Source organism: Leucoraja erinacea, chromosome 28 (genome assembly GCF_028641065.1).
Source record: "Leucoraja erinacea ecotype New England chromosome 28, Leri_hhj_1, whole genome shotgun sequence".
NCBI classification, from domain to species: domain Eukaryota; kingdom Metazoa; phylum Chordata; class Chondrichthyes; order Rajiformes; family Rajidae; genus Leucoraja; species Leucoraja erinaceus.
Window position 1 is genome coordinate 17834735 of NC_073404.1, and position 72089 is coordinate 17906823.

At 44.1% G+C, this 72089-nt stretch overlaps 1 protein-coding gene across 1 annotated transcript; it reads left to right on the forward strand.

Annotated features, from left to right (window-relative positions):
• The first annotated feature begins 25885 nt into the window (after window positions 1-25885).
• Window positions 25886-43633, forward strand: upk3b (uroplakin 3b). The gene is made up of 6 exons (XM_055657919.1): window positions 25886-26123; window positions 31137-31295; window positions 33053-33272; window positions 34562-34650; window positions 38314-38440; window positions 41044-43633. Exons 1-6 carry the CDS (start codon window positions 25901-25903, stop codon window positions 41153-41155), a joined length of 930 nt encoding a protein of 309 aa, XP_055513894.1. The 5' UTR covers window positions 25886-25900; the 3' UTR covers window positions 41156-43633.
• The last annotated feature ends 28456 nt before the right edge of the window (window positions 43634-72089 follow it).

Genomic DNA, 72089 nt, shown 5'->3' on the forward strand with positions numbered 1-72089 from the left:
CATCACAAAATGAAAAGGTTTCTGTGTAATTGGTTGTTTGTGCGTCTCCTTGATTTGCTTTTTTCATTTCAGAAATATTTTTGCTTGAGGACAACATTGTTTCGTAAACCTAATCTCACACTAGACATTGCTGCTTATAAAAGTTGTTAGTCACACATCGCCCCCACACCTCCAAACTAGACCACCTCCCCAACACTCCCTCCCCACCTCAGCTGAAGGTTATCTACTGCCTCCTCCCCCAAATAAAACAATTTTAAATTCTCACTGTTGTTTTTAAATTCCTTTGCAGCCGACCACACCCTAGCTCCATTACTCTCCCAATGCCTGATCCCGCATACATTCCGTCCTTGCCACCCCAAAGGTTTCTCCACTCTGGTTTGCTGTGCATCATCCATTCCTTTAGAGCCACTATTAGTAGACATTCCACATTCTGGAATTCATTTTCCATGTCTCCAAATCATTCTCATGGTTTACATAATGTGGTATTATGTTGTTTCATGACTGCAACTTTATTCAGAAATTAAAAGAGTTTTGTTCATACACTGAATTGTGGAAGTAGCAAAGTTACAAAATTTTGAGATTTAAAAAATCTAGTCCATAATTTATCCCATCGGATAAAGCATAAAAAGAAGTTTAATTTGACACCCAATTCACTTTCATATCTTCAGTATTAAAAAAGTTATGGCCATTCACATACTCGGAAATTAGCATCTTGTTCCCTATTGCTTTTCAATTGACTTAACACAAAAGCTGTGATCGAGGACAGTCAAAAGTCCATAACTTTCTTAAAATTTAAGAGAACTGAAAGAAATTTTCAGTTATTATAGATTGAAGCATTCTGAAACAAATATGAAACAATCTTACTTAGATGACTTGAAATTAAAGCATATAGTTAGTTAGTTACCTAATTGTAGCTAATTACAAAATTCAATTACTAGATCTAAACATCTATCAATTTCTTAAGAATAGATTAACATTTTTAAATAGCCTAAGTATCCAAATAACATTCACACAAGAATTTACAATATAACATAATTTTTAAATCTCATTGTCATGGATTTATAGGCCAAATGGAAGGAATTTAATGTTTAATACCTGTAAATTAATGGCCATTTAAATCATCTTGCGAGTGGATTTTTCTGGAACGCGATCATTTGGAACGTTGCGATTTGTGGTGAATTTATACCCCCATATCAGCAGGAAAAATACTGCCGGTTCGTATGGGGACTAAATCACCGTTTTGCAACTTAAAATGTGAATTATCTTAAGGACCACTTTTATACATAAAATAAACGGCTTTCTTTTACCTGTCCCGTACCTGAAATCTGTCCCCGTTGACGGCTTTAGAAGCTGATTTTAAAATGACTCCAGCGCTGAACTAGTCGGGCGATTTAAAAAAATAAATAAATAAATAAAAAAATACACAGAACGCCCGTCGGAACAATTTTTCAGCAAAAGCTTGCACTCCAACCAAATATATTCTAGGACATGGTAGGAAATAACCGTGTTTTAACCCCTCCCCCCCTCAAAGGCGCCAAAATCGCGCACACGGCCAGTGGCAGAATTGCAGCGCCGCTGAAGGTAAGTATTGTAACATACCTAGTGGAAGGAATGATGCAGAGTGTGTGCATGCATGCTACAGAAAATGGTTCACGTGTGAAAACTGGCATGCAATTATAGGTATGGCTGAAGGGGACCAAGTAGTTCTGCAGAGAGAGGGACATCAATGCCACCTTTGGCTCACTCATCCCTAAGCAAATAAACTAAGGTCCGTAGAAATAGTGTTTTTTTTTAAAGAATGAAGCACAATTGACCCTTTCTAGCACATACACTACAAATAGATGATCTTGAGTTTCATGTATCATATGTTTAAAACCAAGAAACTGCAAAAATACCTTCTGAAAAATATGCAGATGCCATTATTAGCTTTCCTTCCTGAAACAGATTTGTCCCCTTCAAGCACAAGAGGCTGTGTGATGAAGATTTAATTTCATCTCTGTCATTCAAGTGTCTACGTCACACCCCTTTATGTAACTAATTACCACACCTGGTCTGTCTCTGTGATTGTCAGTGCTTTTCCCCCAAGTGAGCAGTTCCATCGATCTCCAAAGGGAAGATAGACACAAACAGCTGGAGTAACTCAGCGGGTCAGACAGCATCTCTGGAGAAAAGGAATAGGTGACATTTCGGGTTGAGATCCTTCTTCAGACTGCGAGCCAGGGGAAAGAGAAACTAGAGATATAGACAGTGATGTACATCCAAAGGGATGTACTTCACACATTGATCCTGCTGGTGTGGGTCAAGGTAGGGACCAGGGTATCAACCTATGATGAAGCAGAACTCAGTCTAATCTGTCACACTAATCCCTGCTGTTTGGCTACTGATTTATTTTCAAGACAAACTATCAGATCATGTAGGATGAGTCCAGCACCCAACCTCCCTCCCCAGTTGGAGTGAGATCGTGTTACTCCCATGTCCAATGCCTGTTACAATGAAGCCACAGTTATATCTGTTTACTGCACTGGAGAAAAAGGATAGGTGATGCTTTGGGTTGGGAATCTTCTTCAGACTGAGCATGGGGGTAGGGGAAGTGTGGAAGAACTGGAGGTGAGAAAAATCCTGACAAATAAGGTCTGGCAACAGATGACCTCAGGCAGGATGGTTCCCTGGTAGGCCAATTGTTAGCGACCGAAGTTGTGCTCTCAGGAAGGATACAATGTGCGAGCTGCGAAACTGGTTAAAAGACTCGGTGGAGGGAGGAGGGGTTGGCTGTAGGGTGGAGGGGGGTGGAGGTAGTGCGCAGATAATGAGGAGCCCAAACCAATGCAGTCATTGCTGTGGTAGCTTTGCAGTTATTAAGAAAGCACATCAGCGCCTCTACTTCCTGAGTAGATTACGGAGAGTTGGTTTGTCAAGGAGGACTCTCTCTAACTCCTACAGGTGCACAGTAGAGAGCATGCTGACCAGTTGCATCTTGGCGTGGTTTGGCAACTTGAGCGCCCTGGAGAGAAAAAGACTACAAAAAGTAGCAAACACTGCCCAGTCCATCATTTACTCTGACCTTCCTTCCATCGAGGGGATTTATTGCAGTCGCTGCCTCAAAAAGGCTAGCAGTATCATCAAGGACCCACACCATCCTGGCCTGAAGATTGCAACGACTAGGTTCAGGAATAGCTACTTCCCCACAGCCATCAGGCTATCAAACTTGGCTCGGACAAAACTCTGAACATTAATAGCTCATTATCTGTTATTTGCACTTTATCAGTTTATTTATTCATGTGTGTATATATTTATACAATGGTATATGCACACACTGATCTGTTTTGTAGTCAATGCCTACTATGTTCTGTTGTGCTGAAGCACAGCAATAATTTCATTGTCCTATCAGGGACACATGACAATAAACTCACTTGGACTTGAACTTGAGTCAGAACAGTTGAAGAATGGGCTCTTTAAGCAGGACAGAGATGATAACAATAGCCACACCTATTGTTTGCAGCCACAGCCGCACCTAGTAATTAACATCTCTCGGCACCATTCCACAGTTTGATGCCTTATTATCACTTGTGACATGTCATAGTGACATGTCATAGTGAAATTCTTGGTGTAGTGTACCATACACACGGTATGCAAAGAGTCGCACGTACAGGACGCCGACAACGTTTCAAAGTGTTCAACGCAGTCTCCAGTGGACACTCTTTGTTCTTGGCGCCCCCCCACACCGGGTCCCTCTTTGTTCTCTTGGCAGCGTGTCCTCGACCGACCTCCGTCATCCACCGTGGGCCCGTCCTTGGCCGCCCGCCACCGGTTCCTCTCTTGGACGGTTTTGTGCAGTCGCTAGGAGCATCCGGCGGCCCTGCTCGCTCTCGGCAGTCGGTCGCGGGGCCTGCTCGCTCTCGGCGGTCAGTCGTGGGTCCTGTCGATTTCTGCGGCGGGTGATCCGGGCCTGGGGGTGGGATCCACATCCGCGGCCACTTCCTGACAGTCAGTAGATTAGACATCCACTCGCCATGCCAATGATCATTTACTTTCAACAAACCCTGATGTAAGTAAATATAGGAAGGCCTGTCCTGGCGGTTCGTCCCACCCGGGGCCAGTTTGGAGCCAGATGCACGGAGCTCTGTGGAAAGGTCACCTTTGTCTGATGTCTGGGACAATGATGACCCCCTGTCCAATCTCTCATACTCATGTACTCCCCGAAACCTCCAGAGACCTGCTCAAGCGTCATGTAAGGCAAGCTGAGAGAAGACGTTGAACTGGAAAGTCGGCCTAATTATCTAATGATCTAATTAGTGGGACGCCATTTGGAATCAACCTCAGAGCCTCTCGCAAACTGTTTCCAGACAACATAGTTTTTAAAACCAGTCACCAATCTAGACACCTGTAACATCTCGACGACAGCTACACCCTACACACCCTACATGATTTTACCCTGTGATGGCTCCCAGAAAATGCAAGGGGTAGCACCCACAAATCCACGTGGCCTGTTCCACCCTCATCAATTGGAAGAGAGTGTGTAATATTCTCCTCAAATACAGTAGCTTTGTCTCAATCTTACGCTTGCTTTATGACGGCAGGCAGCAAACAGCGCTGAGAAAATGCCACAATCTCTGTGCCTGTAAAATCCTCCAAATTCATTACAGAGACTGCATGTGAATTTGGAGGAGTTATAGAGTGATACAGTGTGGAAGCAGGCCCTTCGGCTCAACTCGCCCACACTGGTCAACATGTCCCAGCTACACTGGTCCAACCTGCCTGCGTTTGGTCCATATCTCTCCAAACCGATCCATGTACCTGTCTAACTGTTTCTTAAATATTGGGATTAGAAGGATGAGCAAACCAATCTCCTCACTCAGTTGGGTTCCATTGGACTGGCCACATTTGCATGCCCAATATCAGACTCATGAAATAATCACTAGTCTGAGCTCTGTAACGTATAGAAATTGCTCGGTGGACAGAGGAAAAAGCTCAAGGACAAGCGGAAAGCCTTCCAGTTAAAATGCAACATCCCCACTGACATCTGGGAACCCAGGGCTCATGAGTGCTCAGAGTTTGGAGGGAGCAGGTGGGAAATTGGGAGGTTATGTTGCAGTTACATATGATGTTGGTGAGATCACATTTAGAGTATTGTGTTCAGTATAGAGCAGTGGTTCCCAACATGGGGCGTACGCCCCACAGGGGGGCAATTTGATTTTTAAGGGGGGCAATTGAGCGCGACTGAGGAGGTCTGGGTCCAAATTTTCGTTTTTATTTTTTGGGATTTTCCATCAGGTAAACATATGTAGTTTATGTTTCAGATGTTATTTTGAGTAAATAATTTTTTGGGGTAAAAAAGGTCTTTATTGTGTAGTTATTACATAATCACCGCGCCATCGCTCTTCATGCACGTCGCACGAAGCGCGCGAGGTCATGGGAGAACCTTATTTATTGAATTGGATTTAGAAATGCGATTCAAAGAGCTTTTGCTAAGTTACCCTTATAATATCTATTTCCTCCGTTTTCTCTCAAGGGAAAGCAAGGGGGGGGGGGGGGGGGGGCGCATCAGAATTTTAGAGGTGATTAGGTGGGGCATGGCCAAAAAAAGGTTGGGAACCACTGGTATAGAGTATTGTGTTGTGTTCTGGGCCCCATGTTATAGGAAAGATGTTGTGAAGTTGGAAAGGGTACAGGGAAGTTTTAGGAGGATATAGCCAGGAATCGAGGGCCTGAGCTATGGGGAGAGATTGAACAGGCTGGGACTATTCCTGGGAGAGCAGGAGGATGAGGGGTGATCTTATAAATCTCCTTGGTAGACGAAAATGCTGGAGAAACTCAGCAGGTGAGGCAGCATCTATGGAGCGAAGGAAATAGGCAACGTTCCCGGCCGAAACCCTTCTTCAGACTCGAGGAGATAAAGATCTCCTTGCCCATCTCTGGAGGACCCTGCCATTCCCACGTTGGCCTCATCAGCCAACTCAAAGACAGGGTGGAAGTAGTTCGTCATCAGTCATGTGGGCGGCAACAAAGAATTGTTTTGTGCATCTGCCGAGCCCCATCAACTCCCTTCACATGCACGCAGCACATTCAGTGCCAACTAAAACAGATCAGTCAATCCAGTGCTTGTATTGAAATACTTGCAATGCTGCTGAACAACGAGGTGTGGCTCGAGGTGGGTGCTGTAACTGCACCAGTTCGATAGGTTTGACGCAATAGGAACAGGGGTGGTTATTTCTGAGATGTGTGGATTACGTACAATGCAGCGTGCAACAATAAAATGCACAAAACGAGAGCCAATCGACCTCTTGAACTATACCCTGCCAGTAGATATTTCAATGCTCAACCTTTGAATAATTCCCTTTTCTGAGTCATGCCATATGTGGTATTTGAAAATGTCCCTCAGGAGGGATGACAAAAGCAGAACTGACATCATTCGACTGAAGTACAGAAAATCTATTTGATAAGCCTCTGTATTCAGAATGGGTTTTTCTTCCCTTCTCCGCCCTCCCTCACAAATGATGCTGGTGTACATGTTTTTCTGGGAATGCTTTTTAACTCTTCACTGCACTCACAGCTTCCGACATTGCTAAAGTAGGTCCAAACACTAAGTAGGTTTCAACCATTTAGAAACATAGAAAATAGGTGCAGGAGTAGGCCATTCGGCCCTTCAAGTCATTCAATATGATCATGACTAATCATCCAAAATCAGTACCCCGTTCCTGCTTCCCATATCCCTTGATTCCGTTAGCCCTAAGAGCTGTATCTAACTCTCTTGAAAAGATCCAGTGAATTGGCCTCCACTACCTTCTGTGACAGAGAATTTCACAGATCACAACTCTCTGGGTGAAGAAATTTTTCCTCATCTCAGTCCTAAATGGCCTACCCCTTATTCTTATTTATTTTAGCTGTCCCTATTATTCCCTTTTGCTAGGGAGTATCCTGGAATGGGATGTTTTCCCATTGCACTGAAAGTATCTTGTGCATGCGTCCTGCTCGAGATGTTATTGTAATGTCACCACACAAACACAAGCCCTGAGCTATTACCATCCAGCCCCTTTGCTGCCGGTGCAAGCACAAATAGCTAGGAGCTGCGAAAAGGCATCAACTTCATTGAGGAGACAGTGGGAAGGAGATCAGGACAAAAGGAAACTAGACACAATGTGCTAGGGGCTAGTGGAATCAAGGGCTATGGGGAGAAGGCATGCACAGCTTATTGATTTGGGACAATCAGCCATGATCACAATAAATGGCGGTGCTGGCTCGAAGGGCCGAATGGCCTCCTCCTGCACCTATTTTCTATGGTGGAGTAACTCAGCAGGTTAGAAAGCATCCCTGGAGTACATGGATAGGTGACGTTTCAAGTCCCAATCCTCAATCGTCATCTTTCTGTGTCTCCAGAGATTCTGCCTGACCCGTTGAGTTACCCTGGCACTTGGTGGATTTGTTTGTAAACCAGCATCTGCAGTTTCCTTGTGTCTCCAAAGGGGAAGCTAGGATTAGAGATTTGTGGTGGAATTGAAAAATACAGGGGTGCAGAGAGGCAGCCGTGCTGACATTACTTGAGTAGTCGAAGAGAGAGAGAGGGATATATACAGTATATATTAGGCTTGAAAGAGGGACAGAGAGTGAGACTGGGAAAGGGATTTGTTTAGTAGGGTGGAACCCATTAAATTTGAGGGGAGTTCAGAGGGAAGGCCAGCCCTAGATTAAATACATAGGATCACGTGTATTAGGATCTAAACCACTCCATCTCTGATTATAGGGCGGCGCGGTGGCGCAGCGGTAGAGTTGCTACCTTACAGTGCTTGCAGCGTCAGAGACCCAGGTTTGATGCTGACTACGGGTGCTGTCTGTACGGAGTTTGTACGTTCTCCCCGTGACCTACGTAGGTTTTCTCAGAGATCTTTGGTTTCCTCCCACACTCCAAAGACATATAGCTTTGTATGTTTATTGGTTTGTTATAAGTGTGAATTGTCCCTGGTGTGTGTAGGATAGTGTTAATATGCAGGGATCGCTGGTTGGTACGGACTCGGTGGGCCAAAGGGCCTGTTTCTGTGCAGTATCTCTAAACTAAACTAAACTAAACTATCTCTTAATAAGATCATGACTTATCTGATAGTATTACGTGATACCGCTTACCCTTTATAACCATAACCACACTGTTTTTGCAGAATCTTTCTACCTCCAGTTTAAAAGGCTGTTTCCACCACCCTTTAAGGAAGAGAATTCCAAAGCCTAAGAGAAAACATTTCACCCCATCTGTCTTAAGTGGTAGCCTCTTATTTTATACTGTGACTCCCAATTCTAGATTCTCCCACTTGGAAACACCTTCTCCACATCCATCACACACCCTCACAATGTCATATATTTTCCAGTGAAACCTGTCTCACTCTTCTCACTCCGGTCCCATAGCAGAAGTGTTCACATCGCGTGGGCTGAAAACTGGAAGTATCCTGAGCTAATTCTGCTAGCACCATCATCTATTGCAACAAGTGATGGCTCCCACTGATTGTTGCCAGAAGATTGCGTCCTTTTCAAGTCTGACGATGACAGCGATGTCAACATTTGAAACATGGAAGATGGACACGAAAGAAGAAGAACTCTTCCCACACCTAGCCTGTCTAACCTTGCTGCAAGGGATTACCCTCCCATCCCAAGTATCAATTAAGCAAAGCTCTTGTGAACTGCTTCCTACGTATTTACATGCTTCTTTTAATAGAAATACCTGTATTCTGTACACAGTACTCCAGTCACCAGTCACCGGCGCCCTGTATAATTGAAGCATAACCTCCTTCCTTTTTAATTCAATTGCCATGGAAATAAACAATAACATTCATTTGGAGTAACTCAGTGGGTCAGAGAGCATCTCTGGAGAAAGGTCTATCTTCAGTTTAAACCAGCATCCGCAGTTCCTTCCTACACAATAACATTAAATTATCAACATTCACATTAAAATAGGCCGAAGCCAGCATGGGTTTGTGAAAGGGTCTTGCTTGACAAATTTGCTGGAATTATTTGAAGAAGTAAATAGCAGGACGGCTAAAGCAGAGTCAGCAGATGTTGTTTACTTAGATTTGCAGAAAGCTTTTGATAAGGTGCCACACGTGAGGCTGCTAAAAAAGATGAGAGCCCACGGTATCAAAGGCAGATACTAGCATGGATAGCAGGTTGGCTGGTTGGCAGAAGACAGAGACTGGCAATTATGGGGGCATCTTCTGGTTCGCCGCCAGTGACTAGCGGAGTTCCGCTGGGTGCAGTGCTGGGGCCGCTACTCTTCACGTTGTATATTAATGATTTGGATGAAGAGGTTGGAGCCTTTGTGACCAAGTTTGCGGATGATACAAAAATAGATGGAGGGGCAGATAGTGCAGAGAAAGCAGGGACTCTGCAGAAGGACTTGAATAGATTGGGAGAATGGGCAGAGAAGTGGCAGATGGAATATAGTGTAGCAAAGTGTGGAGTCAAGCATTTTGGTAGTTTGAATAAAGGCGTAGACTATCTTCCAAATGGGGAGAGAATCCACAAATCAGAGGTGTAAAGGGACTAGGGAGTGCTGGTGCAGGATTCCCAAAAAGTTAATCTGCAAGTCGAATCTGTAGTAAAGAAAGCAAACTCATTTGTTTCAAGAGGGCATATGCAACAGCAGGGATGTGATACTGAGGCTCTATAAGGCGCATATAAGGGCGCATTTGGAATATCGTGAGCAATTTTGAACCATATCTGAGGAAGGTTGTGCTGGCTCTGGAGAGGGTTCAGAGGAGGTTTACAAGAATGATCCCAGGAATGAGTAGGTTAACTTATGATGAGCATTTGTCGGCATTGGGACTGTACTCGGTGGAGTTTAGAAGAATGAGGGGGGACCTCATTGAAACATAAAGAATAGTGAAAGGCTTGGATACAGTGGATGTGGAGAGAATAGTAATACTTCACTGTCACATATGTCCCCACCAGACTGGCCGGGAAGCTAATGGAATTGGGGCTCAACACCTCCCTGTGTGCCTGGGTCCTGGACTTTCTCACCGCCAGGCCCCAGGTAGTCAAGATGGGAGGGAATACATCGGAGTCCCTCACCCTGAGCACAGGATCGCCCCAGGGTTGCGTCCTCAGCCCCCTATTGTACTCCCTGTACACACATGACTGTGTGGCTAGGTTCAGCTCCAATTCAATAATTAAGTTTGCTGATGACACTGTGGTGGTGGGCCTGATCTCAGACAACGACGAGAAGGCCTACCGGGAGGAGGTGACTGATCTAGCACTCTGGTGCCAGGATAACAGCCTCCTCTTGAACATCAAAAAAACGAAGGAGCTGATCATGGACTTTAGGAGGGCACATCATCCGAGGACGTACACTCCATTGAGGATAAATGGGGATCCTGTGGATAGGGTGAACTGTTTTAAATATCTGGGAGTCCACATCTCTGAGGATATGACATGAGCATCACACGCCTCAGCACTCGTGAGTAAGGCAAGGCAGCGCCTTTACCACCTCAGGCAATTGAGGAAATTCAGAGTGTCTCCGAGGATCCTCCAGTGCTTCTACGCAGCGGCGGTGGAAAGCATCTTGTCCGGGAACATTACCATCTGGTTTGGGAATTGCTCTGCCAAGGACAAGAAGGCTCTGCAGAGAGTAGTGCGTTCGGCCGAATGCACTATGGGAACTTCACTCGCCCCCCTGCAGGAACTATACAACAGGAGGTGCAACTCCAGAGCAAACAAAATCATGAGAGACCCCTTCCACCCCTGCAACGGACTGTTCCAGCTGCTACGGTCAGGCAAACGCCTCCGTTGCCATGCGGTGAGAACGGAAAGGTTGAGAAGGAGTTTCTTCCCAGAGGCAATTCGGACTGTAAACGCCTATTTCACCAGGGACTAACTCTACAGAACGTTTTTCTTTCCATTATTTATTATGAATAAGAATATGTGTGTTATGATTTTGTTTATAATTTGTTTGGTTGTTTTGTTGTTTGTCTTTTGCACAAAAGTCCGCGAGCATTGCCACTTTCATTTCACTGCACATCTCGTATGTGTATGTGACAAATAAACTTGACTTGACTTGACTTGACTTGACTTGACTTGACTAGGCACAATGAGATTCTTTGCTTGCATATACAATGTATACAAATGGCAGCCGTCTACGGCATTGACAAAGTTACAAGGCACACCGGCCCCCCCTTTTGTTCCCCCCCCCCCCAACAGTTCCCCACGCCGGGTCCTCATTGTCCGTTATCACCCCCCACCCATTCTCCATTGTTCTCCTCCCACCTCCCTCACGGTGGTTCCCCCACGCTCTCATCGAACCGTGAGGCATCGCCGCCACTGCGAGGTTTCACCACCGCCGAGGTCCCATCATCGCGAGGCCTCACTGTTGTCAACGCCCCACTTCGCGCCTCCAATGTGCTGACCCGGCCCCCAGCCGTGGGCTCTGTCAGCCACTTCGCCCGACCTGGGCTTCTACCCACGAGGCCCCAGCAGGGCCCCGACCTAGGCTTCTTTGCAGCGATCCGGGAGGCATCGAGACAACGCCGCCTCGATAAAGGCCTCCATTCGCATTGCTTCCCCTAGTGGGAGAGTCTAGGGCTAGAATTAGACGTTCTTTTAGGAAGGAGATGAGGAGAAATGTCTTTAGTGGGTGGTGAATCTGTGTAATTCTTTGCCAAAGAAGGCTGTGGAGGCCAAGTCAATTGATATTTTTAAGGCAGAGAGAGATAGATTTTTGCATAGATCGGGTGTCAGAGGTTATGGGAAGAAGGCAGGAGAATTGGGTTAGGAGGGAGAGATAGTTCAGCCATGATTGATAGGCAGAGTAGACGATAGGCCGAATGGCTTAATTCTACTCCTATCGCAGTGTGTGTATATATGCACATACTCACAAATACGCATATATATAGATCATCTCTATATATAAATATATACACACACATGCACACGTATGTACACACAAAAAAAAACAGACAATAATAGTTGAAGCTGTATGATGGGGACAGATGTGGAGGATTAAGAAGGAAACGAATACAAAGATTCTTGAATCTTGTCAACTCAATTTGTGGCAGTTCAGGGAGGGACTATCATTGAAAAACCAAAGGGAATAATGTTTGAAAAAGAGGATTATATAACAACCTGGGAGAAAAAAAAGATCAAAGGAAAAGTGCTCAATGAACCCTTGCTGCAAAATCTGAAATCTATGAAAGCTCATCTTCATCAAATGCTTTGGAAAAGTTAGAATTAAGCTGAGTTTGTGTCGATGTGCCCCGTGAGAAGTAACTTAAGCTCACTGCCCTGTGTGTGATCAGTTTGGCTCAGATCAGTGAAGCTTGATGCAGACTGATCCTGACTGATACTGTTTCCACCTCCACATGAATATGGAGTCCAGTCCAAGGAGTTAAGGAGAGCAAACACTCCCCTGATTTTGTGGATATCAAGTCTGCCATAAACGTACGACGATGATGCCAGGGTGGTATTCTACCTCTTACGAATTACAGGTAAATGATCAGTGGTGCTATTTACTGTTTGTTATGTGAGGAAGTTCAGCACTGCCAGCATTGATATTGGTGACTCAAGGAGCTGCGGATGGAGAAATCTTGAACAAAACAGGCAGCACTGTGGAGGGAATGGACAGGTGACATTTTGGGTTGTGTCTCCTCTTCAAACTGATTGTGGCAGTGGGGCAATCAAGGACGACTCCCTCTTCTCCTCTCTCCCCTCGGGCCAAAGGTATAGCAGTGTGAAAGCGCACACCTCCAGATTCAGGGACTGTTTTTTTCCCAGCTGTCGTCAGGCAACTGAACCATCCTAGAACAACCAGAGATCAGTCCTAAACTACTATCTCTTTGATTTGACTCTCTAGCTTTACTTTGCACTAAACGTTATTTCCTTATCATGTATCTGCATGATAAGGGAATAACGAAGAAACTGCGCATGTCCACAGTGGCCCTAGTGTTCTCAGCCGCCGAGTCTGGTGCCGTAGCCCTCACACCAAGGAGCTGGGTGCTGCCCTCAACAGCGCCCTGCAGACTGTCTCCAGATGCCTACGAGCCACCCCAGTAAACCAACTGCCTGTCCTAGCTGGCATCGCCCCAGCCAACATCAGACGAGAAGCAGCCGCTCTGGCCCTCTCTCAAAAGGCGCAGACCAGTGAATTCCACCTCCTCCATCAGATCGTCACAGAGACACCACGATGAGTGCGCCTCAAGTCACGGGTCACGGCGCCCCTTTGCCACGCAATCCCAAGAGCTGCTCTGCACAACACTGGCTAACGCTTCCAAGGCCGCCTAAGTCAAGATGAGATGGAGAGACCAGTGGAAGTCAGCGGAACTATCTAGGCTACACCATTACATCAATGACCTCATGGACGTCCCTAGCCAGGACCTGCCCCGAAAGCAGTGGACAACCCTCAACCGCTTGAGGACAGGTGTCGGATGCTATGGAGTAGCGATGAAGAGGTGGGGCCTCATGGACAGCGCCTCCTGCGAGTGTGGGGACCCAACACAGTGGAGCACAGTCACCAGTTGCCCCAAATACCGGCCACCGAATGGTGAACGAGGTCTGATTGACCCGGACGATGACACGTTGGCATGGCTCGCCTCAACGGAGCTGCAGGTCTAAAAAACATACGACAGAAGATGTATCCGCACACTATGAATGGCTCGATTCTAATCTTGTATTTTCTTTACACTGGCTGGTTCGCATACAATAAAAGCTTTTCGCTGGACCGCGGGTACGTGACAATAAACTGAATTGAACTGAGAAAGCTGGAAAAGAAAGGTAGGGGCGGGTATGATCCAGCCTGCGACAATCAGTCTGAAGAACATGAAACGTCACCTGTCCATTCGCTTCACAAATGCTGCTTAACCCGCTGAGTTCCTCCAGTACTCTGTGTATTAACAGTTGGTATATTTCAATGAGTTATTTATTTTCTGGTAGGATTGAAGTGTTTCTCAATTGTGGAATGTGTTTGGCCTTTCTCCATTCTCTCTTTTCACCACCTGAAATTTCCCTTCTTGTCTACTTCATTGTGCCCAAACCTTTTGCACAATAGCTGCTGGAGTGAAGCCGCAAAAATGCTCAGATACAAGTCTCCCTCATCAGGTAAAAGCAACATTTACAGATGCCATTTGGTCTGAAGTCAACCCAAGCCCTCAAAGCACCCAAAATACATTCAGTAACATTATCTCATCTAATTACTCTGGCTTGTAGTGCTTGATTGAACAGTTTCAAACCATTAACTTTGATATTGTTTATATTAACAATTTGGTTTATATTAATGACTTGGATTAGAATGTAGCAGGCATGATTAGTAATTTTGCAGATGACGCTAAAGTGGGTGGTATTGGAAAATAACGAATATGGTTATCAAAAATTACAGCAGGAATTTGATCAGTTGGGCAAGCGGGCTGAGGAATGGCTGATGGAGTTTAATGCCGATAAGCGCAAGGTGTTTGGGACCGCTCTGATTCCTGAGCGGCCCCATTCTCTCTCTGGTTACCCTTTTTCCCTCAATGTGGTGAAGAAAGCTTTGGGTATATTGGCATTCATCTGTCGGGGTATTGAGTAGAGAAGTTGGGTTGTTATGTTACTGTTGTACAAAACATTGGTGAAGCCACATTTGGAGTATTGTGTTCAGTTTTGCTTGCCCCGCTGTAAGAAGGATGTTGTAAAGCTGGAAAGAATGCAGAGAAGATTTATGAGGATATTGCCAGGACTTGAGGGCCTGAGCTATAGGGAGAGGTCGGGGAAGCTGAGGGTGATCTTATAAAAGGTATCTAATATCATGAAGGGAATAAATAGGAAAAATTGACACTTGTATTCGGAGTAGGAATCAAGAACCAGAGAGTATGGATTTAAGGTGACGGGAAAGATTTAGTAGGAACCAGAAGGGCAACTTTATCATGGAGAAGGTGACGGGCATGTGGAACGAGCTGCCATAGGAGGTAATTGAGGCAGGTATTACAACAACATTTGAATGACGTTTGGGCAAGTACTTTGACAGAGAAAGTGTAGGGGCATATGGATCAAACATGGTTGACGTGGGCATTTTGGTTGACGTGTGAAGTTGTGGCGAGATGCTGTGTGACTATGACAATATAATGCGTTCCTGATAAAAGTGATTTAAAACAATCACTGACAGTCTTTGTTCAAAACTGCTCATCACATGTACATTGCAGCCGAAGAAAACCAGTCGGGTAGGTTTGTGATGTACATTCAGTATGTGCTGACAGCATACCCCACCCTTTCCCCAAGAGTATTGTGCACTAGGTGCAAGTTCTTTCCATTCCACTGGAGCTGGGAGTAGCTGCTGTGATTAATCTCTTCACATAGTCTGTAGTTCACTGCATCATCACAGCACATCCAAACCTGTCAGTTGTCATGGCAATGCGCTTTGTAACGTAGAATGAGTACGTTAATTAAAACTTGGAATAATTTAGTAATGTAATCCACGCCTTTTGTGTTTTTTTTTAAACCCCTGCTGTTGCCCATCCAGTTCCATGTCGCAATGAATCCCTCTTCCTTTGTCCATGCTGGTGAGGCAGCAAATTAAGCAGGTTTTGTGTCTGGGACTCAGTGCTCCACATCAGTCTCTTAGCAAAAGGCCAGTTTTCTTGTACATAGTGAGAGATGCGTTGAGTATCCATTCCCTATTCTCTTCAATGAGACAGCCAGTACACGATTGCAATGTGGCACCTGGCTTGGACTTAGCACTGATGAAATCCAGCTTGCAGTACTTGGGCTCGGCTTGACTGTTGTGGGATGTGGTGAACAAATTAAACAAGATCTTAAGCATTTGGAATGTGCTCTTTCTCTCAGTGTGTCATCACTTCTTCGGCAGGGACATGTCTGACATCAACGGAGCGTCAAGTTGTCCTATTGTCCCTGGAACTATTGCGGTGAATAGAACCTTTAGATTAAAGTCTATTTGCAGAGCAAAAAACAGGAAACCTGCCCAACAGGTTAGCGAGAATGTTTCTGTTTGATACATCTGGGCCATCACACAATGTCACCTCTAGTGAGACGTATATTCTTTCCGATTTATGCCAATTTATAATATAACCTGGTTCATTTCTGAATGACGAGATGACCAGTTCCCCGGGAATGTCGGTATCAAAAACTTCTCCTACGTTAGCAAAATGCCCTATCTTGCCCAACGGCAGGCAGATTACCGAAAAACCACTGGTCCAGATGTGTGGAGAAATGATACATTCTTTTATCCATTCACCACCCGGAGAAAACCCACGCAGTTACGGGGAGAACGTACAAACTCCATACAGACAGCGAGCGCCCATAGTCAGGATCGAACCTGCGTCTCTGGTGTAAGGCAGTAGCTCTACTGCTACGTACGCCACCATGCCACTTTTTGATGAAAGGTCATCAGCTTGAAAGAGTAACAATGTTTTTCTCTCTCTACACATGCTGCTGACTATCTCCAGCATTTTTATTTTTGTTTTATTTCAGACTTCCAATATCTGCTGTGATTTTTTTTGTCTTTTGATTACTGTTGCAGACTGACTGGGATCAATTCACAGGCTGTTGAGGTTCTACCGATTCTGCATTCCTTTAGCGCCTATGTTTGTATGTGGCAACGTACTTGCACGCACTAGCTCTAAAGTGGCTGCTCTATAATGGTAGTGTTAGTAATAACACTCAGTGTTCATCAATTCAGCTTTCCTCAAAATACATAAGAATCGAAGCTCAGAGATCACCTTTGGTAACTTAATAGGAAAGGAATCTGGCCCTGGATTTTTTTGTTTTAGTTTTACAATTTTAGTTTATGGTCGTGTATTTTATGCATAGTTTGGACAAACATGTTTTGCTTTACTCCACTGCATTCCAGTAATTTTATGCTGCTCTACTGGCAGGTAGAGCTACCTCAGGGAACGCAGTAAAGCTGGGACTAAATGATGCTGAATGCCACACACGAGTATTGAGTAGTTGGTTTTGGTGGCCTTTGGGTATTATGTAGAAGTTTCAAAGATCTTTATTTGTGATTCCTCACCACCCTTGAGATGGCCGAGGTGGAATCTTGATTGTGAAATTCTTACCAAGTCCAGGATATGCAGTCAAATTGTGCACATGTTTCGGCTCGAAACGTTGCCTTTTTCCTTCGCTCCATAGATGCTACTGCACCCGCTGAGTTTCTCCAGCTTTTTTGGGTACCTTTAGTTTAGCTCAGTTTAGTTAAGTTTAGTTTAAAGATATAGCATGCAAACAGGCCCACTGAGTCCACATCGACCAGCGATCTCCCAAACACTACCACTATCCAACACACTAGGGCAGGGGTTGAATGCAGCATGTTGGAATGTCGCATTAAGTTAGCTGTAATCTAATAAGGCCGCATACAAGAAACTTCACTTAGATATAGTTCAAAATGTACATTATTTTGTAAAAATAAAAAGATTTGTTCTGCAACATTTGGATTAATTCAAAAGGCCGCACTTAATGGCCTAGATCGGAACGCCTGTTGAATGTTTAGTAGAGTGTTAAATTTGTTCATGATACATGTATTTTTATTTCTATTTATTTTAAATGCACACTGAATGGACACTGGTTGAGCAACGTTTTTTTGTTTCCTCTGGGTATGTGAATACTCAGGAAATGACAATAAAGATATACAATACAATACAATACAATACAATAGAAGGCCGCAGGTTCCCCATCCCTGCACTAGGAACAATGAATGAATGACACTTTTCAGAAGCCAATTAACCTACAAAGAAGGTGCAGCCAACAAATAATGCAAGGGCCGCAACAGGGTTGGTTGGAAGATTGGGACTACATCCTTAGCTTACGAGAGGTCTGTTCATTCTCTTTATTTTCTTCCATCCAGACCAACATCAGACCTGTCAAGGGTGTCTAGACATTAGCACGTGATAGTTTGTCGGCCATCTTATCTGCAGCTTTTATGTATCTTTTTATGTAAAGAAACATATTCTCTCAATCTACCCTTTATGAATATATATAAAATGTATACATTAAACTCGTGGTTTAGCCCACAAAATCAGTAAGCATTCAGTAGCCCTGCTAATCAAGCAGAGCCGTAACTGTCTACTTATCCTTTAGAATGTTTTTTTTTTAAAGTCTTGGGCATATTTGAATGCGGCTTCTGGGTCAATAAAGAAACACTCCGAGTCTTCATAAGTGACCCTCAGTTTGGCAGGATACATTATTCCGTATCTCAGGTTTGGAATGCCTTTAAGAATCAGACGGGTCTTCGTAAAAAGGGCATGTATTCTTTGCCACCTCTGCTGGGTAATCTCTGAAGAGTCTTACACTTTCTCCTTCGAACACCAGGTTTTTTCCGATTGTCACTTTCTTCATGATGTCTTCAAGAATTGCTATGTCGTTAAGTTTCAGGATAATCTGTCTTGGTGGAGCACCAATCTCTGAGTGTGATCTCTTTAATAATTGACTTCAGCATCTTTCCCATCACCGAAGTCAGGCTAACAGGTCTGTAATTTCCCGTTTTCTCTCTCGTTCCTTTCTTGAAAAGTGGGATAACATTAGCTATCCTCCAATCCACAGGAACTGCTCCTGAATCTATTGAAATGATCACCAATGCGTCCACTATTTCTAGAGCCACCTCCCTGAGGACCCTGTGATGGAGACCATCAGGCCCAGGGGATTTATCATCATTCAGTCCCATTAGCTTACCCAATACTATTTCTCGTTTAATGAAAATTTATTTCAGTTCCTCTACCCCCTTAGATCCTCTGTCCTCCAGTACTTCTGGGAGATTGTTTGTGTCTTCCTTAGTGAAGACAGATCCGAAGTACCTGGTCAACTCTTCTGCCATTTCCTTGTTCCCCATAATAATTTCACCCGTGTCTGCCTTCAAGGGACCCACATTTGACTTTGCTATTCTTTTTCCCTTAACATATCTAAAGAAGCTTTTACTGTCCTTCTTTATATTCCTGGCCAGCTTTCCCTCGTACTTCATCTTTTCAGCCCATATTGCCAGTTTTTTTTCCTTCTGTTGTCCTATGAAAGTTTCCCAATCCTCTGGCTTCCGGCTACTCCCTGCTGTGTTATACATCTTTTCTTTTCATTTTATTCTATCCCTAACTTCTCTTGTCAGCCACAGTTGCCTCCTACACCCCTTAGAATCTTTCTTCCTTTTTGGAATGAAATGATCCTGCGTCTTCCGGATTATGCCGAGAAATTCCTGCCATTGCTGTTCCACTGTCATTCCTGCTAGGATCCCTTTCCAGTCTACCTTGGCCAGCTCCTCCCTCATGCCTTCATAGTCCCCTTTGTTCAACTGCATCACTGACACTTCCGATTTAACCTTCTCCTTCTCAAATTACAGAATAAAACTAATCATATTATGATCACTACCTCCAAGCGGTTCCTTTACCTCGAGTTCTCTTATCATATCTGTGCCACTCCTCATGCTCTTGCTGAGTTACTCCAACACTTTCTGTCTTGTACATTATGGGCCATTATGGGCTCCATCCTTCCTTGGCTATCTGTTGCCGGCCATGATTTGTTCTGGCCTTTTCCTACCTCCATTATCCTCCCCCCCACACCCCTCCTCTCCACATCTCCACTTTCAGTCTGAAGAAGGGTTCCGCTGGCAAATGCTGCCTGGCCTGCTGAGTTACTCCAGCACTTTGTGTCTATCTTGATGCTTTGTTCTCCTGTCTGCAGTTAGAACAAGCAGGGTGGGTAAATTGAATGGAGCTGATGAAACTATTTTGTTCATTTAGCTGTTGAAGGTTGTCATGCTGTTCCTTGATTTACATCAGGGACTTCAATTCATTGTCCTAAGGTAAGAATAATTACTGGTGAAAATGTTGAAATTCACTAGAGATGCAGTGATGGCCTAGTGTGCCAGATAATTAATTCACATCCTCACCAACATCCTGCCCTAACAAACGCCCAACCCCCAACCAACACCCAATCCTCACCAACGCTGACACCACAGACAAGGCTGCACACGCAGTAGCATCGGATTAATAAAGAAATAAAAATAAATACAGATTGGGAGGAAAATACTCTGCCCAGCTCCATTGAAAGGAAATGATCTCAAACAGATAAAAAGAAACACCTCCTGAATGTTGGTCTTCATATCTGGAGCCTGGAATGCAGAATAGTATAAACGGTTTAGAGGGATAAGAGCCAAACACAGGGAGCTGGGTCTAGCTTAGATGGGGCATCTTGGTCAGCATGGAGGAGTTGGGCTGAAGGGCCTGTTTCTGTGCTGTATCATGACTCTATAACTGTAGATACATAATCACATCAACGCAGGAGGTGATTCAGCCGATCACAAACATGCCAGCTCTCCAGCTGACCATCCCGTAAGTCACATCCCTCAATTACAGCATGTTCTCCCTCACTCATGCCCATCAATTCCCTTTTGGTTCATTTTTGCCATTAACCCACACTAAGGAGTGCGTTTATGGCAACTGATTGATCTACCGGCACATCGTTGGGATGTGGGAGGAATCCAAGCACCGAGGGAACGTTGCAGTACATTGAAATCTAGGCTCTCCCATATTGAGCACAGGAAGCTATCCAGGTACTATACGTGTGTAGAGTGCAAGCCGAATCGGAGTCTTTATTACAAAAGAAATGTAGAATTTAGTGCATTCAGTTGCTACAACTGGCAATGCTGAGACTGCAACTGAATTATTACATGCAATTTTGGTCTCTTTATTTAAAGATTTACAGAGACAGTCTTCTTCTTCTTTACGTGTCCATCTTGTTACAAATGTTGACCTCACTGTCATCGTCCATCCTGTAAAAGGACGCAAGCTTCCGGCGACAATCAGTGGAAGCCATCGCTTGTTGCAATAGATGATGGTGAGAGCAGAATGAGCTCAGGAGACTTCCAGTTTCCAGCCCCACGACATGGACGCTTCTGCTATGGGGCCACAGAGGTAGTTTAAAGAAGCTTCACTACATTGATTCCGGGTATGAGGAAGTTAACGTGTGAGGAACACTTAAACAGGTTGGTCCCATCTGAAGTATTACAGGCTGAATGGGAAGTGATTCAGAAGAATGGGAGGTGATTGTTGAAACACCCAAGATGCAGCGGGGACTCGAGAAGAATGAAGCTGGGACAACACCTTCCAGCAGGACAGAATCTAAAACTACGGGGCATGGTTTCGGAGTTAAAGAGAAAGGGAGTAAAGGGATAGTTGATGACCCCAGAATTAACGGGAAAGAAAGCTCACAAAGGGATAGGAAGGAGAGTATGGCCAAGTGTAATAGGGATCAATGTGAAAGGGGAGATGCGGAAGGATTTAAAAGTATTGTATATGAATGCGCGAAGTATAAGACGTAAAGTAGATGAGCTTGAGGCTCAGTTAGAGGTTGGTAGATATGACATTGTAGGGATTACTGAAACGTGGCTGCAGGAGGATCGGGCATAGGAACTTAAGGCAATATCTCCAAGTTTGCGGATGACACTAAGCTGGGGGGCAGTGTTAGGTGTGAGGAGGATGCTAGGAGACTGCAAGGTGACTTGGATAGGCTGGGTGAGTGGGCAAATGTTTGGCAGATGCAGTTTAATGTGGATAAATGTGAGGTTATCCATTTTGGTGGCAAAAACGGGAAAGCAGATTATTATCTAAACGGTGGCCGATTGGGAAAGGGGGAGATGCAGCGAGACCTGGGTGTCATGGTACACCAGGCATTTCGTTGTCTCTGTACTGTACACTGACAATGACAATTAAAATTGAATCTGAAATTGAATCGGATTGAAGGTAGGCATGCAGGTGCAGCAGGCAGTAAAGAAAGCGAATGGCATGTTGGCTTTCATAGCAAGAGGATTTGATTATAGGAGCAGGGAGGTTCTACTGGAGTTGTATAGGGTCTTGGTGAGACCACACCTGGAGTATTGCGTGCAGTTTTGGTCTCCAAATCTGAGGAAGGACATTATTGCCATAGAGGGAGTGCAGAGAAGGTTCACCAGACTGATTCCTGGGATGTCAGGACTGTCTTATGAAGAAAGACTGGATAGACTTGATTTATACTCTCTAGAATTTAGGAGATTGAGAGGGGATCTTATAGAAACTTACAAAATTCTTAAGGGGTTGGACAGGCTAGATGCAGGAAGATTGTTCCGGATGTTGGGGAAGTCCAGGACAAAGGGGTCACAGCTTAAGGATAAGGGGGAAATCCTTTAAAACCGAGATGAGGAGAACTTTTTTCACACAGAGAGTGGTGAATCTCTGGAACTCTCTGCCACAGAGGGTAGTTGAGGCCAGTTCATTGGCTATATTTAAGAGGGAGTTAGATGTGGCCCTTGTGGCCAAGGGGATCAGAGGGTATCGAGAGAAGGCAGGTACGGGATACTGAGTTGGATGATCAGCCATGATCATATTAAATGGCGGTGCTGGCTTGAAGGGCCGAATGGCCTACTCCTGCACCTAATTTCTATGTTCTATGTTTCTATGTTAATATTCAGGATTATACATCCTATAGAAAGGACAGGCAGGTGGGCAGAAGAGTGGGGGGGTAGCTCTGCTGGTGAGGGATGGAATTCAGACCCTTGCGAGGGAAGACATAGGGACTGACAAGGTAGAGTCACTGTGGATTGAGTTGAGGAATTGCAAAGGCAAGAAGACACTAATTGCTGTTATCTACAGACCCCCTAATAGTAGCCTGGATGTAAGCCGTTGGTGAAATGGCCACAGTCTAACAGCAAGGAGTGGGAAACCATCAATGCAGATGTGAGCCTAATCTTAAATCGAATCAAGGGGTCAGCAGAAAAGAAGTTGAAGAAGATGGCTGATGTAGTCTACAGCTATGGAAAGGAGAAATTTGGAGTGAAGGAACAACTCAACGGGAAAGATAGGCCTCCTCCCCCCCAAGTCCAGTCGTTTCCTGGAAATCCCATGACTTGTTAAAGGAAGAAGAGGCCTGAGGAAGTTGTGGAAAAAAGCAACAGCAGAAGAAAGAGAAGGCATCAACCTCCTTCAAGAGGCTCTCGAAGCAGCGCAGAGCAGAGAATTGAAGGAAACGACGCGAAAAGAAGGAAAAAACAAGAACAAGTTTGTGAAAGGCATTTTAACAAAAGAGAAAAGCAGATCCCTGAAAGCGTCAAAAAAGGAGGTTGAAGGGCACAACAGAATCATCCACACATGAGCTACATGAGCTACTTGTCCCCACTGGCATCCCACCAATCTCCTCCCCCCCCATGACATTAATTTGACATCAGCCCTCCAAAGCTGAGTGAGGTGAAAGAGGTAGTGAAGAGGGCAAGAATGGTCTCTAATGGTGTTCCGTATTGTGTCTACAAGAATGCCCCGGATGTTCTGAAATTCCTCTGGAGGAACATGAGGGTTGCGTGGGAAAAGCAAGTTATCCCCAAAGCCTGTCGAAGAGCGGGGGGGAGTGCTGGTCCCACCATCGAACAGTGTCGGCAAATAAAGATCTTGCATACTTCTTAACATAGTATGCAAGATCTTTTTCAGTGTGTTGGCGAAAAGACTTAAGGGCCTGTCCCACTAGGGCGACCTTATTGGCGAGTTTAGGAGAGACTGCGCTCGCCACAAGCTCACAGCATGGTCGACACATGGTCGTAGGTGGTCACTGGTAAGTCTCCTTCATGGTCGAGAGGAGTCCCCGCATAGTGGTTACTACTCGCGGCCTCAGTTTGGTCGCGGAAAAATGCTCAACATGTTAAAACATTTTCTGCCAGCAAAAATTGGTCGGCATGGAGAAAATTGATACTTTTGAACTCGTAGTGCAATGGTAGTGGGGTCGCCATGTCGTTGTAGGTAGTCGAGGTAGCTGGAGGTAATCTCCTTTGCTGACCGGGCATGTTAATTGGCTCATTGGGGAAAAAAAACCAAAGCACAAGTATTCAGAACCAAGGAAAACCAGCCGGTAATGTTAAATGCCCACTAAACTTCACAGCTGTGTACCTCTGGCTTATTAAAAGTTGTGTGGCTTCTTAGTGTCTCCAGAAAGTGACACTTAGAAAGTGTCTCCACACCTTCTCCCCCCTTCTCTCCCCTTCTCTCCCCCCTTCTTCTCTGCCAACCACCCCCCCCCATAGTGGAGGAGGTGAGAGGACAGGAGAAAGAAGAGCGACACGCCAAGGCTGTCTCAATGGCCAAGCAGGGTCAATGGACTGACTGGGAGAGCTTGGAAAAGAGGAAACTCAGCTGGCGTGACATCTAGGACATACCACCAGGGGCAGCGCACGATTGGCAACCCCGCCAACAGTGTTTATTTTTTTGTCTTTTAAAAATTTTTAGTGTGTGTTAAAAGTCTGTGTAAATGTTCTCCGGTTTGTTTTATGTGGGGGGAGGGGGTCAGGGTCGGGGGAAACTTTAAAAAAAGTTTCTAACCTTGCCGGAGACATGATTAATTTTGGATCGCATTCTCCGGTCACTCTGTGGCCTACCATCGATGGAGCTGGAGGCCTCCTCGGTCTGACCTTGGGTCCCACCGCGGAGGCGTGAACTTAACATTGGAGTCGATCCCTTGCCTGGAATCACTCCGACCACAGCTGACAATGGCCTGTCTTGTTTATCATCGTTACTTTTGGCATATCTTTCATTCATGTGTTTTATATCACTATATCACCGTCTATATCTCTTGTTTCCCTTCCCCCTGACTCTCAGTCTGAAGAAGGGTCTCTATCCGAAACTCACCTATTCATTTTATCCAGCGATATTGTCTGACTCCAGACATACCCCCATCCACATAAACGGGACTGAGGTGGAGCGTGTCTCCAACTACAAATTCCTCGGGGTACACATCTCAGAGGATCTGGCCTGGCCCCTCAATACCACCAAAGTGATCAAAAAGGCGCAGCAGCGCCTCTACTTTCTGGGGAGGCTTAAGAAAGCTCACCTGTCCCCCCAGATCCTGTCCAACTTCTACCGCTGTATCATCGAAAGCATCCTGACCACCTGCTTCACGGTGTGGTACAGCAGCTGCACCACAGCTGACAGGAAGGCACTGCAATGGATGGTGAAAAACGCTCAGCACATCATCGGTGCCCCGCTCCCTGCCATGGATGCCCTCCACCGCAAACGGTGTCTGAGACGGGCCGGGAAAATCATCAAGGACCCCTCACACCCTAACCATGGATTATTTGCCCTCCTCCCATCAGGGAGGCAGGCGGTACAGGAGCCTCAGGTCTCGCACAAGCAGGCTGAGGAACAGCTTTTTCAATAACACCATTACACTGCTGGACTCACAGTCCCGTCGCTAGCTATCTTTAGACTCTCCCATTTGTATACATTTATTTGCCTATGTACCAGTTTAATTCATCCACAGTCCACACATTGTTAACCAGTATTTTTTATTTCTAGTATCTTGCGCTATGACCAGATGCTAAACTGCATTTCGTTGCACCTGTACTCGTATTTGTGCAATGACAATAAAGTTGAATTGAATTTAATTGAATTATGTCTATCTAAAGTAAATCCGCTGAGATTTTTTATTCATTTAATTCTTTATTTCGACCAGAATAAAAGAATAAAAAGCAAGCGTGAAACAGCATACAAAAAAACAAAACAAGAATATTTATATAGTGTCATAAACAATATCTATAAATAAATGAAATCGTATGTGTCTGAAAAGGAGCAGGAAGAAGTCAAAGCTTATTAATTCCCACCCCTTATTCAACTGCTTATAATTATCTTATACAAATTTAGCAGCTACATGTACACCATATGTACACCAGCGTACACCAAATTATTTACATTTATACACTAATCAAATATTTACAAAGCCATACAAAAAAAAGAGAAAAAAAGACTTTGTGTCCTATTGTGCATTAACCAGCGTCTATAGTTCTATAGTAACAGTCATATAAGTGGACAAATGTCGATTACAGCAGTATGAAATGAAAGGTTTGGTCGGTGGTCATGGATGGGGCGGGACAGTGAGCTATAAATAATCCATCAAACTCTGAAAAGGTGCGCTCTTCGTGCCTGGATCTACGTAGGTGCGATTTTTGTTTTTGTTAATGGTTTTTAAACCACACCTTTTGGGAAGGAAACAGCCCACAAACTCGTTTGGCTGCAATCTGCACCGTCAAAAGAATCTGACCAAAGCGCACTGGGACAGAAAGGATTACCCGAGCCGCGGCGAGAAGAGCAGTGAGGTGTCCCGAACAGTGAACGACTCAGTGATGGAACTGTTGCCCCAGTTTGTGCTGCTCTGCGCGTTGTGTGGCGCTGGCTATGGAGGTAAATTAAAAAAAAAACTGCTTTTCTTTTTCGACTGATTCCACTTTTAGACACATTTCGCAAGTCTAACTGCTGTTAGCCAAGCTACAGATAGCCCGAGATATGTATAAAGCCGAAACACTACCCGTGTGGAATTATATTTAAAATGTATAAATAGCATAAAATATATGATGTATTCTTTATATTCTATATTTTTGTTTTGGCAAATATTATATATAACATTTATGATATATAAAAACATAATAAATGATATATAGTATTCGCCCAAACAAATATATATATATGTGGATGTGTGTACGATACATATATATATATATATATACATATACATTCTAGCTGTGAGGCCAAAACAAATATATTAATATTGTTTTGGCTGGACTGCTGGATCGTTTTTCTTACGGTGCAGTTTATTATTGCAAAGTGCGATGAAGGGTGAACACTTTTGGGGAAAATTGTGACATTTAACATATAGTTTTCACGTTTTTCTTTGAAATGGCCAGTTCTCGGTTGCAGGTGCATGGAAATGTGCGCTGGGGAGTTTCACAGATTGGAATTGCTGGATTTCGTTCACTCACTTCCCCCGTCTACGTGATATTTTTGTTATATCTGTGACAGTTTGGGATATTATCCGGCTGGCTTTCGTTGTGGTGCATCTCTCGTTACAAGTTTAATGCAATTGAAAAAAAATTCTCCTTTCTCGATGAATGTAAACGCGAGCGAGGCAAGTTGAACGAAATGGTCTCCCGAGTGAACTGGAGACAGGAGAGTGACTGTCTCTTTAAGAGTGTCTGGTTTTTCACGCTCTGGTCACAGCCCCGCTGATCCATTGATCAGTGCAAACGGACAATCAGCTTGCTCCAAAGATAGACACAGGAGAAGAAGCTCGAGCGAAAAACAAACTTCTGGATAAACTTTCTTCCCCACCCTTTCCCCCCTCCCCCTTCTACCACCCCCCCCCCCCCCCCCTCTACCCCACCAGGACCTGACCTGAAATAGACACAAAATGCTGGAGTAACTCAGCAGGGCAGGCAGCATCGCTGGAGAGAAGGAATGGGTGACGTTTCGAGTCGAGACCCTTCCTCAGACTGATGTCAGGGGAGTGGGCTAGACAGAGATAGAATGTAGGCCTAGACAGTAAGACTGGTGGGAGAACTGGGAAGGGGGAGGGGATGGCGAGGGAAAGCAAGGGCTATTTGAAGTTAGAGAAGTCAAGGTTCATACCACTGATGTGTAAACTACCCAAGCAAAATATGAGGTGCTGTTCCTTCAATTTGCGCTGGGCTTCACTCTGACAATGGAGGAGGCCCAGGACAGAAAGGTCAGATTGTGAATGGGAGGGGGGGTTGAAGTGCTGAGCCACCGGGAGATCAGGTAGGCTACGACAGACTGAGCGTGGGTGTCCAGTGAAACGATCGCCGAGCCTGCGCTTGGTCTCGCCGATGTAGAGAAGTTGACACCTGGAACAGTGGATACAGTAGATGAGGTTGGAGAGGTGCAAGTGAACCCTCTGCTTCACCTGAAAAGACTGTCGGGGTCCTTGGATGGCGTTGAAGGGGGAGGTAAAGGGACAGGTGTTGCATTTCCTACGGTTGCAGGGGAAAGTACCCGGGGAGGGGGTGATTTGGGTGGGAATGGACGAGTTGACCAGGGAGTTTCGGAGGGAATGGTCTCTGGGTGAGGGATGAGATGGGAAGATGTGGCCAGTAGTGGGATCCCATTGGAGGTGGAAACCGAAAATAGACACAAAATGCTGGAGTATCTCAGCGGGTCAGACAGCATCTCTGGAGAAAAGGAATAGGTGACGTTTCGGGTAGAGACCCATCTTCAGACTGAAGAATTTTTCTGACCCGCTAAGTTTCTCCAGCTTTTTGTGTCTATTTCTCATTGAGCAGTTGTCTTTTTTGCTTAAGGTACAGATGTAGGTGCCTTTCACAAATATAGGTTATCCCAAAGAATCACTGAAAGTATAGAAGGGCCACATAACACTAATGAGATAAGGTAGACACAAAATAACGTTTTGGGTCCCTTTTTCAGACCGAGATTGCTGCAGTCTAATATTGGTAATGCAGGTCTTTCTGTGTATGACTTCCCCACAGAGGCTTGGAAATCGGGCCAAACTTCATGGCTGAGTTACTGACGAAGCTGCTAAAGCTGACAAACAGTATGACTGTGACATGCAAAAATATTCAGGAATGTACACTGTAGGTAGCTGAAGCCTCAGCACCAATCCTTCACTATTCTACCAGAAACAAACTTCTAATCTCACAATGTCGCATTTATTACAGAACTTGTTTTTTTGTGCTAATGCTAATGTGTTGCTCCAAAACCATAAGCATTTACTTTGTGTGACAACTTCTTCCAATCCCCAGACTGGAAGTAAGGCACCACCCCATATTCTCCTTTTTGCTGTTCTGACACTTGGTTCTGATCAAATGGCTTTTAAAAATCCAAACTTATCATACTATCTTTTATTTGCTCTTCTGGTTATGTCCTCAAAATATACAACTTCCCTTTCAAAAACCATTGTGATTCTGCCTAGTCATAATGTTTAGTTTCGCTTTAGTTTAGAGATGCAGCGTGCAAACGGATCTTTCGGCCGGACGAGTCCGCACTGACCACCCATCGCCCGTACACTAGTCCTATCCTACACACTAGGGACAATTTACAGAAGCCAATTAATCTACAAACACATGTGTTCACAGGGAGAATGTACAAACCCCGTACAGACAGCACCCGTGGTCAGGATCGAACCCGGTTCTCTGGTGCTGTAAGGCATCAACTATACCGCTGCGCCACTGTGCCGCCTATAATGGATAATGTGCTCAGGTTCACTGTGGATCCATGTGTTACTGGATTCTAAACTTTCACACCTGAAAATGAAGCCCAATATGTCCTTAGTCCGCAGAACTGATGGGGAAAGATGTACTTCGCATCTGGCCCCTCAGCTTTAGGTCAAGTAATTGGTTCATCTAGTCCAGCCCCATTCACTTTTCATTAGTATTTTAAATGAATGTACATGTTTAATGTGATTTTGCAAATTTATCGCATTCTTTAAACTTTTATTATTACCTAATTTTTAAAATCATTTGCATGTTTGTCCACAGCTCCTCGGTGTCTCTCTTCATGAGAGTCATTAAGAAATAGTGAATAGATTTTTGACAGAACAAGCTCTCAGAAGGACATTAGGAAACCTTTGGGTGTGGCCTTAGTTCTGCTGCCTGGAGCCTGGAACCTTTGTAATTCAAAGATTTTATTACCCCTTGATATTAATGCAACGACCACAAAAACATAATTACATGTTCCCAGCTCACTCGCCTTTGGAGGGAAAGGCCTCGGGGGAAATTGCAGGAGGTTGTTGGAAGTTGCACAACTGCAAATGTTAAGTGCAACCATGGGGCTAATGCAGGAGGTGGATGCTCTGTGTGGGCGAGGGGCAGCATAATCGGTCCCCTATTGTTTTTTCATGCCCTGTTATTGAATGAATGTTTATTGGCCAAGTATTCACACACAAGGAATTTGCCTTGGTGCTCTGCCCTCAAGTGACAATATACAGTGACAGTTAGGAATGACACTTAAAACATTAAACATTAATAATAAAATGTTGTCGATTAAGCATGTATATTGAATAAAATACCAGAGCAAAAGGAGGTTACAGATTTTTGGTTATTGAGAAGAGCTACTACTCGTGGAAACAAAACTGTTTTTATGCCTGGCTGTGGCAGCTTTGACAGTCGCCTTCCAGAGGGAAGTGATTCATAGAGTTTGTGGCCAGGGTGAGAGGGGTCAGAGATGATCTTACCCGCTCGCTTCCTGGACCTTGTAGTGTACAGTTCATCAATGGAGGGCAGGTCGCAGTCAATAACCTTCTCAGCTGATTGGACGATTTGCTGCAGCCTCCAAATGTCGTGCTTGGTGGCTGAGCCAAACCAGACCATGAAGGAGAAGGTGAGGACAGACTCTAAGATGGCCATATAGAATTGGACCATCAATGCCTGTGGCAGATTGTGCTTCCTCAGCTGCCGCAGGAAGTACATCCTCTGTAGTGCCTTTTTGTTATAAGGCACTTGATAATGGATCCCAGCTCTTTTCCAACAAGATAACTTGTTTTTAGTTTTGTATATCTCCTTTTCTTGATTAATGGCATTACCATTGCTTCCTTCCAATCTACTGTTCCAGAATCTCTGGAACTTTGGATATCAGCAACCAAAACAAATATTATCTTCGTACTTCTTTTAGCACGTCTAAAACATAAGCTTTCTGACCTAGGAAATCTGTGAGTTTTAGACTTGTTCATTTCTCCATTACTATTTCTATAATAATATTGAATGTTTTTTACATGATTATTTTTGTTTTGTTAATCAACTAGTTTGGTTTTGCGTTTGCAAGTGTCTTCATGGTTGACCTTAGGACTACAGAGGAATTGGCACAATCAATTTCTAAAACAAATGAAGACTTGACATTGAGATTCTACCTAATGGTACTGTGGCTCAGATGGAGTTCTCTTAATGACATTGAAACATTAATTGACTTGACCTGAAATTGGCCATTTTGCTTTCAATTGAAATCACTCCAATGATATTGGCATGGTATGTTTGGGTTATGATTGGGACTGGCTCACTGACATTGAGGTTCACTCACACTATCAATCATTAATGTCAGGTAAGGAGAGGAAAACCAAGGGGATACAGAAATGGAAGTGCTGTCATATCCCCAGGTGGGAACATTGGCATGTTTAGTTTGTGGAAATGGGCAATCAAATCTCTTGTTGTTGGTCCCCTACATATGTTGCATGAAAACCCTGGTACTATAACTTTCTCAGAGACAGCAAGTGCATAGTTCAATGCAGCACTAAATGGAAATGAGTTACTTTAGTGACTTGCTTGTGAGCAAATTTTATCTTGCTTCAAATGGAGTGAGTTCAAAGATTCATTGAGAATGTTTGACCTGAAGACTATGACAGAATGCACCGGCATACTCAGTATTCATGTGGGTTGTTTTGTTTTTGAATTTCAGCAGACGAGGCCGATTTTGTTCCTGAAATATTTAAGGATAATGTCATAGGAGGAGTGAGCCAGACCACATTTGCACTTCAACAGCCACAGTGTGTGTTTGATAGATTTCAACCTGCCTGCACCCTCTGTGAAATTTGGTTGGTCGTGGATAACCCAGCAAGTGAGTATTTTGTGTTATACAGTCAAACAGGCCCTTTGGCTCAACTCGCCCATCTCAACCAAGTTGTCTAACCTAGCCAGTCCCACTTGTGTGCACCTGTCCCATATCCCTCAAAACATTCCTACCCATGCACATGACCAAATGTCTTTTAAATGTAATTAAATCCTCATCTACCACTTTATCATTGATTTGGAAATGATCATGTATGATCGCTGGTCTTACCACCTTCTGCTAAGTTGCAAGGTTTTATTGCAAAATGTATCTGTAGCAAAATGGAATGGGAAAGGTGTTTATAGGATCTGGTTAAGACTTTAATCTTTAGTCAAAGCAATTTCGAACAATCCGAAAAATTAATTTCCAACTGTTCAAATCAAGAATTAATCAAACCAATAAATTCAATATTCATCTTGTGGGCAGAGAATTACAACTATGATTGTAAATTTTTAGCTCATTTGGGAAAAACATTTGGTGCTCAAAAGGTTCAGTGTCAAAATTGACTTTGGCGCCAAGAGGGGAAATTGCATTTTTGTTCAAGAGAGCGGTATTAATATTGCCTTTAGAAAACATGTCCAACTGTAACTTTAATTCGTTTAGTTTAGTTTAGAGATACAGTACAGAAACAGGGCCTTTGTCCCCCTGAGACCGCCCGACCAGCGATACCTGATCATTAACACTATCCTACACACACTAGGGTCAGTTTACACTTATACCAAGCCGATTAGCCTACAAATCTGCACGTCTTTTGAGTGTGGGAGGAAACCGAAGATCTCGGAGAAAACCCATGTGGTCACAGGGAGGACGTACAAATTCCGTTCAGTCGGCACTGGTAGTCAGGCTCGAACCCAGGTCTCCAGAGCTGCAAACGCTGTAAGGCAGCAACTCTACCGCTGTGCCACTGTGCCACCCAAATGATAGATTTGCCGCCCTAATGATAGAACTGCACTACCGAAATAAGTCTTCGGTGCACAAATTACTCAGAATTCACAGTACCTTGCTTTCAGATTGTTTGCTTATTGTCCTTTATGGCCCTCACAAATTACTTCATCCAAAACATTATCTTCATGTCCTTTTGTCCTTCTTCCTCATATGGTCTAGAATCCTCCAAACACACCCAGACTGACCATCTCGACAAATCAATTTAACCACTCCAGTCCAGTGTAAAGAACTGCTTGCAGAATTATTTTGGGTACATTTTTGACTGCCTTATATTTTTGTGCCCCAGTTTTAGAGTCCTCTATATGTGCAAACGTTTATATTTAATCACTATCAATTCTGCTACAACTTTTTTCGAAATCTATTATATTGTCATTTAATTACCACTTTTCTAGAAAAAGAATATTTTTCTTAGTTGCAGTTTTGTGGTTTTTGTACTGCCTGCAATGCCTTTAGACATTTATTTACCATGGAGGCCAAGACTAAATCCAATAAATTGAAATGTGTGCTAAAGAAAGGTCTAACCATTTAACATAATTTGACTGCATTTCAATTCTACCACATCAGAAATGAACCCAAGTGCTAAGGTTTCGTTAGGATGGTGTTGAAGTTTTGTGAGTTTGTATCCACTATTCCTTCTGCTGTACTATTCCAACTAGACTCTGGGTAAAACTGCCAATAGTTAATGTAAATGGAAGAATTAAATAAATAGTAGTGTTACACATCATAACACATAGTTAATTTCAGTCACTCTCATTCCAGCTTGCGTCTTGAATTTATGAAGGCATGAATTGATGGACTATTTTATTCCCTCTCAAACACAGATGTTTCAACTTTTGATACCAACATGAATACCCTGACTCCCTCTGCAGCCAAGTATACAGATTTTATGTTGAATGGTTTTTATCTCACCGTTAAGACAGCGAGGAGTGATTACGCATGTCCGCAAACCATGGGCCAAGTGTACACCTTGCGAGTGGGGGATGAGGATCCTTGCACAACCCCCAACTGCAACGCACCCTTAAATGCTGGCTCGTTGGTCAGGTAAGATAAATCATCAGAGGAATATGTCAGCCAATTGTCTTTTTGCAGATCGCTGTGAAAGTCAAGGCATTTACAGTAACGGTGTGCCTAAGAAAGAGCAATTTGCTGGACAGAGGTGGTTCTCCTGTTTACAACAGAGTTCTGTTCTAGAGAACTGTCCATAACCTGAACAGCTCATGTCGGAAATGCTATTGGCACCCGACAATCTATTTAAACAAGGACGTTGGCCAACCTGGGGCAACGTTTGGTTAGGCCAGGGCGTTTTACTGAATCATTCAGACTTTGGAGCCAGATGGAATGATATTGAACTGACTTCCCACAAGGCAGAAGATGCCTGCAGCCCCATTGCTGCCAGCAAGTTCATTCTGCTGCTTTGCCAAGCGCTTGCTCATCTATACAAGCCATACGTGAGTCAGGCATTCATAACCCCGTGGTTTTCTCCGGGTGCTCTGGTTTCCTCCCACATTCCAAAAAACATAGGGTGGGTGGTTATAGGTTAATTGCCTTCTGTAAATTGTAAATTGTCCCTGGTGTGAAGGACTTTGCTAGGGTGCGGAGTGATCGTTGGCCGGACTTAGTGGGATGTAGGGTGTGTTTCTGCGCTGTATCTCCAAAGTCAAAAGTCTAATCTTGGGAAGGACCGGTAATAATATGGCCGCACAACAGTTAATCCAGAGACCTAATCAATTGATCCATCGACAATATTTAAATAAAATCTAACATTAGAAAGCAACTATCAGTGATGTTGACCAGGAAAAACTACTAGACCGGTTTATTCTTAACTTGCCTCTGGACAGATCTTGTGATGTGAGGTGCATTCCACAGAATGGTGAAGGATAAAAAAAAAAATGTTTTCCTCTTCTCTAAAGGATGTCAGTGAACTGAAACAGTGTTTACAGTAATCCTGTAGCTATGTAGAATCATGGATTTTCATTCAAGCTTCTAGCAAGGTACTCATTCAAGCTTCTCGCTTCATGCAAGCTATTCAGTTATAGGGGTCATTAATGGAGAGACAATGAACAATAGAATGTCCATAGGTACACAAAAATGCTGGAGAAACTCAGCGGGTGCAGCAGCATCTATGGAGCGAAGGAAATAGGCAACGTTTCGGGCCGAAACGTTGCCTATTTCCTTCGCTCCATAGATGCTGCTGCATCCGCTGAGTTTCTCCAGGATTTTTGTGTACCTTCGATTTTCCAGCATCTGCAGTTCCTTCTTAGACATAATAGAATGTCCATTTGTGGGGCAGAATCAATATCGACTTTTAATTTCTCTTATTTTTTTTATAGAGTGCGATATGTGATGATTAATCCACTTGCAACTACTAACAACGTTATTGCAGTAACAAAATGGTCCAACCCCATCCAACTCGAGAATGGTAAGTTAATGATGTAGAGGCTGATAATCTTTATTTAACAGTACTATCGATTGTATTGAAATGGTGGAGGGAATGAAACAGAACGAGTTAAGTAGACAGGGCTGCCAACTGAACTTGAGCGTTGACCTCATGATTTCTACTTCATGAGGCCTCTACAGATGCGTATCGTTTATCAAGGTTTTTGCTAAGCAGAGAACCCATGGGAAACTCATATGGTCTCATTATGTGGCGCAGGGGTAGGGTTCCTGCCTTCCAGCACCAGAGACCCGGGTTCAATCCTGACTACAGGTGCAGACTGTATGGAGTTTGTGCGTTCTCCCTGTGACCACGTGGGTTTTCTCCGGGTGCTCTAGTTTCCTCCCACATTCCAAAAGACGTGCAGGTTTGAAGATAAATTGGGGACTGTAATTTGTCTCTAATGTCTCGAATAAAACTAGTGTATGGGTGATCATGGTCAGCGCAGACTCGGTGGGCTGAAGGGCCTGTTTCCTTGCTGTTTCTCTAAATTAAACTAAACTAAACTAAACACAGAGACGTGCAAACTCCATGCAAACAGCACAAGTCATAGAGTAAACAAAACCGGCTCTTTGGCCCACCGTGTCCGTGTGACCTTTTTGACTTCTACATAATCCTATTTGCCTGCATTAGGACCACATCCTTCTATTCCTTGTCTATTTAAGTGTCTATCTAAATGCAGTGGTGCAAGTGTCGACACAGCTGGTAAAGCTTCCGTTTCACACCACCATAGGCCCAGGTTCCACCCTGACCTTTCGTGATGTCTGTGTGGCGTTTGCACAATCTCTCAGTTCAGAAGCAAGTTAAGAGTAAACCGGTCTAGTAGTTTTGTGGGTTCCCTCCTGGTGCTCCAGTTTCCTAAGCTCATAAGTGATAGGAGAAGAATTAGGCCCATCTAGTCTACTCCTCCATTCAATCATGGCTGATCTATCATAGACACAAAATGCTGGAGTAACTCAGCGGGACAGACAGCATCTCTGGAGTGACGATTCCTTCTCTCTAGAGATGCTGCCTGTCCCGCTGAGTTACATCCAGCATTTTGTGTCTACCTTCGATTTAAACCAGCATCTGCAGTTTTTTCCTACACATGGCTGACCTATCTCTCCTCCTAACCACATTCTCCTGCCTTCTCCCGATAACCCCTGACACCCTTACTTAATCCTCCCACATCCCAAAGACACGTGGGTTAATAGATTCATTGGCCCGTGGAAAATTGCCCCAAACGTGTAGGGAGTGGATGCAGAAGTGGGATAACATAGAACTAGCGTGAACGGATGATCGATGATTGATGGTCAGTGTGGACATGCTGTATTTAAACTAAATGGAGTGATTGCATCTGATTACATCAGCTCTTCTGACAGCACATTCAGAAATAAATCACTCTCTGTGTAAAAAAAACTTAGCCCTCAGATTCCTTTTAAAACTCCTTCCTCTCATCTTAAACCTATGCCCTCTATTGTTTTTGATACCTATACTTTGGGATAAAATATTCTGCTTATCTATATATTTGCTTTCCATAATCTTATATATTTGAATGAGGTGTTCCCTTAGCCTCCTTCGCTCCAGGGAAAATAAATCCAACCGGTCTAATCTCATCCCATAACTAAAGTCTGACAATCCAGGCAACATCCCAGTGAATCTCCTCTGCATTCAGCTTAGTTTAGAGAAATAGCATGGTAACAGGCCCTTCAACCCACTGAGTCTGCACCGACCAGCAAGCCCTCCACATTAACACTACCTTACGCACACTAGGAACAATTTTACATTTACACCAAGCCAATTAACTTACAAACCTGTACGTCGTTGGAGTGTGGGAGGAAACCAAAGATCTTGAAGACAACCCATGCAGGTCATGGGGAGAATGTACAAACTCCAGACAAGCACCCGTGGTCTAGATCGAACCCGGGTCTCTGGCGATGCAAGGCAGCAACTCTACCGCTGCTCCACTGCGCCATCCCTCTATCTCACCGTGCAGCTCCTTAAGATCAGAATCAAACTGAGTCGCTGCAGCTGTGAAGTAGCAGTACTACCTGCTGCACCCTCCTGCTGACCAAAGCATCAAAAGAAAATGACACAGACTGACACAAACTAAATCACAAGACGCAATAGTTCGGTAGTTCAATTGTTACTTTATTGTCATGCGTACCTCGATGCGGAGAAATGTTTTGTTTTGTTTTACGCACGATCCAGTAAGATGATATCTTACACAACTACAATCATACATAAGTAAAAGAGTGCAATGATTGTATTGTAAAGGAATAGTACATTACTGCTGAAGAAGTACACAAAGTGGGGCCACGTTTCCCACGTCGTCCTATTGCTTTCAGTTCAAGTTCAAGTTCGAGTGAGTTTATTGTCACGTGTCCATGATAGGACAATTAAATTCTTGCTTTGCTTCAGCACAACAGAACATAGTAGGCATTTACTACTCTTTTACTACAGGCATTAAGTTCTTCAAAATATAGGGTCTTATCTTGGCCTTAAAGGCCCATTCTACTGGCGGTTGTAACGGATCGGTGATGTACAGGTCAGCCTGGTGCAGCGATAATGCCCGTGCCTTCCATGCTGTTCCATACTGCTCCATGCTGCAGGCCCCTCCTGATCTATGTGCTCATCTGACTTCTGTGGGGCCTGCACTGGCGTTTGGTCTACAGGTTCCTCTGGCTGCTGTAAGGCCCCCAGCGGCCAATTCCACTGATACCCAGCCTGTGACCTGAGACTGAGAAAAGCTCAGTGTAAAGGAAACTAGACGTTGTCCATAGTCCTTTAACTAGGTCTTTATTTATACATTAATAACACACGTTCCAGTACTAACCACAACTGGTCTACACACGTACTGGAACCCAACAGGGAGGGAACATGCAGAGACTACAGTTATACTATAGATTGTGGGAGGGACGATATGCTAATGAGGTAGTTACATATATGGTTGCATGCATAACCATCTACACTCAGCAATCTTGCTGTCGGCGTACTTCTCTCAAGGCACATGTTTCTCAGCATGTAAACAAGCAACTGCAGATGCTGGTTTACCAAGGAAAGGCACAAAATACTGGAGTAACTCAGCGGGTCAGGTAGCATCCCTGGAGAAAATGGACAGGCGATACTTCGGGTTTGGACCCTTCTTCAGACCGATACGTCACCTATCCATATTCTCCAGGGCTGCTGCCTGACCTGCTGAGTTACTTCAGTATTTTGTGTCTTTCCTTGCTTCTAAAGCCAGTTTAGCAGCATAATCTCTTACGCTTTAGTCTGTAGAAATTCAAATGCAGGAATCTATTGATTTCCCAGGGCTGGAGCCCTCCTCTGTAATCCCACTCTCCTGAAAAATCATTTTTATATTTCCCTTTCTAAATAATGATCTCAGTGCATTTTAAGTGATTTTTATTTAGACTGTATCTCAAGAGCCAAGTGTTGAGATCCACTTAAAAAATGGCTGAAGCGACCAAAGTGTACAACGATAATCAGATGGAAACATTCAGAACAGAAGCAGAAGGGATTTGTCAGCATATGCTTCGTCATTTTTAAAAATCTACTTTGGGAAATTTCAGTTCTGTGTTTGACCGCGAAGGTAGCCGTGGGAAAGGTGGAAGTGTGGAAGCACGTTCCAAATGCTCTTCATTTATAATTTTTATTTTTTATCTCCAGCCGTCGATCCAAATATCATTGACACCTCTACACGTCGGAGTGGAGCGATGGTCGTAATAACCACAATACTCTCTATTCTGCTGTTCTTGCTGCTGGTGCTGTTTATAGTCATGCTCGCTTTGTCTTGGTAAGTTAAACCTTCATAATAGAATTAAGAATAAGCGGTAGGCCATTTAGGACAGAGATGAGGAAAAACTTTTCCACCCAGAGAGTTGTGAACCTGTGGGATTCTCTGCCACAGAACTCTGCCATTTTCTCCAGGGATGCTGCCTGACCCGCTGAGGCCAATTCGCTGGATGTTTTCAAGAGGGAGTTACATTTAGTTCTTAGGGCTAATGGAATCAAGGGATATGGAGAAAAAGCAGGAACGGGGAACTGATTTTGGATGATCAGCCATGATCATATTGAATGGCGTTGCTGGCTTGAAGAGCCGAATGGCCTACTCCTGCACCTATTTTCTATGGTTCTAACCAGACTCTTCTGAAGTGAGGCATTGAAAGCTGTAGTCAAATTCTCCAACAACTTTAGGCTGTGCACGCCATACGCAAGAAGCAGAAGAAGAAGAAGGAAGCTGCAGTCCCCTATATAATCAGGGGGTGCTTTTATGTGGATGGTAATCAGCCTGCCTTGGTTGACTACAATCCTACATCACTATTTTCCTCAAATAGAAGAGTTTTTTAATAATATCTCCAGCACAGGTGTGTGTTGCTTCTTTTGTCACCACACTCCCACCATCAACCCTTGTCGCAAATTGCTCCCTCCATTTGATAACTATAATTTTCATGAAAATTCTTTGACCCAAAACAATAACTCTCTTTCTCTCTCCACAAATCTGCCTGAGGGCCTGGGTGTTACCACCATACTTTGTTCTTGTCCCTTGTAACTTGTATCTTCCGAAGAGTCCACCTGGACTATTCTGGAAGTTGGACAATTTTTTAATACTGGGCAATCAAGCCAATTAACCTACAAACCTTGTGCGTCTTTGGAATGTGGGAGAAAACCGAAGATCTTGGAGAAAACCCACGTGGGTCACGGGAAGAACATACAAACTCTGTACAGACAGCGCATGTAGTCGGGATCGATCCCGGGTCTCCGGCACTGCATTTTGCTGTTGTAAGGCGGCAATTTTTCCGCTGCGCCACCAGGACCTTATTTCAGATCTCCAATAGAGTTTTGCTTTTGGATAATTTCTCCCTGTAAATCCTATGTTCTTGTAATTTACAAGAAAAGATTTTTCAAAGATAATTTAGAGAAACTTTCAAAGAAAATTTTAAGGCTGGGGGGAGGGAGGGAAGATTATTAGGAAGTGGAGGGGCAACCTCTTGGCACAAAGGGTGGTAAGGATATGGAACGAACTGCCGGAAGAGGAAGTTGAGGCAAGTACTGTCACGCGTTTTGGAAAGGTATATGGGTAGGATAGGTTTAGAGGGATATGGGCCAAACACAGACAGATGGGGCTAGCGTGGATGGGGTATGTTGGTCAGCATTGTCAAGTTGGGCCAAAGCGTCTGTTTCCACTCTATGACTATGGGAAATGCTACTAGTTTTGTGAAGTTCCTCTGAATTTTTTTTCTGGATTTGCTTGCCATAGTGTCCAAGTCTTCATTCTCCAGAGATTCTTGAGCAATTTCATGAATCCACAGTCATTTAGAATGAACAGTATACATAGCTGATTAGCAGCGTAGCTTCCAGCATGTTCAGTACCATTTCCTGGTTCCCAACACTGTCGAGATGCTCGTTGCTTCATATCCTTGCTGAAAAGACTGGAAACATTCAGCTGGTCGGGCAGCATCTGTGGAAAGAGAAGCAGGGTTAAAATTTCAGGTCAAAGAACATCAGAACTGAGGTCCAGAATTCATCCCTTGCAGATGGGGGTGACAAGGGAATGTGCTGTGAACCCTCTCACTGCTTCCACTCAAGGGAAATTACAAAAGTATTCCTGGCTTCGTATCGTAGTGTGTGGATATCAAGAGAAATCATAGCTGAGACTTTTGTTGCCAAAGTGGTCATTCAGTCGCAGTGTTTGAAGAGTAATTGCAATCTGGGACTTTGGTGACAATGCCACAAATTAGATGAATGGGCAGCACAGTGGGCAGCACAGTGACACAGCGGTAGTTGGTCAGGGCTTGCTGGGCCTCACTGTATCTCTAAGCTAAAATAAAATAAACAAAACTAAACTAGTCTCATTCATTTTTCTCAGATGATCGTTTCAAACTTGATTCAAAGGATCGCGTGTACTCTCTAGAATTTAGAAGATTGAGAGGGGATCTTATAGAAACTTACACAATTCTTAAGGGGTTGGACAGGCTAGATGCAGGAAGATTGTTCCCGATGTTGGGGAAGTCCAGGACAAGGGGTCACAGCTTTATAAGGGGGAAATCCTTTAAAACCGAGATGAGAAGAACTTTTTTCACACAGAGAGTGGTGAATCTCTGGAACTCTCTGCCACAGAGGCTAGTTGAGGCCAGTTCATTGGCTATATTTAAGAGGGAGTTAGATGTGGCCCTTGTGGCTAAGGGGATCAGGGGGTATGGAGAGAAGGCAGGTACGGGATACTGAGTTGGATGATCAGCCATGATCATATTGAATGGCGGTGCAGGCTCGAAGGGCCGAATGGCCTACTCCTGCACCTAATTTCTATGTTTCTATGTGTATTAACCGAAATCACATAATTCACATCGTGTGTGCTGACAGAAATTGACTTGCGTGCATTTTTTTTTCTTATTACAGTTGTAATAAAACAGGTAGCTACCCTGGTCCGCTGAGCTCAATGGGCTCTCTCCGCGTGTACAACACTCACAGCTTGAAAACTCCGCAAAACCAGTACAAGCAGCAATTGTAAGGTAATGTGAGCGACTACACATCCATGAATCCCGCAGCAGCCTTCTCCTGCGAACCTCCTCCATCATCTGACTTCACAGCGAAATATCCCAAAGCACTCAGTGGAGTTTGTGTTTGGAACAATGAAGTGTACTTATGCTGACGATCCAGACATGTAGTGCGGATAATTCCATGTTCATTTTTTCTCCCTTTTAGACACCACAGGTCTCCTTTCTGAATGTAAAAAAAATGCATGCATAGTGACAGAAATGTTTTTATACTTGTTATTGTGAAATGATTGTTTTGAGCTCCTCTCAGCTGTTCACCCCATCGCTCCCTGACATTTTGGCCATTGACACCAAGGGGAAACTATTCGATCATTGTCTTAGCATTCAAATGAATCCCCATATTGTACCCAACTGTTTAGAAGACTTTGACTGATGCTTTTGACTGATCCAACATTTTTTCACAGAGCACTATAGCTGCTGTTCAATTTTTGGCCTTATCTGCATGCTCTGCTTTTCATTATCCAAAGAGTTGGCGAGTAGGCCTTGGCCTGAAAAGGGGTCTCGACTCGAAACGTCACGCATTCCTTCTCTCCGGAGATGCTGCCTGCCCCGCTGAATTGCTCCAGCATTTTGTGTCTATCTTCGGTGTAAACCAGCATCTGCAGTTCCTTCCTACACATGAGTACGCCAATATGTTGCTCGTTAATCTGAGCGTAAGGCTTTCACTTCTTTCAGCAGTGTCGTCTGCCTCATTGTGACAAGGAAAGGGTTCAGTTTGATTGGGTTTTCCTTGAACAATTGTGCTCGCAGCATTCCGTGCATAAAACTTTGACTCTCCTTTTGCTGCCCATTCTCTCCCAACTTTATTAAATGTTTTCTAAACAGTTACAGTGCCCCTTCACTATCAGACTTTTTTGTAACAGTTGAGCTCAATAGGCACCTCAGTCAGTCTCTTCCTGTAGCTTCCCAATGCATCTGATGATGGTGTCCCTACTGAAATGGGAGCTCAGAAGTCTCTGGTGCACATTGCTCCCACAAGCACACACAGCTCTGTGCTAAAGTGGAAAATTGACCATATGCCTAAACTTCTGAATTGGAGATTTTTGAACATTTTAATTTTATTTTTTGCACTCCAAACAAGGCACTGCTAGATAAAGAAGTGATTTAAGACTGAATGGACATTGTGGAGTTTTGTTTGAAGAGCATTAGGTTGGGAAGAAGGCCAGAGTGAAACGTGTGTCAGGAGAGTACTGTTTCTCAGTTCAGAGCATCGCCCTTGGTGTCTGATGTCAATAAACCCGTGAATGGTGCTGTGAAGTGACATGGAGCGTGAACTCCCAAAGGTGTATGTTTCTAGCATGAGCATATTATTAGTGTGATAGCATCTCTATCTGAACCTTTACAGTTAGACCTTGATGCAGGTTGATGCCTTCCGAAATTCTCAGCACAATTACGATTGAATTTTCCAAAGTGTTCTAAATATGAAACACCCAGCAACCTGAGTTCCCGAAAACACTTTATTGTACGTGTGTGTGACATATGCAGGGAAGTCAGTCTCTGCTGCTGCTGACATGTGAGTGCTCAGTTCTTCCTTGAGACGTCTGCAATTTTAACACACACCTATGTAGGGTGGCACGGTGGCGCAGCGGTAGAGTCGCTACCTTACAGTGCTTGAATCACCAGAGACCCAGGTTCGATCCCTACTACAGGTGGTGTCAGTCCAGGGACGTACAGATTTGTAGATTAATTAGCTTGGTATAAATGTAATTTGTCCCTAGTGTGAGAGAAAACAAGAGCTCCATGTCGAAGGGTCTGTTTCCGTGCTGTAACTCTAAACTAAAACTAAACTCTCAGGTAAGCTTGCACAATACATCACCAATGGAAGATATTAGTCAGATATGTGGTAGGTTGATGCATCAAGTAATTTTATAAAACAACGTTTCTTCAACATAATATGTTATGGAATACTTGTTTATATTGTACTTCTTCTTGTCCGTTCTGAATGCTGTGGGGATTATTATATATGTAAAATGTAAACTTATTCCTACTATAAATAATAAAAGGACATTAAAATTATTGGTGTGTGTTAACTTTTAACTATAACGAAGAAGATGATAGGAAATATTCTGCACTGTCTTTGGCAATTGTAAATCTGCTCATCATTTTACATTTTTGTAATAATTTGCATGATTTAAGGGAGTGGAATTGAGAAATTATTTGTACCACAACCGTACAATCCCCTGGGGTCCTTTTTCCATTCTCATTGTTCGGGTAATGTTGAAATAACCCAGATGAACCGGTTGGACATATTGCTGGGGCAGTCATCATTTGGCCTTTTATCATCAACCACTCCCATCTGACTCATGATCCACCTGCTAATCAACCCAATTGCAACAGAATAATTGCTTTGTTATATAACTACATAATTTTGAATGTCAGCCTACCAACCATGTTCCTTGTACACTTAATTGAATAAAGGAATTCAAACAGTACTGTTTGGACGGAGTTTGTACGTTCTCCCGGTGACCTACGTGGGTTTTTGTCCTGGAGCTCTTGTTTTCTCTCACACTAAACACATACAGGTTTGGTAATTGGCTTGGTAAAATTGTAAATTGTCCCAAATGTGTGTGGGATAGTGTTAGTTTGCGGGGAGCGCTGGTCGGAGCGCACACAGTGGGTCAGAACGCACAGAGTGGACCGAAGGGCCTGTTTCTGCACTCTATCTCCAAACTAAAATCTGTAAACAAAGACATGAATTTTGTGCAATGGTGATACAAGAGAATATTCCAGAGTTCCTGGACTCTGTATAATCCTGGAGGATTGGCAGAGACAAGGGTGCGACAATCTTTTGACTTTCAGATTGCTGCTGGCAGGCAGCCAAGGATTCCTGATTTATCTTTAATGAGAGAAACCATTTATATGTACTTTTAAATTAGGAACTAAAATCAGGAATGTTCACTTCCACGAAATCAGCAGGTAATCACCAAAGGCAAAAAAGATGAGAGGTGTAACAAGAATTCATCAAAAGAATATAACTACAATGCGGTGTGTAAAATGATAAAAGACAAATACAGAGAAACTTGTTCCGAAGATCGACACAAAATGCTGGAGTAATGCCCCTGCCCCACTTAGGAAACCTGAACAGATAACTCTGGAGACTTTGAGCCCCACCCAAGGTTTCCGTGCAGTTCCCGGAGGTTGCAGGTGGTTGCCGGAGGTTGCAGGTAGTGGAAGCAGGTAGGGAGACTGACAAAAACCTCCGGGAACTGCACTGAAACCTTGGGTGGGGCGAAAGTCTCCAGAGGTTTCCGTTCAGGTTTCCTAAGTGGGACAGGGGCATAACTCAGCGGGGCAGGCAACATCTCTGGAGAGAAGGAATGGGCGACGTTTCGGATCGAGACCCTTCTTCAGACCAAGACAAAATTATTGATAGACACTAAAGCTGGAGTAACTCCACGGGTCAGACAGCATCTCTGGAGCGAAGGAATAGATGATCTTTTGGGTCGAGACCCTTCTTCAGACTTGTACCTCTGTGGAATCAAGAGGCTAGAGAGTCAAGAGTGTTTAATTTTCTTATGAACCGACAATGGAACAATGAACTCTCGTCTCATGATTAGTTTTATTATCCTTGGCTTGACCTAAAAGAAAATAATGTTTACCTTTACTCTAACTAGCTATGCCTTGTAGAATAAACCCCATCTACAGTGCCCTCCATAATGTTTAGGACAAAGACCCATCATTTATTTATTTGCCAATGTACTCTACAATTTGAGATTTGTAATCGAAAAAATCACATGTGATTAGAGTGCACATTGTCAGATTTTATTTAAAGGTGTTTTTATACATTTTGGTTTCACCATGTAGAAATTACAGCTGTGCTTATACATAGTCCCCCTATTTCAGGGCACCATAATGTTTGGAACACATGGCTTTACCGATGTTTGTAATTGCTCAGGTGTGTTTAAATGCCTCTTTAATGCAGGTATAAGAGAGCTCTCAGCACCTAGTCTTTCCTCCAGTCTTTCCAACACCTTTGGAAACTTTTATTGCTGTTTATCAACATGAGGACCAAAGTTGTGCCAATTAAAGTCAAACAAGCCATTATGAGACTGAGGAACAAGAATAAAACTGTTAGAGACATCAGCCAAAGAGAGAGAGAGAGCACTGGTGAGCTTACTAATCACAAAGGGACTCCACAGCTGATGACAGGAGAATTCTCTCTATAATAAGGAAATATCCCGAAACACCTGTCCGACATATCAGAAACACTCTTCAGGAGTCAGGTGTGGATTTGTTAAAGTGCAATGTGCACTCTAATCACATGTGATTTTTTCGATTACAAATCTCAGATTGTAGAGTACATTGGCAAATAAATAAATGATGGGTCTTTGTTAAAGACCACTGTCCGCAGAAGACTTCATGAACAGAAATACAGAGGCTACACTGCAAGATGCAAACCACTGGTTAGCCGCAAAAATAGGATGCCCAGGTTACAGTTTGCCAAGATGTACTTAAAAGAGCCACCACAGTTCTGGAAAAAGGTTTTGTGGACAGATGAGACAAAGATTAACTTATATCAGAGCGATGGCAAGAGCAAAGTATGGAGGTGAGAAGGAACTGCCCAAGATCCAAAGCATACCACCTCATCTGTGTCAGAGTCAGAGTCAGAGTCAATTTATTTGTCATTTGGACCCCTGGAGGTCCAAACGAAATGCCGTTTCTGCAGCCATACAATACACACAAATAGACCCCAGACACAACATAATTACATTTAACATAAACATCCATCACATAACTGTGATGGAGGCCAAATAAACTTATCTCTCCACTGCACTCTCCCCCCCCCCGATGTCAGAGTCAAAGTCATAGCCCCCGGCTGGCGATGGCGATTGTCCCGCGGCCATTAAAGCCACGCCGGGTGGTGCGAGGTCGCACACCGGGTCTTGGTGTTAGAGCCCCCGGCGTGCGCTCGCAGAGTCCGCGGCCATTCCAGCCGCGCGGGACAGCGGTGCTAGGCCCCGCTCCAGGAGCTCTTCGACCCCGCAACTCGGGCGGGAGAAGTCGCCGCCGCAGAAGCCCCGAAAAGCGGTCTCCCTCCAGGGAGCCGTGGGCTCCCGGCGCCGTCATCCACAGACCTGTAGAGAGCCTCCGAAAAAAGCAGCAGCAGCAGCAAGCAGCTCAGCAGCAGCCAGCGCTCCTCCACCGCTCCGGACCCGGCCAGCTCCGCGACAGCAACGGTGAGTCGGCACCTGAGTCCCCGGTCTCTTCCTGTTGGAGGCCGCTCCTCGTTGCGGCCTCAACGACGACTGAGACCCGACGAGAAAAGGTCGGGTCTCCAGAGCAGGGAGAGATTCAAAAAGTTCCCCCCCCCCCCTCCCACCCCACCCCGACACACACACCCCAACATAAAATAACAAACACTACATAAAAACACAGACAAAAATAATAAAAACGCGGACAGGCTGCAGAGGCCGCTGCTGGCCAGAGCCGCGCCGCCTACCGGTGAAACACAGTGGTGGGGGTGATATGACCTGGGCATGTATGGCTGCTGAAGGTACTGGCTCACTTATCTTCATTGATGGTACAACTGCTGATAGTAGTAGCGTAATGAATTCTGAAGTGTATAGATACATCCTATCTGCTCAAGTTTAAACAAATGCCTCAAAACTCACTGGCCGGCGGTTCATTCTACAGCAAGACAACGATCCCAAACATACTGCTAAATAACAAAGGAGTTTTTCAAAGCTAAAAAATGTCAATTCTTGAGTGGCCAAGGCAATCACTCGATCTGAACCCAATTGAGCATGCCTTTTATATGCTGAAGAGAAAATTGAAGGGAAATAGCCCCCTAAACAAGCATAAGCTAAAGATGGCTGCAATACAGGCCTGGCAGAGCATTACCAGAGAAGACACCCAGCAACTGGTGATGTCCATGAATCGCCGATTTCAAGCAGCCATTGCATGCAAAGGATAGGCAACAAAATACTATAATGTATAAAAATGGCCTTTATCAAAATCTGACAAATTGCACTTTAACCACAGGTGAGTTTTTCTATTACAAATCTCAAATTGTGGAGCACAAAAGCAAATAAATAAATGATGGGTCTTTGTCCCAAACATTATGGAGGGCACTGTAAATCTATCAATTGCCTCTCCTAACATGACCTTCAAGTAACCTTCACTCTGTTGGCCTCTTTATCCTTAAACAGATATTGAAATAATTCCTTTGTAGGTGTAGAGGGTCGGGCTCTTGGTAGTGGTGGTCAGAGGTGAGTAAGTTGGATAACCCTTTAACCAAAGCATACAACATCGATCTCCAAATATTACTATAATGGAGTCTCCAGAACTCCTGTGATGCATAATGAACTGCATTTACGTCTCCCTTTTTGATCTCCTGAGAGTCAACCCCAAGCACCACAATTACAAAATGTCCAAGTAATATTTTCCCTTCAAACTGCACCATTTGTTCAATTGTTAGTGTCACTCGAATGGTGCAGGTGGTTGTATTTCTATACTGGTGCCAAGGCTATTGATGAAACAGAACAATGTTGGACCATGATTTGCTGGTCTTCAACTAGTGAATACAGATTGCATTCGCTCTAAGCAGGCAATAGTGAGGGAGTGACACAAAAATCATAATTCATCTTTGGAATCGAGGCATATCCGCAATGACTTTGCACTTCTTCTGATGTAGAGAAATGTTTCCACTCAGTATTTGCTGTCTTACTCTGTAAACGATAAGCTTTCTGGTTTCCAGGTTCTTTGGCAATGGTTCTACTTGAGTATTGGGCTTATGTTTTTCGTCAACCAGAGTGTACATCCTGTTTGTGGCAAACTCCTATCAGGCAAAAGGACTAGAAGTGTGAAAACGCACACCTCCAGATTCAGGGACAGTTTCTTCCCAGCTGTTATCAGGCAACTGAATCATTCTACCACAACCAGGGAGCAGTACTGTCTACCTCACTGGTGAGCCTTCATGAAGAAGGTTCAGGAACCTGAAGACTACAATGACCAGGTTCAGGAATAGCTACTTCCCCACAGCCACCAAACCTGGCTCGGCCAAAACTCTGAACATTAATAACCCATTATCTGTTATTTGCACTTTATCAGTTTATTTATTCATGTGTTTTGTAGTCAATGCCTACTATGTTCTGTTGTGCTGAAGCAAAGCAAGAATTTCATTGTCCTATCAGGGACACATGACAATAAACCCACTTGACTTGACTTGCCTCAGACTTTCCTTGATTGGACTTTCCTATCATGTATCTTATACACTGTAAGTGACTCGATTGTAATCTCAATAACTCACTCACTCACTGAGCATCTTATCAACACGTCATTCTGAGATTTCCAGTGCATGGAGTAACCGATTATTGGCTGTGCTCTCATTCTAACTGGCAAGCCTTTCCCTGCCTGACCAACCTACATCAATATGATTTAATCCATGTCTGTTTCTTAGTTCACAGGCAAGCGTATTGTTAGTGCCCGACTGGTGTGTGTACTGTTAGATAACGGCTATCAGACACTGTACAGCGGGTCATTAGGCTGCTCAATTAGAAATAAAAATAATAACGTTACTTCATCAGTAAATATAATCAGACCTTCATCCCGACAGAATAATCCATCAAATGAACTGTGGTGTGTCATCGTTCTCTCCAGCGGGAAATAGATCACGGTGCTTGTTTTCAATGATAACATTGTGGTATAAATCCAACTGGCCTGTTGGTTAATGCAATCAATTCATCAAATCAAATTGGCTGAATGGGAGCCACCTGCTGCATTCTCCAGTGAGATAGGAGGCAGGTGAGTGCTGACTTCAGGGACACATGTAAAGAATGTGACTCAATATCCAACCAGCATACTGAATTTGTATTGTATTCAATTTATTGTCATTGTCTCAATTAGAGACAATGAAATGAATTTCCCTTACAGGCTGTATCATAAAAATAAATAAATAATAAATAATAAAACATAATAAAAATAAAATTGAATTAAAAAAAAGCACAAACACAGAAGGTCCACGACACAACATAACATAAATGGCACCAAGGTGAGGAAGGCACCATAGTCCAGCCAGCCTCCCCTCCGTTCTTCCCAGATGTTCATCCGTGATCGGGGCCTTCCGAGCACCCGCAGTCGCCGCCCTGGGTGGCCCGATGCCCAGGCCCTCACGCCGGGCCGATGGAACACCGACGCCGATCCCCGACGGTGAACATCCTCCTCCTCAGCGGCCCGGACCTCCAGATCAGCCGCCTCCCGCAGCTCCCGAGTCCGCAGCTCCCGAGTCCGCAGGCCGAGCCGGGCAGAGTTGCAGGACTCCGCGCTGTCCATCAGCGCCGCCCGCGTGGCCTAACTTGTGTTGCATCCGTGTATTTTTAGCTTGACCACCAAAGTTTGTTAGAAGTACAATAATGGATCTATCACAACAACAGTTTTGCATTGTCGAAACGTCAAAGACCAGAGGACATGGCGTTTAAGTGAAAGGTGGAAATGTTAAAGGGTGGCTCAACGATAGAGTTGTTGCTTCACAGCGCCAGAGACCCGGGTTCGATCACAACTATGGGTGCTCTCTGTATGGAGTTTGTACGTTCTCCCCGTGATCTGCATGGATTTTCTCTGAGTTCTCTGGTTTCCTCCCACACTCCCAAGACATACAGATTTGTAGGTTAATTGGCTCAGGTAAAATTGTAAATTGTCCCTCGTGTGTGGACTCGGTGGGTCGATGTGGCCTGTTTCTGTTCTGTATCTCTAAAGTCTGAAAAATGTGCAGGGCAAGTTTTTGTCAGAGTGTGTTAGGAGCCTGGAACACTGACAGTGGTGGCGGTGGAAGCAGGTACAATAGTGACTTAAGCGGCTTTTTAAATAGGTGCATGAATGTGCAAGGAATCCATAGCTCCTGAAAGTGGCAACACAAGTAGATAAAGTGGTAAAGAAGATGTAAGGTATGCTTGCCTTCATTGGTTGGGGCATAATGTATAAGAGTCAGGACTTTATGTTGCAGCTTTATAGGACTTTGATTAGGCTGCATTAGGAGTATTACGTGTAATCTTAGTCACCCCTTTACAGAAAGGACATGGAGGCTTTTGAGAGGATGCAGCAGAGGTTCACCAGAAAACTACCTGCATTAGAGTATGTTAGCCATAAGGAGAGATTGGATAAACTAGGATTGTTCTCTCTGGAATGTTGGAAGTTGAGGGGGGACCTGAGAGAAGTATTTTAAATTATGAGTCGTAGATAAGATAGACGGTCAGAACTTGTTCCTAAGGTGGAAATGTCAAAGACGAGCGGGCACAGCTTCATGAGAGGAGGAAAGTTTAAAGGAGGCATGCAGGGCAAGTTATTTTCAGACAGAGGGGGTGAATGCATGGAAGGCGTTGCCAAGAGTGGTGACGGAGGTAGATGTGATGGTGGCATTAAAGAGGCTTTTAGATCTAGTTTTTAGTTTGGTTTAGATATACAGTGTGAAAACAGGCCCTTCGGCCCACCGAGTCCGCACAGACCAGCAATCTCCGCACATTAAATACTATTCTTACACAGACAGGGACAATACCAAGCCAATTAACCTACAAACCTGTACTTCTTTGGAGTGTGGGCGGAAACCGAAGATCTCGGAGAAAACCAACGTGGTCACAGGGAGAACGTACAAACTCCGTACAGGCAGCGCCCACAGTCGGGGTCAAACCCAGGTCTCTGGCGCTGTAAGGCAGCAACTCTATTGTTGTACCACCATGCCGCCTAAATATTTTATTTTATTAAAGGCACGTTACATGTAGGGAATGGCATGTTGACTTTCAACCTTGCTAGATTGAAGAGCTTCCTGTCGCTTCTGGTATGTCTGTCGGGAAGACAAAGGACAGAAGGGTTGTAGGTTGTGGGGCGTTGGTGAAACCGCATTTAGAATATTGTGTTCAGTTCTGGGCACTATGTTATAGGAAAGATATTGTCAAGCTTGAAAGGGTTCAGAGAAGATTTACATGGATGTCGCCACGACCAGAGAGTATGAGCTGTAGGGAGAGGTTGTGTAGGCTGGGTCTCTATTCCTTGGAGCGCAGGAGGAAGAGGGGTGAACTTATAGAGGTGTATAAAAAACCATGAGAGGAATAGATCGGGTAGATGCACAGAACCTCTTGCCCTGAGTAGGGGAATCGAGGACATAGGTTCAAGGTGAAGGGAAAAGATTTAATAGGAATCTGAAGGGTAACTTTTTCATACAAAGTGTGGTGGGTGTATGGAACGAGCTGCCAGAGGTGGTAGTTGAGGCTGGGACTATCTCAACGTTTAAGAAACATGTACATGGATAGGACAAATTTGGAGGGATATGGACTAAGCGCAGGTAGGTGGGACTAGTGCAGTTGGGACATGTTGGCTGGTGTGAGCAAGTAGGGCTGAAGGGCCTGTTTTCACACTGTATCACTCTATGACTATAAGGCCAGATAGGAAGATGCTGAACAGAGTGGGAGCTAGGATGTGAGTCTTGCTTCACTACACTTATCATGGGGAAACTGTCTGATGCAACGCCAGCAAATTGCACTCTTACATGCATGTTCTCACTGAAGGACTCAGTTCAAAACTATTCAATACTATCTTTCCTTTTTTTTTCCTTTGCCTGATGCCAGATTCCACAGTTTCCCTCTCAGCCTATCCATCCTTGCTAACATTCTCTGAGCAAGCTCATCTCCATCCCCCCCAGCCTCTCTCACAACCCAGTCCATTTCCCGAGTCTCCCACACTCCTCTCTGCATACATCAGTCTCCCTCACTCCTCTCCCCATTCCCCAGTCTCCCTCACTCCTGGTCTTCCTTGTTCCTCATTCCAATCTCACTCCTCACCCCCATTCATCAACCATAGAATAGCATTGTCCTGAATGTCATTCTACAGTGGACCCCCTCCACCCCTATCCATTCCCCTCTCTGCCTGTTTCCCATTCGCTCACTGTCTGCCACTTCCACGTCCAGCGAGAGTTGGCACACTTACCTAATGCCCAGTCCGTGCAGGCGTGATGCCTCTGATACAGCAGAGTGGCTGAGGCAGAATGGAGAGGCATTATTTCTTCTCCAACAGACTGCTTGGCATTAACGTAACAAGGCATTGTAACCCAGTACTAAAACCTGTCACCGTTGAAATTAATCCAGAACTCGGCCTTTCATTACTGTAACTATCAACCCTTTGATGTGAAAGGAAATGGATACAAATCAGCAATGTTTACAAAATGGTGAAAGCCGAGAATGGGTGAGTGATTTAATACTATTACTGATGTCATTTATTTACACGATGGTTATAAATCAGACGTTGAACAAGTTAACCTCCAAACCGCACTCCTGATCTGAAGGAAACAGATTGAGAGAGTCTCTGGGACTGAGAGAGGCTCCATCGGTGAAAGAGAAACTGAGTGAGACTCCTGGATAGGGGGAGACTCCGGGACGGGAGAGATTCCGGGACCGAGATACTGCAGGACTAAAGAGACTCCTGGACTGGGAGAGACTCCTGGACTGGGAGAGACTCCGGGACTGGGAGAGACTCTGGTACTGGGAGAGACTCTGGGAACGGGAGAGACTCCAGGATCGAGATACTCCAGGACTCCGGCATTGAGAGAGACTCCTGGACTGGGAGAGACTCCGGGACGGGAGAGACTCCAGGTCTGAGATACTCCATCACTGTGAGAGACTCTGGGTCTGAGATACTCCTTCACTGTGAGAGACTCCAGGTCGGGAGAGACTCTGGATCTGAGAGAGACTTAAGGATTGAGAGGCTCCGGCACTGGGAAAGACTACGGCACTGGGAAAGGCTCCATCACTGTGAGACTCCGGGACTGAGATACTCCAGGACTGAGAGAGGCCTCATCACTGAGAGTGGCATCAGTTCAGAGAAACTTCCAGCACTCTCTATCTGTAAGATATTTCAACTAAAATACAAAATTATTCAATTTAAATACTAATTGAAAATTAAACAAAGGGAAACTACTGTTAAAGTTCTGAGAAAGCTTCAAGTAACTCTAAAATTGTTGTGCAACATGATTGGCTGTGTTAACTGATTATGTTTATATAATTGAGGTGGTTTTTGATGAAATGCTAAGGGTACGACTGGTGGTGTGAGGAGGATGCAAAGAACTGTTGCCAGGTTAAGGAATGACTGGGAGGTGATAGGTGTAGAATGCTATGGGTAAAATTTAGTTTATGCTTAGTTTAGAGATACAGCATGGAAGCAGGCCCTTCGGCCCACCGAGTCCGTGCCGACCAGCAATCCCCGCACATTAATACTGTCCTTCACACACGAGGGACAATTTACAACTTTACCGAAGCCAATTAACCTACAAACTTGTACGGGAGGAATCCAGAGCACCTGGAGAAAACTCACCCAGGTCATGGGGAGAACGTACAAACTCCATGCAAACAGCACCCATAGTCAGGATCGAACCCTGGTCTCTGGCGCTGTAAGACAGCAACTCTACCGCTGTGAGTTGTTCTCAGTCCCGGAGTTTGTGAGGAAGAACAGGACAACACATTATTTTAGTCAGTGCAAGACCGTAAGTGCAGAGGGACTGTGGTTTATTTATCCATTCACGGGATGTGGGTATCCGTGACCATAGCAGCATTTACTGAGGAGATAGCTAGGGGTCACCCACATCAAGAAATAAGAGGGTCAGAAGTATTTTATCGTCATATGTCTCACAAAGGAACAATTACATTATTTCTTGCAGCAGCACAACATTTATGTAAACATGTGTAGGAAAAAACACTTTCCTACAAATGTTTAACGGGGTTTAAATCAAAGATAGACACAAAGACACTCAGCGGGACAGGCAACATCTCTGGAGAGAAGGAATGGGTGACGTTTCGGGTTGGGACCCTTCTTCAGACTAATCATGTTATGTAAACATAGTTCTCTGTAAAGCCAAGTCTTGGTAGATGTTGTACCTCTTTTCAAGAAGATGTATCCGAGGACATTGTGGGAAACTAAAGAGGAAATTGCGGGAGCCCTGGTTGAAATTTACGAGTTGTCCTTAAATGCAGGAGAGGTGCTGGAAGACTGGAGGGTGGCAAATGTTGTACCTCTTTTCAAGAAGGGCTGCAGGGAAAATGCTGGGAACTGTAGGCCGGTGAGCTTAACATCTGTAGTTGGTAAGTTACAGGAGATTATTCTGAGGGATAGGATATACAGGCATTTGGATGGGTAAGGGCTGATTAGGGATAGTCAGCATGGTTTTCTACATGAGAGGTCATGTGTCACAAATCAAATTTTTTTGAAGATGTGACCAGAAAGCTTGATGAGGGCAGAGCTGTAGATGTTGTGTACATGGACTTCAATAAGGCGTTTGACAAGGTGTTGCATGGTAGTCTGCTCTGGAAGATTAGTTCACGTGGGATTTAAGAAGGAACTGCAGATGCTGGAAAATCGAAGGTAGACAAAAGTGCTGGAGAAACTCAGCTGGTGCAGCAGCATCTATGGAGCGAAGGAAATAGGCAACGTTTCGGGCTGAAACCCTTCTTCAGACTGATGTAGGGTGGGGGGGGCGGGGAGAAGAAAGGAGAAAGGAAGAGGTGGAGCCCGAGGGTTGAGGGAGAGCTGAGAAGGGGAGGAGACAGCAAGGGCTACTGGAAATTGGAGGTTAATGTTTATGTCACTAGGGTGCAAACTGCCCAAGCGGAATATGAGGTGCTGCTCCTCCAATTTCCGGTGGTGCTCACTCTGGCCGTGGAGGAGGCCCAGGACAGCAAGGTTGGATTCGGAATGGGAGGGGGAGTTGAAGTGCTAAGCCACCGGGAGATCAGGTTGGTTAATGTGGACCAAGCGGAGGTGTTTGGCGAAACAATCGCCAAGCCTACGCTTGGGTCCTTGAATGGAGTTGAGGGGGGAGGTAAAGCGACAAGTGTAGCATATCTTGCGGTTGCAAGGGAAAGTGCCCGGGGAGGGGGTGGTGCGGGAGGGAAGGGTAGAATTGATCAGGGAGTTACGGAGGGAGTGGTCTTTGCGGGAAGCAGATGGGGGGAGGAGATGGGAAGATGTGGCGAGGGGTCACGTTGGAGGTAGCAAAAATGACGGAGGACTATTTGTTATATGTGATGGCTAGGTGGGGTGAAAGGTGAGGGGGGGGGGGGGGGGGACTCTGCCCTTGGGGGGGGGGGGGGGGGAGGGGGGGGGGGGGGGGGGGGGGGGGGGGGAGATCCAAGGAGAGAAAGCTGAATGGATAGCAAATTAGCTCCATGGAAGGAAGCAGAGGGTAATGGTGGAAGGTTACTTCTCAGACTGGAAGCCTGCTACTAGTGGTGTGCCTCAGGGTTCGGTGCTGGGCCCATTGCTGTTTGTCATCTACATCAGTGATTTGGATGAGAACATACAGGGCAAATTAGCAAGTTTGCTGATGATGCAAAATGATGGTTGTGAACGATTGCAGCAGGATCTGGATTGATTGGCCAGGTGGGCTGAGGAATGGTTGATGGAATTTAATAGAGAGAAGTGTGATCTCGAACAAGGGCAAGACATACACAATAAATGGTAAACCTCTGGGTAGTGTTGCATAGTTCCTTGAAGGTCGAGTTGCAGGTAGATATGGTGGTCAAAAAGGCTTTTGGCACTTTGGCCTTCATTAGTCAGAGTATTGAGTATAGAACTTGGGAGGTCATGTTGCAGATGTATAAAACGTTGGTGAGACTGCATTTGGAATATTGTGTTCAGTTCTGGGCACCATGTTATAGGAAAGATATTGTCAAGCTCAGAGAAGATTTACGAGGACGTTGCCAGGACTAGAGGGTGTGAACTATAGGGAGAGGTTGAGTAGGCTGGGTCTCCATTCTATGGAGCGCAGGAGGATGACGGGACATCTTATAGAGGGATACAAAATCACGAGAGGAATAGATCGGGTAGATGTACAGAGTCTTTTGCCCAGAGTAGGGGAATCGAGGACCAGAGGACATAGGCACAAGGTGCAGGGAAAAGATTTAATAGGAATCCGAGGGGTCACTTTTTCACACAAAGGTGGTAGGTATATAGAACAAGCTGCCAGAGGAGGTAGTTGAGGCTGGGAATATCCCATCGTTTAAGAAACAGTTAGACAGGTCCATGGATAGGACAGGTTTGGAGGGATATGGACCAATGCAGGCAAGTGAGGCTAGTGTAGCTGGGACATTATTGGCCGGTGTGGGCGAGTTGGGCCAATGGGCATTTTTCCACACTGCATCACTCTATGACTCTAAAGATGGTGGTTGTACCCCCCCCCCCCCCCTTGATGGGCCTTGGTGAACTAGACTGATTTTTAACGTCAATCTGGTCATTTTATGGTTATAGCTCCTGAGGCTAGGTTTAATTCAGAATGTACTTTTTGTTACTTTAATTTAAAAACTCCAGTTGCCGTGGTGGGTTTTGGGCTTATACTTGTGGTCAGTCCATTAATTTAACTGAGGCTCTACACCACCACACTCGGTGGTGTGTTTCATGAGATGCATTAAATAAATCAATGTGCTGGCAGGACAGGCATTTAACTTAAAAACAGAAGAAATTGAAGCCTGCAAATACCATTTGACTCCTTGTACCTGTTCCACCCCATTTGAGAAAGCTGATCTTACACCTCAGCACTAATTTCCTGCACCAAACTCATTCTCTTAATGTCCAAACAGCTAAAGATCTCTGTTTTGAGCATACTCCACAATGGTTCCTCCAAAGCCTTCTTGGGTAGAGAACTCCAAAGCTTTAAAACTGTCCAATGTAGCACCGGTACATTGCACTGTACATGCATGTTCTTACTCTCATTCAATACTATCTCTTCTTTTGTTTTTGTTTTTCCATTGCCTGATGTCAGATTCTAGTTTTCCTTGCAACCCACCCATCCTTTCTGACATTTTCTAAACAAGTTCATCCCCACCCCATTCTCTCCCACTCCTCTCCCCATTCCCCAGCCTCTAACCTGCCAAGTCCATTAGGAATTTAGCCTGTTTCAAGGAGGTCACATCTTATTCTTCCCTTATCCAGGAATCAATCTGGTGAACCCTTGATGCGTCGCGATTTATTTTCAAATAAGTCCACGTGCTACAATTTTCTCAATGTCCAGTGATCGTTAAAAATAAAGTCCAACACAGTAGACGTTCCCTTTCCTACCCGCCTTGCTCCTCACCTATTGCATCCCTCACCGTCACCAGCTCCATCCTCCCGGTCTTCGGAGGCTGAGCAAGGGCCGGCATGTGGGTCACGGTCCACCGGGTCTTGCGTTCAGCTGCCGGGGGCGAGCATGGACCGTCTCGGCGGCTCTCTCCCTTGCTCCGCAGTGCCTTGCAGTAAGTTAGAAGGGAGGGTGTGAATAGTGGGGAAACGGTCTGAATAGTCCCCTTTTGTCCCATGTGCAATAACATTGTCCCTTGCGTCTTCACTATTTTCCACCTCGCATCACTGCAAACAAGAGTTCCTTTTTAGAGTTTACAAAGTAAAACATTAGCCAAAGGGTCTCACTGAGTATTTCAAATCTAAAATAGTAAATAAGTTAAGGCAACTATATTTTTTTTAAAAAGCAAAATACAGCAGATGTTGAAAATCTGAAATACAAGGACTGATGAAAGGAGTACAGCCCTCACACAAGACAAGGGCAGTGGTGGCACGTTGGCGCAGCGGTAGAGTTGCTGCCTTACAGTGGACAGGTACCCGAGTTCGAACACGGAGTTTGTACATTCTCCCCATGACTGTGTGGGTTTTCTCTGGGTGCTCCGGTTTCCTCCCAAACTTCAAAGAAGTACCGGTTTAATTGGTAGGAAAGAACTGAAGATCCTGGTTTAAATCGAAGATAGCACTCTCCAGAGATGCTGCTTGTCCCGCTGAGTTATCTCAGCGTATTGTGTCTGTCCAGATTTAATTGGCTACAGTTTAAAAAAAAGTAAATTGTCCCGGGTGCGTAGGATAGTGCTACTGTATGGGGATCACTGTTTGGCGCGAACTCGATGGGCCAAAGGACTTGTTTCTGCGCAGCACTCTAAACTAAACTAAACTAAACCTGAAGAAGGGTCTCGACCGGAAATGTCACCCACCCCTTCTCTCCAGAGATGCTGCCTGTCCCGCTGAGTTACTCCAGCTTTTTTGTGTCTATCTTCGGTTTAAACCAACATATGCAGTTCCTTCTTACACAAATAATAAAAGTTCTCTGATGGAGAGAGAGGAAACCTCTCTGCCTGTGAGAAAAATGTTGGGTCTGTTGATGCTGCACTTGGGCAGCAGATGGTGCTGTTGAGACATGGGTCGCCCAGTGAGTGACCATTGCAGTTTTAGCTGCAGTCTCTCATTGATGCTAATTGAACAAATCCCGACTCCAAGCAGGCCTGTACTCTTTTGATTAGCAGAATTCATAAAGCCAAACATCGACCCATATTGTAAAGTCAAACTGCATTTGCAATCACAGATCATTTGTGTAAAGTTGCATTTGTATAGTTAATATTTAGGAGGGAACTGGTTTACAATCGACAATAGACAATAGGTCATTCGGTCCTTCGAGCCAGCACCGCCATTCACTGTGATCATGGCTGATCATTCACATTCAGTAATTACTCCGAAAATAGACACAAAATGCTGGAGTAACTCGGCAGGACAGGCACCATCTCTGGATAGGAGGAGTGGGTGACTTTTCGGGTCGAGACCCGCATGTTCAGACTGTTTGGGGATAAGGGAAACAGATAGAGACGGTGATGACACTCCAGCTTTTTGCGTCTGTCTCTGTTAGTGTTGTTGGTTAAGAGATAAATATTAATCTAGAACACTTCTCCTTCGATGTCAGCAAAATCAAGGAGCTAGTGATGATCTTCAGGGTGTGGAATGGTGCACACAACTCAGTCTGCATCAAAGATGCTGGTGGAGATAGTTGAGAGGTTCAAGATCCTGGGGATAAACATCACCATCAATTTGACCTGTTCCTACCACAATAACAATAAATAACATTAGAAACAGGAGCCTGAAGACTGCAACGACCAGGTTCAGGAATAACTACTTCCCCACAGCCATCAGGCTATTAAACTTGGCTCGGACAAAACTCTGAACATTAATAGCCCATTATTTGTTATTTACACTTTATCAGTTTATTTATTCATGTGTGTGTATATATTTATACAATGGTATATGGACACACTGATCTGTTTTGTAGTCAATGCCTACTATGTTCTGTTGTGCTGAAACAAAGCAAGAATTTCATTGTTCTTTCAGGGATACATGACAATAAAACTCTCTTGAATCTCATGCCATGAAAGCATACCGATGCCCCCACTTCCTCAGGAGATCTAGAAACAAGGAACTGCAGATGTTGGTTAACAAAAGGAAGACACAGAGTACTGGACTAGCAGGCAGCATCTCAGGAGAACATGGATAGGTGATGTTTCGGGTCGGGACCCTTCTGCATACTGATTGTAGGAGAAGGCAGTTGGGAAAGAAAGTCGGAAGCTACTCCAGCAGTCTGTATCTTCTGTAGGAAATTTAACATATTTTCCTCATGGAGAGAGGGACCAGGCAGTGTAGTTGGAGGTGAAATGCAGTGGGTTAAGCATCATGATGCCATTGCCACAAGCTCCTCAAGAAGACCAGGACATCAAAATGGTGCATTAAACAAATGTGAGGTCCTTCTCCACTGTATTGACAATATCCAACTATCCCGAATATCCAACGATGCTTAACCTATAATGCATCTAAACAAGAGTTGCCCTTGACCCCACAGCTTGGAGTGGAATCATCGTAAGGATATTTCAGATACAGGCAAAGTGAAGGCATTCACCATTTGTAGAGATTCGAGATTTGGATGAAAGTCTAGAAGGCATGGTTGGTAAATATGGGGAAGACACTACAGTGGGTGGTATCATAGAGAGCAAAAATAGTCATCAAAAATTGCAGCAGGATCTTGATCGGTTGGGCAAGTGGGGTTCATGGAGTTTAATGCAGATAAGTATGAGGTGTTGCATTTGGGAAGTCAAACCAATGTGCATCCACTGAAGGTTTGGGAGCAACCACACTGATTGAGCAATGAGCCAGCTCAGGAGGATAAAAGTATGACTAAGTGTAGGTGATAAGACCAAGCAAGATCAAAGATTTTCCACTATGATCATTGTAGGATGTTATATTTTGACGAATTGATAATTAAAATTCTTTTTAATTGATAAAACAGGCACTTTGTTTACGGAGTTGCAAAACACTATTATCAAAGAATTAATCTTTGTTACCATTAATTTGCATAAAGATAATTGTTATATGACCCCTCTCTGCTTCTCAGAGATATTAAATTAAGAAAGCACATTTTCTGTAGTTAGAAATGCACTACACCATTTTCAGTTAGCCAGTATAGAGCAGCAGAGGGAATAAAACTAAGGCTGTGGTTGGTCTCGAATACTCTCGGTGTGTAGGGTTTATCCACCCGACATTCATAAACATTAGTAGGGTGGGTGGCGCTGCGCACTTACCTGTGTAGCCGGCACAATTAGGCTCCATGTGGGCGCAGTGCACAATGGCTTCCATAATAGTCTTTGGCGTGGGAGGGAATTGTTTTTCACCCACAACACCTATGTGATTTAAAGAGGTGTCTTGATTTTTTTTAAAAAGTGTTATTTTGACGTACACTTTGCAGTTGATAAGATTATTAAGGATTTCACATCTCACTTCCACACCCACGTCGCTATGCTCGCTGACTGTCTCCAGCTCTGATTTACATTGCAGCCCACATTGCAACCTCCACGATTCTGATCCACCTACGATTAACTAGACATCCGTATGGTTGCACTACTTTCCTCAGACCGTTGCTCGTCACCTCCTGAGAGCTCCGACTAATTGCACACATGTTGCCGACGTCAGCCTGTCCTGCTTCCTGATTCTGGTCTTCATAGAAACATAGAAACATAGAAATTAGGTGTCGTAGAGTCATATACAGTGTGGAAACAGGCCCTTAGGCCCAACCTGCCCACATCGGCCAACTTGTCCCAGCTGCACTAGTCCCACCTGCCTGTATGTGGTCCATATCCCTCCAAACCCGTCCAATCCGTATAGGGATAGGACAAGGGATGGGACCTCCTCTGCCATTTTATGCTTGGGTGTCACAGTGGCTCAACTGGTGGAGCCACTGCCTCCAGCACACTGTTCACCACTGACCTGTGGTGGTACCTGTGCTCTCCCTGCCCCTACACAGGCTCCTTCCGGGTGATCCCGTTTCCTCCCGCATCCCAAGGGCATGTGAATCGGTAGAATAAGTGGCCTCTGCAAATCGTCCCTACTCTGCAGGTGAGTGATTTGATTTGGGAGGCGGGTGAATTGATGGGAGTGTGGGGAGAACAACATTTAATTAGAGTAGGTCTGTTGTAGAAGAAGTCAGTCTGAAGACGGATCTTGATCCAAAACGTCCCCATTCCTTCTATCCAGAGATGCTGCCTGTCCCGCTGAGTTATTCCAGCATTTTGTTTGTCTATCTTCGGTGTAAACCAGCATTTGCAGTTCCTCCCTACACATTAGATCTGTTGTAAATGGGTGCTGGTCACTGCAGACGTGAAAGGCCAAAGGCTCCGTTTCAGCAGGGTGATGCCATCCGGTTCGACATCCGTAGGTGCCCGCCCTAAAAAGCTGTTGGTGTCTCTGTTTGTTGTCGTTCCCCTGACTGAGGTCAGTTGACAGGGCTCACCATGGGGAGGTCGACAACATGAGCCCCTCCATGTTTTATGACTCAGTGAGAATAACTGCTTCCATGCTGTATGTTTTTTTTCCCTTTTACATGTCAAGTGTTGGATTCCACTGTTCCTTTAGATCATTTTTACATCGCTTTTCTCTGGCCAAATCCTTCCTTCCACTCTTGCCCTTTGCATTTCTTCATTGTCTCTTCTCTGGCCTTCCCCTCCCTGAGGCTGAATGATCTCCCTCAGAATGTGCCTCAATCTCACTCCTCACATCCACAGCCAGCAGAATCATGTCCTTGACACAATTCCTACCTAATCCATCATCTTCAGCCCCGACATACTCTTTGATTAGTCATTTTCTCTTGGCCAACATCTCTTTCTCAAGTCTTCAGAATAGGCTCGAGGTCAATAAAATGGGAGGACTAATGACAGATTTAGTGATGTATATATAAATGCCAGTGCCCCTTTAATATAAAGGGCTATGCCTCGTGATCGAGAGCAGGTGGCCTTGGAGAAGTGTCCGTGGGTGGGGCAGAATAAATCATACTTACAAGATGTCAGACGTGTTTTCCTTCTGCTTGTGCTAGTCACAACAGGGCCTTACGTGGTCTCAAACATTATATGGTGTCAAAGTTAAAAAAAACTAAAGAAAAGAATGGCAGGACTCAAGCCACCGGGACCACTCTCCATGCAAGGAAACGTGGCCAAGAATTATAAGGACTGGATAAGGGCATTCCAGCTGTACGAGGCGGCAACAGAACTAACAAATAAACCAGATAATATTCGCTGTGCAACATTCCTCCACGTAGCTGGGCCGGCAGCTCAGGAGATTTATGAGACCTTTGAGTTCACCCAGAAGGAGCTAGTCTCCCAAACTCAAGCGAACTATCACAGGCCGCATCACAAGGGTCTGTGGTGGGGGAATCGGCTCAAAGCGAGCCAAGCCACACTCGCACACAACAGAAATACGACACAGAACGAGTTGGAAAGACGACTTGCACGAGAAAGTGGGCGATTGTCAAAACCCCCAACTCGACTTGTTATGTTAAATTGTTGGGCATTTTTTTTTATAGTATGACGAGCACTGTGTTATTTGTGGTACTTTATCCACTTTAAATTCATTAAGGTTCAAGTTATTAATTTTGACCAACGTTGAATTGAATTGAATTTCCGTTGAAGGGGGGGATGTAAGGTAATTTAAGGGAAGGGGGAGAATTGTAATTAAAGTAAAGGGGGAGATGTGATGTATATGTAAATGCCAGTGCCCCTTTAATATAAGATCGAGAGCAGGTGACCTTGGAGAAGTGTTCGTGGGTGGGGCAGAATAAATCATACTTACAAGATGTCGGAAGTGTTTTCCTTCTGCTTGTGCTAGTCACAACAGGGCCTTACGTGGTCTCAAACATTACAGATTTAATATATATCTGATAAGTCTGAAGTGATGCATTTTGGTAAAACCAACCAGGCTAGGACATATGCAATAAATGGTCCGAAGTGTTGAGAATCCTTGCTGTGGAAGTAGGGAAATCCCGAAAGATGGCAGTTCACGTAGATATGGTGGTGAAAAAGGGACTTGCCTTCATGAGTCAAAGCATAAAATAGAAGAACAGGGAGTCTAGAGTATCACTTTATTAAACATTAGTTAGGCCATAGCTTGAGGACTATGTGCGGCTTTGGCAGTCACACCATAGGCAGGAGGCGACTGCATGGGAGAAGGCAGGAGGGTGGAGTTAGGAGGGAGAAATAGGACAGCCATGATTGAATGGCGGAGTAGACTTGATGGGCCAAAGGGCCTAATTCTACTCCTATTCCTTATGACCTTATGAGAGGGTGCAGAGGCGATTCACCAGGATGTCCCCAGGGATGGGGTGTTTCAGTTATGAGGGGAGACTGGAATGAAAATAGAAAATGTTGGAAACATGCAGCAGGTCAGACAGCATCTGTGGATGGAGAAACCGTTACTTGTTTAGGTCTGATATATTTGTCAGATTGGGATCAACATTGTTATTGTCTTTTCTCTCTCTACAGATGCTACCTGACCTGTTGAGCCTTTCCACTACTTTTTGTTTTAGTTTAAGATTTCCAGAATCTGCATTTTCTTTTGTATTTTATTTTATTTCACAGCATTGTCTTCTTGGTTATCTTTCTTGGAGCAGCGAATGGGGAATTCTGATGGAGGGATAGTAAATGACAAGGGGATAGATAGGGTAGATAGTACGAACCCTTTCCTCAGAGAAGAGATGCTAAACACAGCATTTAGGATAAGGGCTAGGGAATTTATAGGGAGTGCAAAGGAAAATATTTTCAGTCAGGGGATGATTGGAAACTGGAACGCACTGTCTAAAGGAGAGGTTCTTGCAAAGTTTAAGTAGCATTGAAATGTGCACTTGAATCACTAATGCATGGAACACAATGGGCCAAATGCTGGAAACTAGGATTAGTATGGACAAGTAAATATAGAAAACCCTATGGTGCAGAGTAGGCCATTCAGCCCTTTGAGCTAGCACCGCCATTCATTATGATCATGGCTGATCATTCGGCCTGAAACGTCACCCATTCCTTCTATCCAGAGATGGTGCCTGTCCTGCAGAGTTACTCCATCATTTTGTGACTATCTTCAATGTAAACCAGCATCTGCAGCATCTCCTACACAAAAGAGGCTCAGTATATATATAAAAAAGGCAAGCAAACAAAAATAGAGCTTAGACAAAAACAATTACCCTCAAGTCTAAGCAGTTCGGAGTTTAGTTGGAGGTTGTAGCGTTTAATTTTTAACAGCCAATGCAAAAATAAACATTTTTAAAAATTTGGTTCAAGTTTTTCAAGATCCTTTCTTGTATAATAAGTTGGGCTGTCCCCACTTTTATCCTTGTTCCAACACAGTGCAATGACGACTCTCATATCTGATTTAGACTCTGACGGTCGTTGAGAAAAAGCTGCTCCTGAACTTGGACGTTGTGGCGGCACCTGGTGGCAACCCAAGGGCACAACAACCCATTGGCTCTGGAGGCTGGTGTCTTGGTGTAGGAGGCACTGGTCAGTCCCTGAGTTGGTATTTAAAGCCAGGCAACGCTTGTGACCTGGAGGTGAGTAGGGAGCTATATTGGAGCGAATAAACACGTCTAGTGCACACAACTCGTGCCCGACTCCTGCGAGTCCCTGCTACAACGTAATCGTTTTCAGACTCCTACACCTTCTTCCCCATGGCAGGAGGGAAACGAGAGTGTAGCCACAGTGGTGTGAGTCTCAACTGATGCTGGCTGCCTTTTTGAGGCCATGACTTAGATGAAGAGGAGGTCAGTATTTTGTGATGGACTGACCAATGAAGTTAAAAATCTCACAGCTGGTGCTATTTTCCTATTGATAATAATTGGGGAAGTTTTACATAAGAGAAAATGCTGGCAGGGAAAATGAAAATCCAGCCAAAATAGAAGGGCCGAACGTTCTCAGTCAATGACACCCAGAGATGTGGACAGAAGCATTCTGCACGAACTTAAACGAACTTCAGCAGCACAACGCCACCTGCTTTCATTGTGGGAACAAATTGTGGGAACAAATCCTAACTGTCCCTGTAGGTCATGTTGTCACTTGCGGGCGGAGCACCAAGGCAAATTCTTTGTATGTGAATACTTGGCCAATAAACCTATTTATCCATTCATTCATTCATTCATTCATTCATGCATACATTTATTCATGCATTCATTCATTCAATCATTCATTCATTCAATCAATCATTCATTCAATCAATCATTCAATCATTCATTCATTCATGCATACATTCATTTATTCATCCATTCATTCATTCATTCATTCATTCATTCATTCAAATTCCTGGCTTCATCTGAACAAGCATGTATCATGACGTTTCAGGAACCCCTCCACCCCATATGTCAGGAGGCTTAGAAATACCGAATAACCATATATTGGGGGTGAGACCAATTCGGTCACCAGGGCTTGGCATCTTTCAGCTGATCCCACACCCCTTCCCGTTCCCCTTGGCTTGTTGTATTTTCCTCCCTCCATCATTTATCCACTCCAAACAACTGCCTGAGAAAGTGTCACGTCTCATCCTTTTGCCAGCCACGTGAAGTCTGTATTCTCTGATAACAAGCTCGGTGCTCACTGGAAACATTTTCTGTTTATTTACTCAATGAAAAGTGTTTGTGATTTTGAGCACTCCTGTCAAATCCACCCTTGATTGTCTCTGCTCTCAAGTGAACACAATCATCTCCAATTTCATTACATAACTGAGGTCTCTCATCCCCGCTAATAAATCCCTTCATCATCTCTTTGACCTTGAACATGGTGCACAGAAATGAAGACAAGAGTATTTGTTCACTGTGCCTCTTATTAATAAAGCCATGGGTCTGTGCTTTTCAACAGCCTTGCCAAAGCTCTCCTGCAGGTTTCAAGCTTTTGCATACAGCCCAGAGCCTGCTGTTCCTGAGCTACTTTTAAAATGGTATCAATTTAAATTGCATCTCTCCCTTCCCTGTCAAAATGCTTCTTCCAACACTGTTGCAATATGAAAAGTACAGCCTTTGTACAGAATCTGTCAACCCACATCTTGGTAGTTTGGTACCCTGCCAGATGTGTGGAGAAAACAAACACTCTGTCTGACTGGAATCCAATGTGGGATTTTGATTGAGTATTTCGGCAAGGAGTCTAATGAAAATCTTTGCATTCTTGAACTTCTAATTGCAGAACACCTCCACATAATTTCCAGCCATGCAATGTCAAACCATAGACGGGGCATGGGGCCAGCAAGGCTGTTGACGTACTCGCTACGAATCCTTTCCTACTTTCCTACTGGTCTCCAAACTTTTTTTTTCCAGAACCCATCTCTGGCGCTTTTAAAGAACGTTCGGGCTCAGCAACAACAATCTCTGCAGCCGCCAATTACATATCCGGTCATGGACTTTTATTTAATCTTCTCCCTAATTCTTCAACATCTCCTCATTTTCATTCATGGAAGTGGAGATCATCTTTCAGTCGACTCTTCTCACAGGCATTTCAAACCCGAACGAAAATCGATTGTTTGTAGTAATTCCCCCTTTGCAAACGGCACTGAAGTCCACCCATAGGAACAATGATGAATTTCTCAGGCAAGATTCAAACCCAGATTGGTCTCCCACTTGTCTTTGGTTCAATGGAGAATGTCCAGTTCTCCAGAATATGGTTCAATGGAGAATATCCAGTTATCAAAATGGGATGCCCTGATATCTGGACTTTGTTACTGGCCAAGGAAAGAACCGTGATCATTAAATATTAATGCTGAATACTAACAAATGCACCAGAAGATGTGCCTGGTAGAACATTGGCAATTTCTTATCTCATCTAAACCTCTTTAGTTACCACTTTGTGCTCGTGCGACAGAATTGTTGTTGTCTTTCTATTCTTTATGGTATTGTCTAAAGCTTTGTGTGAGCCATGAGCTAGAATCAAATGAATCTATAATACAATGATCTACTCATTTTGAAACAGGGTATATAAAATAGAACTATCTATGGGCATTTTCTCCTGTCACTGAATAGATTAGCATTAGAGGATGTGAACTACTGTAAGTAGTTTTGTCATTACCGTACTGCAAACTTAATTATTTTCCTACTGGCCACATTTTCAATGTCATATATTAAGTGTGATTTTTATACCATGTATATTGCTGGCACTGGCACTATATTCATGGTTCATGGTTGTGATGTTGAATTTAACTATTTTTCACTCTCTCTTCTTCTAGAACAATTTCACTTCCAGCTCCGTCTGGTGAGATAGGCTTTCTGGATTTGTCAGCATGGTAAAAGCAACCGGCAAAGTGATGATGACTATGTTTCTCAGAGTGGTCCACGAACTCCTTGGCTTCCTCTTGGTGGCTTACACACTACTTCTGTTTGGGTTGCTCTGTGCAGAGTGGATAATGCATCAACTTCTAGCCAGCTCTGACTAAATTCTTTGTACTTTACTACAACGCCATCCTTCCTCCCTCTTACCAAGTATTGTTTGTGTCTTTATGTAACAACCATTATGTCCATCAACCTGTATCGTGTACAAAGATATCGAGGCTTTTGTGTCTCAATTTTCCCTGTGAGATGCAAACAGTTTATTTCCATTCAAGAGAAACCCAGGAATTATCCAATTGATGACTTGATTGTTTTAAATATTTTATTGATTTGTCTACGCTTAAAGTTGCATATTTGTCTTTTTGCCCAATTCACTATTAGATATCTTCCGATGAAACAACATTTGTCGCTAGGGAGGGAGTGGAGAAGACCTCACCTGTCCAATGTAATCTCAACTTGTTGCAGTCTGACGTATAACCCACTCTCTGGGACTCAACACACGGTCTCAAGCAGATTGAAAATGCATCACACTGCAAACACACGTTGCTGGAGAACTCAGTGGGTCAGGGGCTGCAGGTTTTGACTAAAAACATTGACCTAACCACAGCTTCCTGATCTGCTGACTTCCTCGAGCAGTTTGATTTGTGTTGCAGGTTATAGCATCTACAGTCTCTTTCAAAATGCAGCACATTTACTTTGGAAGCCCGGCCTTGTTTGTTTTGTTTGGGCTCCAGGATAGCTTTCAGGAAGTTTTCCTTCCTTTCTCGGCTGCGATTGGTTGTTATTGGCATAGAAGTTGACGTGAGCTCAATAGAGGTGCTTTCAACTTGAGGAATGCTGGCCTCGGCCCATGATCTTTTGCTGCCTCAAGACAATTCCAAACAAACATAAAATCCTTGTAAAAACAAGATAAATGTGGATTGGACTGACACCCAATTCTTTGGCCTTTAATTGTCCAACTAATAACATTGGGTAATGTGTGTAAACAGACATCTTTCCTCATCCTCTCAACTAAGAGAGTTCTGCCTGAGTATGAGAAATTAAAAAAAACAGATTAGAGAATTTGCAAATAAAAGAAAAAGCTGCAATATCTCCATGGAGACATACGTTGTGGAAACAGGCCCTTCAGCCCAACTTACCTCCGTTAACCAACAGGCCCCAATTAAACTGGTCCTACCTGCCTGAATTTGACCCATATCCTTCTAAACCTGTCCCTGGCTTCATTTTAATAGAAAATTGGCTTCATGGAAGGAAGCAGAGGGTGATGGTGGAAGGTTGCTTCTCGGACTGGAGGCCTATGACTAATGGTGTGCCTCAGGGTTTGGTGCTGGGCCCGTTACTGTTTGTCATCTCAGTCAATGATCTGGATGAGAACATACAGGGTAAGACTACCTCTATCATTCTTTTCATTATGTAGCTCCACATTAGGTCTAAACTCAGCCACTAATTCACAGTCAATACATTCACTTACATCCACACACCCACTCATTCTCATCATAACTAGCACAGAGCATAGCAAGATCTCTTGTGCGCATACACACACACACACACACACACACACACACACACACACACACACACACACACACACACACACACACACACACACACACACACACACACACACACACACACACACTTTATATAGGCAGTAAGCAAAATACTGCCATGCTATTACATACTTTAAACATGTCCTAAAATCTGTGGAAATATTGTGTTGTTTCAATCATGATCTAGACAATTGAATTACTGTGGTGTTATGGGCTCTGTGATTGTATCTCCAGGATATCAGTGGTACCTGGTTCATTTAGTTCATGGCTAGAGATTACTCTTGGTGAGTTTTTAAATATGTTAATTATCACCTCTGCCCACAGAGCAATCAAGGGAATGTCAGTGAGCAAATTAAACATAAATCATCTCATGTCATTAATAGCAAATGGAGTTCAGTTAATAAAGGAAATAGTTTTCTAACATACATTAGTCAGTGTAACAATGAGGTATTCAGAATCAGTGTATTAATGTATTTCTGTGTTCATCTCCAATGCTGTTGCGTTTGCACTGATTTGCACCGGTTTAACAGTGGAGTGACTCTAAATTAAACAGAGATGTACGTTTGCATCAATCTCAATATCACCTAAAAGAAAACAAATTAATGGGTCAATTTAATTGCTGTGAAGATGTTGATGAGGAATGTGTAGGAAGGTGCTGCTGATGCTGGTTTACACAGAAGATAGACACAAAATGCTGGAGCAACTCTGCGGGACAGGCAGCATCTCTGGAGAGAAGGAACGGGTGACATTTCGGGCTAAGACCCTTCTTCAGACTGAGAGTCGTGGGGGAGGGAAATTCGAGATATGGAAGGGTACAAAGAACATGCAAGGTGTGAAAAGGACAGATCAAAACAGATGTTGATCAAGAAAATGTACAATGGTTCATTGTTGGCTGAGGAGAAGCTGTCAACGAGGCAAACAAACAGTAAATTTAATCAGGGCAGTGAAACTAGTCAGAGAACTATGGTGGGGGAGGGACAGAGAGAGAGGGAAAGCAAGGGTTACTTGAAGTTAGAGAAATCATAATTCATACCGCTAAATATGAGGTGCCACCGTGCTGTTCTTCCAATTTGCGTTGGGCCACACTCTGACAGTGGAGGTGGCGCAGACCAGAAAGCTCATTGTGGGAATGGGAGGGGGAATAAAGTGAAACTGCTTTCCTCTTCATCTGTTGCAAAGGACCCTGGAATATTGCAGAGAGATAGTTCATGCTTTAGTGAATAAATCACTATCTATTTTGTGATTTATCTGGAGAGGTCATATCATATATTTTCTATGCATGAATTTACACCAGAAATACATTAGTGGCAATAGAAAGAAAATGACCCTACACAACGCCTCCTGCGATTATGCCTCCACAGTGGCTGAAACGTTGCTTGTGACAGAACTGACAATCATTCCATTCAAAGACAAAAAACACACGAGATAGATTACCACTGGAAAGTCAAATGAAAGACAAGCTCGTTTTTTCTAATTAAACCGCAAATGCCATGAAATGTCAAGAGTCACAAATTCGTATTTTTCTCTTCATTGGTACATCGTACTTGATTATAAATGCCAGCCCTGTTGTGTTTTCGTTTACCAATGGTGTCAACCTATTTAGACAGCAACAACTTTTGTTTGTATGCCACCTATTTCATGCTAAAACATCTCCAGGCTCTTCACAGCACTATTGTTGTAATATACTGTCTTTCTCCTTGGTAAATACCGAGGACAAATACTCATCGAGACCCTTCTTCAGACCAATAGTTTTGTGTCTTTTCCTATTTCGAAATTAATGTACATTTTTAATTTGTTTCGCTTTATGAACTGTGAATTTAAAAAAAAATTACTGTTAATCTTTGCAGAGTTTTTGTTTTCCTTAGTTGTTTAAAGATATTTTAGCTGTTGCTGGAGGACAACAACAAAGCAGATAAGTATACACTAAATTATGAGTATTTCGACATAAACCAGATTATGATGTTGGATTGTAAGTGAAGCAAGTCTTTGCACTTGGGTACTCCACTAGGTAGCCTACCATCCAATGGTATGAACGTTGAATTCTCAATTTTAGGTATCTGGAACGCATTGCCAGAGGAGGTGGTGGAATCAAATACAATCATCACATTTAAGAGGCATTTAGGCATTTGAATGGGCAAGCCATTGAAGGAAACCATGCTAAAGCAGGACTTTGGGATAAGTATAGACTGTCTACAAAGTTTACTTAGACGGTGTACTAAAGAGCAAATTTCAGTGGGATACATTGCTTATGATTGCAACCACTGCACTTGTGTGGCTATTGCACAGACAGGGGAGTTATTTTTATTTCAAATATATAACTTAATTCACCAAATATATAGTGAATACATTTAAGACTTGCCTTTCTCTACTTTCATTATAACATCAATTCAATACATTGTCGTAAAATCCACAACACTGATCCTGTTTCCTCCATAAACAATGCACCACTTGAGACACTGTTGCTCTGTAGTTAGGCCCACAGTGATCAGAGGTGGCAGAGGTGTCCTATTGTCCCACCAAGCCTTTGTGTTGGCTGCACCGAGCTTCAGTGTGTCCCTCAGCCTGTGATGTGGCAAACTGGAACAATGCCAATTGACACATTCGCTGGTGGATATCTCCTTACACTGGAAAACAAACAAGCATTGGGCAGAGCAAAGTGTGTCTTTCACCAAGTTGACGAGCGTCCAGCAGTGGTTGATGTTTGTCTTAACGCGCATTCCTGGACACAGCCGGTAGAAACATAGAAACATAGAAAATAGGTGCAGGAGCAGGCCATTCGGCCCTTCGAGCCTGCACCGCCATTCAATATGATCATGGCTGATCATCCAACTCAGTATCCTGTACCTGCCTTCTCTCCATACCCCCTGATCCCTTTAGCCACAAGGGTCACATCTAACTCCCTCTTAAATATAGCCAATGAACTGGCCTCTACTACCTTCTGTGGCAGAGAATTCC

Excerpts from the sequence above, each read along its gene's own strand:
- upk3b (XM_055657919.1), top strand. The coding sequence starts at position 25,901 with ATGGTTTTTAAACCACACCTTTTGGGAAGGAAACAGCCCACAAACTCG. Across the intron at positions 34,651-38,313 it reads CCCCATCCAACTCGAGAATG|CCGTCGATCCAAATATCATT; the intron begins GTAAGTTAATGA and ends TTTTATCTCCAG. Across the intron at positions 38,441-41,043 it reads GTCATGCTCGCTTTGTCTTG|TTGTAATAAAACAGGTAGCT; the intron begins GTAAGTTAAACC and ends TTCTTATTACAG.